The sequence below is a fragment of the Quercus robur genome, chromosome 1 (assembly GCF_932294415.1).
Source record: "Quercus robur chromosome 1, dhQueRobu3.1, whole genome shotgun sequence".
Lineage (NCBI taxonomy): Eukaryota > Viridiplantae > Streptophyta > Magnoliopsida > Fagales > Fagaceae > Quercus > Quercus robur.
Genome location: NC_065534.1, coordinates 21833479 through 21905567, shown reverse-complemented (window position 1 = coordinate 21905567; position 72089 = coordinate 21833479). Strand labels below are relative to the sequence as shown.

At 32.7% G+C, this 72089-nt stretch overlaps 4 protein-coding genes and 1 long non-coding RNA gene across 12 annotated transcripts; 4 read left to right on the top strand and 1 right to left on the bottom strand.

Annotated features, from left to right (window-relative positions):
• The first annotated feature begins 1360 nt into the window (after positions 1–1360).
• On the top strand, positions 1361–4417 carry LOC126725505 (L10-interacting MYB domain-containing protein-like). The gene is made up of 3 exons (XM_050430269.1): positions 1361–1559; positions 3186–3527; positions 3610–4417. The coding sequence occupies exons 2-3, from the start codon at positions 3186–3188 to the stop codon at positions 4165–4167; spliced, it is 900 nt and encodes a 299-aa protein (XP_050286226.1). The 5' UTR covers positions 1361–1559; the 3' UTR covers positions 4168–4417.
• A 3051-nt stretch (positions 4418–7468) lies between these two features.
• Positions 7469–9431, top strand: LOC126732897 (protein FAR1-RELATED SEQUENCE 5-like). The gene is made up of 4 exons (XM_050435993.1): positions 7469–8101; positions 8243–8563; positions 9041–9127; positions 9246–9431. Exons 1-4 carry the CDS (start codon positions 7469–7471, stop codon positions 9429–9431), a joined length of 1227 nt encoding a protein of 408 aa, XP_050291950.1.
• A 6766-nt stretch (positions 9432–16197) lies between these two features.
• LOC126725495 (ruBisCO large subunit-binding protein subunit alpha) lies at positions 16198–21315 on the top strand. The gene is made up of 8 exons (XM_050430262.1): positions 16198–16411; positions 16584–16767; positions 18267–18388; positions 18504–18711; positions 18835–18980; positions 19084–19390; positions 19800–20251; positions 20858–21315. Exons 1-8 carry the CDS (start codon positions 16358–16360, stop codon positions 21143–21145), a joined length of 1761 nt encoding a protein of 586 aa, XP_050286219.1. The 5' UTR covers positions 16198–16357; the 3' UTR covers positions 21146–21315.
• An 18949-nt stretch (positions 21316–40264) lies between these two features.
• On the top strand, positions 40265–48271 carry LOC126725486 (P-loop NTPase domain-containing protein LPA1 homolog 1-like). The gene is made up of 7 exons (XM_050430250.1): positions 40265–41016; positions 42388–42719; positions 45561–45642; positions 45824–46249; positions 46359–47060; positions 47287–47397; positions 47712–48271. Exons 1-7 carry the CDS (start codon positions 40873–40875, stop codon positions 48048–48050), a joined length of 2136 nt encoding a protein of 711 aa, XP_050286207.1. The 5' UTR covers positions 40265–40872; the 3' UTR covers positions 48051–48271.
• Positions 48272–57691: 9420 nt separating this feature from the next.
• Positions 57692–64110, bottom strand: LOC126725460 (uncharacterized). Of its 8 annotated transcripts, none has more exons than XR_007655462.1 (5): positions 63946–64110; positions 62409–63036; positions 62155–62265; positions 61833–61979; positions 57692–58493 (listed from the first exon to the last, which is right to left on the bottom strand). It is a non-coding gene; the product is annotated as an uncharacterized LOC126725460 (long non-coding RNA). The 8 variants fall into 8 exon arrangements; XR_007655466.1 differs by lacking the exon at positions 63946–64110 and having other exon boundaries at positions 62409–62742; positions 62844–63939; XR_007655464.1 differs by lacking the exon at positions 63946–64110 and having other exon boundaries at positions 62409–62568; positions 62844–63939.
• Positions 64111–72089: the final 7979 nt, after the last annotated feature.

Here is a 72089-nt window from a genome sequence, read left to right as displayed (position 1 = left end):
GTGACAGCTCTAAGTCCACGGACTACTTCTTTCCTTGATCCACTGTAACCACAAGTACTCCCACTTGTGATTTTGAGACTTCACTCAAAGGTTTCAGATCTACTTTAAATTCGTTATGTAGCAATTGAAGCGATCACCAAGTTCTTGACATGAATCTTGATCTTGATAATCCTAAATGTGTATGAAGGTAAATACCTCTAGATCTCACAAGAAATTCAACACATAGCACATCAAAGACTTCTAAAACGTAACTAGGATTTTTCTTTTTATACTTGGAGTAAAACATAAAACCCTATACATCAAACTGGACTTGGGTTGAGTTGGAAATTCTGCAGAAAAATGAATCTGCATGAGGTTTGATCGATCAAGCCTTGCAAATTTAGACTAATAAATCTTGCAATCACTCGATTCCAACTTTTACAAATAAATACACTTTGAGCAAATCTAAACCTAAACTCTATGTTTTGATCATGGTTTACCAACATAATACATAATGAAGTTCTAATATATTTAGTTCCTAAATTCTTAGAACCTAACAGGTTCATCAAATATTATAGGGCAAGGAAATAGAATTTTGGTTGTTTCTAATGAAACATTTGATACGTAATAAGAACAAAAGACAACAAAGGGATAAAGTTTGGATTTGACTAAGGAAATCCTGACCTCTATGAACCTTTTGGATTTGATTGAGGAAATACTGGCCTATGGAAACCAATTAGAATCCAATTTGATTAAATTTACTTGATATCTTTATTCAATAATACTTGGCTAGTTTTATTGCTACAACTTAACAATCAAAAAATAAGGACTCCACTACGTTTACAATCCAAAAACAATGAACTGTCCACAACGTAGATACCAAATTCTAACATTACAAGAAATAAAAGATAATAACAACAATAGCAAATACCAAATTCTAATGTTAATAAAACAATAATAAATAAAATAAATTTCTAATGGAACCTGTTATTTCTCACATCACTTAGTTGTTGGCTCCTACTATTTCTCAACATCCCAACTCTTCCAGTATTACCCGTATGGACACCAACTACACAAACACACATCACCTTCATAGAAAACAACACTTCTACAATTACTCTAATGGATCCATAATTGCAAATACAAGTATGTATCATTATCAATTGAGCTAAGACGGGTGGTATTTCAAATTAGATATTTTATTCAAGGAAAAACAACTTTACTAATTAAGGTAACAGAAAGAAAATGAAAAATGCATGCTCACGGAACGGTCACATTCGCAACTTCATTTTCTTCACAAGATTCTCTCTTTCGGTTCTCGATATCGATAATGCTAGAAGCGAAACGACGTCGCGCCCCAGTGATACCAGAAAAAACAGAAAGTAAAAAACAAAACCCAAAAAAAAAAGAAAAAACAGTCGCTTCGGAAAACAGAAAAGAAAAGTGAAAGCACAAAAAACAAAACACTAGCAAAGCAAATTCACCAATTCCCAAAGGCAAAGAAAAAGATGCTTCTTCTCTCTTCACCCAAGTAAACTCTGAACAAAATGATAATCTAGGGTTTCCAATTCCAGAACCAGGTAAGTCTCTCTCTTTCTCTCTCTACAAAAACCCATTTCTGCAAGGTTCTAATCTTCACTCTATTGTTAAATCCATACCCAGATTTTATTTTCTGTTGTATTTTTTTTGTTTGCTTTAAGAATGTAATTTGTGAAGTGGTCTGCTTTAAATGTCTTCTGTTTTTTTTTTTTTTTTTTTTTTTAAATTTTTATTTCTGTTGTAAAAGTTTACTGTTTGTCTACTTTAAATTATGACTGTTCTGTTATAGTGTGTAGAATGATAAAAACCTAGTACATCTCAAGTTGTTGGTCTGAATTTTATGTACTGCTGCTTTGGTTGACTGAATTTTACTCATTGTGTAAGTGTTTGCTGAACATCACTACTACACTACCAATAACTGAATGAGCTATGCAAAAAGTTTGACTTTTTAGATAAGTATGTTTTGGTCCAAGGGGAGAGGGAAAGGGAGATTCGTACTAGTGACCTTTGCTTCATTAGGGGTGCTTAGTAGCCGGTTGTGATTCGGCTTGGGGTTGCTCTTGTGGGAGGCTTTTCGTAACGAAACAACCCCAAATCATTTTCTAGTATCAATTTTCTTTTTAATGATGTTTCTTTATCCTTCTGAACTAGTTAAGCTTGGCGTTTTCATCAGTCATTGCCATTGTAACCTCCTGATTAATATTCTGTGGCTTATAATTGAATCTTAGACTTGTCATGGACCCAAGTTATGTTGCATTATTGGATTCAAAGCTCAGATTGTGTAGTACATTTTTTGTGTAGACTAAGAATAAAAGAAAATTTAGTTGCCTTACTGCTTGAGAAGGTCTAAATCTCATTGATCTTCTACCCCGTAAAACTGACCCCTCTCTATTTTTAAACATTTATATGGAAACCCAAAAGGAAAAAATTTTGCTTGTGTGGGTATCAGAGATATTATGCTCTACCCATGCAGAATTTTTTGATTTTCATTTCAAGAAACCAGGACAGTCATTTGTAAGATTAAAGATTCCTAAGAGTAGATGCATCCTTTGCCAAGAGCGTTGTAGCTCAATTGGTTGGCATCTTTTGTTGTTTCCAAAGGAGATATCTACGGTTCAAATCCCCCCTCTCCCAATTATTAAAAATAAAAAATAAAAAAATGGTGACCTCTCTTCACCAAAGGTTTGTCTACTTACATAATTAACAAAAATAATTTGTATAGAAACTGCATTGCTAGATCAAACGTTAAATTTCTTTATGGTTGTAGATCAAACACATCTCTTTTTCATTTTCTTATATGCCTGAAACATCCCACAAAGGGGTATAAAAACCTGCTAGGAAGGTTTGGTTGTGTAAATGTTATGATTGTCATTCATGCCCTGATAGTATCATGGATGCTGAATCTTTGGATTAAATTGATAGAAAATTGACTTCTGGAGACAAACTCTGATGACCTGATTTGTGCAAATGAATTTTTTCCCCCTCTTGATAGATTTTAAAAAGAATTGTCTGTGGTAGTATTGTAGAAGTTGTGTTGTGGGATGAGGCTTTGTTGAGTTTGAGTTGACTTTGGTAATTTTGATGTCTTGGAGCAATGCTAATGTTCTGTTTATAATATTTTGCATAACAATAACAGATTTCCATGTGATAATTGTGCTTTGAATTAGATGGATTCCAAAAGGAATGGCATTAAAGTTGATTTTGAGCCTGATCCTGCTACTTGGACAGCCACAGAAGAGAAAATTTTCATTCAACTAATGGTTAAAGAGGTTCAGAAAGGGAATAGATCCACAACAACATTTTTGAGGAAAGGTTGGAAAAATATAGAGCAAGAGTTCCATGAGAGAACTAGTAAGAGGTACAACAAAACTCAATTTAGAAATAAGTTTAATCAACTGAGGACTCGTTATCATGATTTCAGTAAGTTGTTGCAAGAACCTGGGTTTAGTTGGGACCCTGTGCTCAATACTGTCACTGCTGCTGAGGGCGTATGGGAATCATATATTAAGGTGATCTATAATTTCATTTGAAATTGAATGCATTTTTGTTTCCTGGCATATACTAGATAAGCTATGTTATTTTTCATTGTAGGTGAACAGAAAGGCCAAGAGATTTAGGAAAAAAGGATGCCCTATGTTTAATGAGTTGGTGGCCATATTTAATGACTCAACATTGAAGTACAAAGATGTTTTTCCATTAGCCCAGTATCCCATGGTTAATGAAGACAACTTGGATTTAGAAGATTCATCAACAAATGCCACTCCATCTGCTTTCCCCTGTAACAGTAGTGAGGGTAAAGGTTATCCTTCACAAAATACACGAAGACGGCAACGATCTCCCACTCCTACAAGCCATGTTGGAGGGAAGAGGGAGGCAAGGGTGGTGGAGATGGGTGAAGCTTTAAAGGAATGGACTGAAGTTACAAGGGCAATGACCCCTACAACCTCTACCTTGAACAAAACTGACACGTCGGCCCTTTCTAGTGCCTTCTCAATTACTAATTGTGTCAAGTGTCTAGAATCTATTGAAGGTTTGGATGGGGCTACCTACTTAAAGGCAATCAAGATGTTCAAGGATGTGGACTGGAGGGAAATGTTTATGGCAATGTCTTCTGAGAGAAGACTGATTTGGCTGGCAAGCTTGGAGTGATTTTGTTTGATTGATCTGATGTTTGAGACATCTTTGTGCCACTTTCATTTTGTTATCAGAAGAAGGTGCTAGAAGGAAACATAATTGTGTTGTTCAGGGACCTGCTTGATTTCTGCTGGGTTTCCTAGACAACGATGGTTCTTTTGATAGGACATGTTTGATACATTAAATTACATGTATATAATTTTCATACTGAACTCCCTGTTTTAACTATTTTGTTTAAAACTTAATCGCTAATCTTAATTGCAAATTGTAGCATACTCCAAGTAAGGTTGCATCAAAGAAATATATATAGAGTCATATCGTACAAAACTCCCAATTTTGGAATATTTGAAAGAGATGATTGTTAGGCAAACTTATTCCTGAAGTTTTTTTGTTTTGTTTTGGTTTTTTGAAAGGCCGACTCCCTAACCCGAAGTCCATGTTAAACCATTCAAGAAAACATCATGCTTGCATCAACAACAATGTAAAGGACATGTTGGCATACCCCCTCAGTTTTCAGAGACAACTCAAGCTCTTTCCCTACATTCTCAAGATCCAAAGAAGCCATTGTGGGCAACCAACACAGTCAGCATCATTTGTGGTAGTGTGAACTGTGATGTATGGTTATCAAAAACGTATTGAACCGGTGGTAGTGAACAGTCAAATTGGTGAACCTTGCTGTATGAAAAAAAAAAAAAAAAAAAAAACCCCGCATTTGCAATATATATTAGTTAACCGGGAAGTTCCCCTCTATTTAATTTTTACCCCTTTTTATAATAATTTAATTAAGCATTCCAAATTTTGACATAATTAGCCACTTGTGGGACAGTTAATGCTAAGAAATAATTAGGATTTTTTAATTTCAATCAACTACCTTGTTTTCAAGATTATTAATTAATTATTTAAAAATTTGAATTATCTATTAAAATTATTGTACATGATGTGAATTTCTTACAGTAGTTTTTAACCAATTATATTATTACATGTAATTACTTATAATTAATCATTTGGAAAACCAATCATAATTAATCTCATAATCACAAGTGGTTGGCCCTAATCACAAAATTTTTTATTATCCATTAAATTTTGATGAGACTTGATCTTACAATCCAATTATCTAATTTAGGCACTGGAGGTGTCATTTCGATGGTTAAGACTTATGATTTTATTTTTTTACTAAGCATTTGTTTTTGCGATGGTCAAAATGATGACACCTTGCTTTTCGCAATTACGCAAGTGGTTGATACCGGATCCAGATCCTCTCCATTTCCCTTTGAAATGGAAAGTGTCCATTTTACGGACAAGATCTTTTTGAAAACTATCAAGGGTAAAAAACGTGACACGTCAATTAAAATGTAAACATACAATTAACTGTGGTTAAACACTTAAACTAGAGGGCTCTTTAACTCAATCGGACAAATTCTACTGGGAAAAAAAAAAAAAAACAAAAAAAAAACAAACAAACAAAAAAAAAACAAAAAGAGAGAGAGAGTTACAGCTCTTTTAGGAGGGAAAAGTGAAAACCAAACGTGCATGTTCAAAGCTTCAAAGAACACGTTCAAAGGTTTAGAGAACAAGTTCAGAGCACATCTCTGTTTCTATCTTGCCAAAATAGCGGTATATCCGTAAAACTTGCTTACAATTATCTTATTTGATGTTTGATCATTTTTCTGCATTTATATTATCGTCTTGGTGAGTTTATATTGTTGTTTTGGTGGCTGGATGCAAGTTAGAGTCTATCTGAATTTTTATTTTTATTTTTTTGAGATAAAGATTGAATCTTTATAATGGCTGGATGATTCTTGGAGTCCATCTCATTTTTCTGCATTTATATTGTTGTCTTGGTGAGTTTATATTGTTGTTTTGAAGGCTGGATGCAAGTTAGAGTCTATCTGGACTTTTATTTTTAATTTTTTGGGATAAAGATTGAATCTTTACAATGGCTAGATGATTCTTGGAGTCCATCTCATTTTTCTACATTTATATTGTTGTCTTGGTGAGTTTATATTGTTGTTTTGATGGCTGGATGCAAGTTAGAGTCTATCTGGACTTTTATTTTTAATTTTTTGGGATAAAGATTGAATCTTTACAATGGCTAGATGATTCTTGGAGTCCATCTCATTTTTCTACATTTATATTATTGTCTTGGTGAGTTTATATTGTTGTTTTGATGGCTAGATGCAAGTTAGAGTCTATCTAAACTTTTATTTTTAATTTTTTGAGATAAAGATTGAATCTTTATAATGGCTGGATGATTCTTAGAGTATCTTTTTTATTTTTTTGGGACAAAGATTGAATCTTTTTTTTTTTTGAAATAAAGATTGAATCTTTATTAGTATATGGCATATTTGATTGCCTAGTCTATCCACACCAATGGTCCCTATTATGCCTGGTCTATTTCCCATTTGATTGCTGACATTCAAAACTTGGCTATGTCTTTTGTTTCTTGCAATTTTAGTTGGATTAGTAGATGCCGTAACTCTACTGCTCATTCAGCAGCCAAATTTTCCCTTGCTTCCAATGACTCTTTCATTTTTACTCTGTCTCATTTTTTTACATCATCTCTGTTTTGAAAACAAATGATAGGTGAAAGTTATAATAAATTTATGGTCAATTTTTTCTAGGGATAATGATGGGAATACATGTTCCTTCTAATGTGCCTATGGAATCTACCCCATTTAAAGGGATGGAGTTTGAAGCAGATGAGATTGCATATGATTTTTATAATGAATATGGCAGAAAGGCTGGTTTTATTATTAGAAAAGAGTGTGTAAATAAATGTAAAATAATGGAGTGGTTACTTCAAGGAGATTTATGTGCACGAAGGAGGGAGTTCGAGGCAAAGACAAGAGAGATCAAAATATAAAGAATCCAGGAGCATAAAACAAGATGTGATTGTGAAGCACATTTGGTTATTGTACTTAATCGAGATAGTAAAAAATATGTGGTGAATGAATTTATTGCTGAGCATAACCACTATCTCCACCTCCCATCAACTGTACACATGATGCCATCACAACGGAAAGTGGCTGCAACTCATGCTATTGCGATTGATTTGGCACATGAATTGGGATTAAGATTAAAGCAATCTTATGAGATTCGTAGTAAGTAAGTTGGTGGATATGATAATCTTGGTTTTACCAAGCAAGATCATAAAAACTATTTACACACTAAGTGACAAAGAGACATAGAGCATGGGGAAGCTGCTAGCTTGGGAAGATATTTTAGTCGTCAACTTAAGGAAAATCTTTCATATTATTTAGCTACTCAATTGGACTATGAAGAGTTGATTACTAATATCTTTTGGGCCGATGCAAGAATGATCATTAACTATAGCCACTTCGGTGATGTAATAACGTTTGATACAACGTATAGTACAAATAGAGATGCAAGGCCACTTGGAGTATTTTTGGGTCTCAATCACCATAAAGAAACTGTTGTATTTGGAGGTGCACTTTTATATGATGAAACAATTGAATTTTTTGTATGGTTATTTGAGACCTTCTTAGAAGCAATGTCTGAAAAGAAGCCAATCACTATTTTCACAGATCAAGATGCAACAATGTCAGTTGCAATAAAAGTAGTCATGCCTAAGACATATCATGCATTGTGTAGTCGGCATATGTGGCAGAATGCTGAGAAACACTTGGGTCATTTACTAAAAAATGAGTCTCAATTTAACAATTATTTCTTAGCATGTATCTATGAGTATGATGGTGAAGGTGAGTTTCTTACAGCTTGGAATAAAATGCTGGATAAATACGATGTTCGTGAAAATAAATGGCTAATTGATCTATTTAAATTGAAGGAAAAATGGGCCCAAGCATATGTTAAGAGAACTTTCACTGCAAGAATAAAGATAACCCAGCTTAGTGAGAGTTTCAATGCTAACTTGAAAGATTGCTTGCGTACTAATCTCAATATAGTAGAGTTTTTCACTCATTTTGAAAGAGTTCTCAATCAAAAATGGGATAAGGAGTTAGAAACATAATACAACTCTAGACATAAATTTTCAAGATTGAAGCTCAAAAGCTCTCCTATGCTTAACCAAGTAGCAATAGTGTACACACCTACGTTGTTTGATTTATTTCAGACAGAAGTTGAAGAGGTAATAGCACTTTCCATCCTAGAATGCAATGTGAGTCAAACACATAGTTATGTGGTTGGAGTTTTCAATCAACATGGAAAATATGAAGTCATGTGGAATCCATTAGATGAGACTCTATCTTGTAGTTCCAGGAAGTTTGAGTCATTTGGTATTTTATGTAGGCATGGTTTGAAAGTTCTTGATGTATTGGATATCAAGTTGATTCCTAATAGATATATCATGAAGAGGTGGAGAAGAGATGAAAAAGATGGAAGCAGAAAAAATTGCACAACACATAACATTAAGCCGGATACTCAATTGGAATATGTAAATCGGTATCAAGATTTATGTCCAAAATATATTCAATTGGTGAATAAGGCATGTTAAACTAAAGAAGGCCATAATATTCTAAGCTTAGCAATTGCAAATTTGAAAAAAAAAAAAAAAAAAAAAAAAAAAAAAAAAAAAAACCTTGTGACTTAGGAATTGCAAAGCTAATATAGAAGAAGACATCATTAGGCCTTCCACCGATTTTGCAGACGAAGAAGATCAATTATGTCTTTTGATTACGATTGTACCAAAAGGGATAAAGAAAAGGGAGATTTATCGTAATAAAAAGCGTAGGACGAAATCATGGATAGAAAAGATGCCGAAACCAAAGGAAGGCACATCAAAGAAGCAAACAAAGAAAAGAAAAGTGCAGGAGTTAATCTTCTAAATTATCCTTATTTTCACCATTCTATTTTATTTTACATAGTAATATAGTATACTATTATTGTTGCTTAACAAGTACAATTTTTACAGGAAATATATGCACATGACATCATGGTACAAAAGAAAATTGAGGATATCTCTTCTGGAAATATTACTAGTTTTACACAACTTTTAATGGTAAAGATATTTACAATTATATATTTTACTTTGATATTAATAATAGTTTAGATGCATAATTTGATAATTTTAATGCTAAGCTTGTGATATGTGTAATGTGTAATTGGTTTTTTTGTAGTCGGCTTCTACAAGTTCTGCATCACATCAAGGAGGCTCATCAGCAAGTGTTGCATTAGCATCACATTTAAAGAGTATATCAAGTGTGGTAGGCTCCAACGACAAAATTGATGGTGCAGGAGGTCTCTTGACTCAAGGAAGTATTGCAAGTGGAGGTCCCTTGACTCAAGAAAGTGTTACAAGTTGATGGAATGAGATGGTTCATAAAGTTAAGTCATTTTTCTAGTTTAGGATCATGTTTTATAATCTATGATATATGTTGAGATTAAGTGCTCTTGTTTTGTAATTTTCCTAGTTTAGGACTGGAGTTTTGATGGTCCAAAACTTAGTCACATTTGGTCACATTCAAATGTTCAGATTTTTTATTATTTGAAAAGAATACTTAACCTACATGTCTGATGTATCTCTACATGGTGTTAATTTCTGCATAATTATTTGTTGCTATAGAAATTGTTATGTTTTTTTGCATAATTACTGTTTCTGCAGAATAAGTCCGGTATTGCACATTCTGTAGCAAATTGTCCTGTTTTGTTTTAAAGGTTTCGGATGTATTGTTTGTGTTTCTGCAAAAGTTGTTGTTTTCTGTATAATTTTTATACTATTAGGAGTGGATCAGTTTCCCTCTTTGCTGTAAATAATGTTCAGTTTTTTTCTAGGCAGGAGTTGTTGTTTTTATATAAAAGTGTTGTTGTTTGGGGAAAAAAATTATATAAAGAAGCCAAGCTTGGAACTATATGCATGTTATTTGGTGTGTCAATTTTTCTTTTGTTTCCACTTTCACTAAGAAATTTTGAGTTTAAAATTTAGTGTATGTTTCTAAGGCAAGTAACCAATTTCATCAGTGAATATAATGTATTTTGCAATAAAGCAATCTAGTTGCCATTGCACTATTTAAATTTTGAATTTGTGAATCAAATTTGAAATCCAAACAATGTTGCTTCTATGGATTTAACATGTGCAAAGAAGTTTAAGGCCAAAATGCAAATCACTTGGTTTTTGGTTAAATGTGAAAGTTCAATTAGTGTATAAAACACTATGAACATTTAGACCTCCAATTTACAAATTACCAATTCAAGCTTGATGTCAAACAATTAATGTGTGAAATATGAATATAAGCTTAAAACAGAATTGATAAATAATGTAAACCAAAAAAAATCACATCCACAACAGAAATTAAATGGAAATGATTAAGGGAAGAGAGATGCAAACACAAGGATAACACTCGATGTGTTATCAAAGAGGAAACCGAAGCCCACGGCGTAAAACCTCTCCGCCGCCCTCCAAGCGGTAAACAATCCACTAAAGAATGTAGTTGGGATACATGAACAGCAGAAGACCCTCCAAGCCTAATCTACCCAATGTACCTAAGCCCTCCAAACTCCTACTCCAATGAGGTTATGCCGAACCTATTTCTTCTTTAGCTTACCGGATTCCGCTACTTGACCATAGCATCTACCAATATGAAATTGGTCCCTTCTTAACTGCTTCCCAAACACCAAATGGCTTTCTCACAGATATGGGTATGGTGAGAAAAGGTTTTGGTAATGTACCTCTCAAGAATTTGACAATGGAAAGGAAAGAGTAGAGGAATTTGAAGAGTTTCTATGTGAAGATTGTGGATGAATCAATCTTGTTTTTCTTTAGGGTTTCTCTCTCAAAATTCTCTTTGGAAGCTCTCAAAATATTGTGGGTATAAGGGTATATATATAGTAGGGTGAGAAGGAATGTGAAAAGTCAGTTTTTCCCAAACAGAATGGTCTAGCAACTTGACCTCGCGACTGGGCTGAGTTGCGAGTTCAAGCCGTGAGCTAACGGCTTGGCCAGCCTGGGACTTTTGTCCTATAGTGCAACAGCTGGCATGACTCTTCAGCTTCCCTGCATGCTCCACACGTGTACCAACTTTGGCGGCTTGCCAATCGCAAGTCACCCGCGAGTCTTTGCATCCTTGCACAATCTTGAGCATTTCTTCACACTCTCTCACTCACTACCCTTACATAATTCCCACCTAAATACAAGGTTACTAATTACTAAAATACAAGCAAATTTGGTACGGAATAAAGTCAACAAAATAGTTGATAAAATTCAACCTTACAAAATGCAAATCACTTGGTTTTTGTTTAAATGCACATTCATGTGAACTCTATGTACTTGCATTGCAAATTGGTAAGGGAGCCAGTTAATCACTTTCTTTTACATTGCTCAGCTAATCTATGTACTTAGGTTGCACCCTTATGAGTTACTTGGCATTACAATCAAAATTCAATCCAACAGAGTAGACAATAAGAGAATTTAATATAAAAAAATGAATAAATTTTATTAAAATGTACACTTTGATCACATAATAAGAATTCCATTGAAATAAACACTTTGATTATATGATTATAATAACATGAAACTTCCACAATTGGTGTGCTTATTGCTTGACTATACATTCCACCTCTTGCTTCTTGATTATACATTCATCAAAAGTCTACAATTTTCAATCTTAGCTTGATCACTTCGACTTGCCTCGTGTTAAACAACTTGCCCCATCTCTTGGTATGAATGTATGATGCTTCTTTGTTATGTAAGTTCTTTTGGTATCAAAGCTTTGGGATGTATCATAGCTCCAAAGGCCCTTCCAAATTACTGATGATTAAGATCAATAAAACCTACAAGCAATATTAACAAATCTCAATCCTTCAAAATTATAGAGAAACCAATAACAGAACCTGTCCAAAAAATTATGCAGACTTTTCAAATGGATAACCAAAAGGCCAATACAAGAACCAATCTACAAAAAGAGAGGCACAAAAAATAGTTAGAAAATTCAATTATTCTTCCTATAAGAGCTTTAAAGTTCAAACCAAAAACAAAAGGGTTCTCAATAGTTCAAATTTTTGAAAATCGAAAATTCATCTACCTTACCCTAAAAGCTAGTGTATATCAGCAGCTAGCAGCCAGTAAACAAAAATCTAGCCATAGGTTGAATGTTTTCTTTTACAGTTCATCATCAAAATGCAATTATGTGCATTCCATTCCTACAAAGGACAATTTACACACCCCCAATTCTGCAATCAGTGGCATGACAGGGAAAACAAAGAGGCATTCACAATACATTCCCTAAAACCTTTCATAATAAAGTGAACAATTAAAAATAAAATCAAAATCCATCCAAAAGCACAAACATTTACATAACAGTGAGACCAAAAAAAAAATACCCACAAACCAAAAAAATGGAACCAAACATTCTAATAACCACAACATAAAACACACATACACAGACAATATATATATATATATATATATATTAAGAGAGACCCCAATAAAAATTATAAGCGTATAAACTAATCTTAATTCAAAAGAAAATCAAAAACCCCAAGAAAGCACTATCACAAAGCAACAAAAGGCATACAAACATAGATAGATTAGTTGATATTTTTCTAGCGGATGAAGTTGGAGAAAATCTTCTGCTTATAGTGTTTGGGTAAAAGCTTGGAGCATAAAAGTTTGATCAAATCGTAGCCTTGGTGCAGGTGGTAGTGGTGGCACCGTGACGGCGGGGTGAGAGAGAAAGTCGAACCTTGGAGAAGAGAGAGAGAAAGAGAGTTTGAAATATTCAGATGAAAATCTTCTGCTTATAGTGTTTGGGTAAAAACTTGGAGCATAAAAGCTTGATCAAATCGTAGCCTTGGCGCATGTGGTAGTGGTGGCACCGTGATGATGGGGTGAAAGAGAAAGTCAAACCTTGGAGAAGAGAGAGAGCAAGAGAGTTTGAAATATTCAGATGGGTTTGGTGAGAGAGAAATTGTTGAGTTAACTGTGGTTTGAATCTGGATCCTAGAGTTTTACATTTTAATTGACGTGGCACATTTTTTACCCTTGATAGTTTTCAAAAAGATCCTATCTGTGAAATGGACATTCTCTATTTCAAAGGGAAATGAGAGGATCCAGATCTTGCTTTCGTACTTACACTATCCTTTAACAATGTGTCATTCATATTTAATATTCTTTTTAACATGTGTCCTTGATAACAAGACCAATAAAAAAAATGGTACATCTTAGGTATACTTCCTTAAATACTGTTGTAGTGGGTCCTTAGTCTAGCTTGATTAACTCTTCTACAATAGATTTTATTTATTGAAGGAAGCTCCATTGTTGTCAGCCCTAGCTAGGTCATGTACTGGAGTTTCTCCACTAAAATGTAAATGAGTTTGGCAGTTGCATGTATGGAGCCGGGTACCAAACTTGTAAGCTCGAGTTTGGTGGGAGATGAAGTTCTTTAGAGGTCTGGTATCACCCAAGTCATGTATAGAGAAGAGCAATACCTCATTGGGTGGTAGGAAGCACTCCAAAGCTCAAGTTAGTTCCATTCTTAAGTAATGGAGAGAGCATGATAGAGAATCTCTTTTTAAGTAGAAAATGTGTGGTTGTAGGAGATTTTTATTGCTTTAAAAGAAACAAAAAATTTAACCCTTTAGAAAGGAGCACCAATGTGGCATCTCTATTTGGATGTGGCCATGATTGTAGGAGTTACTGTTAATAAGACCCCCCACATAACTTTAGATTTTTTTTAGGCGAAAAACACATTTTAATCCCTACATTTTATTTTTACCGCTTTTAGTCCTTATCCTGAAAAACGCTTCCCGTTTTGGTCCTTGCCGTTACTCATTTAACAGAAATATCCTACATGGCAAACGGTTCAACAGTAAATGCTGACGTGTCTATTAAAATAATATTAAAAAAAATATTTGCATTTTTAAAAATGCCACGTCAGCAATTTAATTTTTAAAAAAAGCCACATCAGATAAAAATAATATAAAAATTTCTAACCTAATTATTTTTTTAAAAATAGAAAAGAAATTAGTTAAATTAATTTTTTTTCCTTTTTTTTTGGAAGAACATGAAGAACTCAAACTATGTCTTCTTTAGATCATTGTGGCATTTCGGTGATTTCTGGGTTCAGTGGTGGCGTTTCGGTGGTGGAGTTGAATCGGTGGCCGGGTTTGGTGGTGGCAGATCATTGTGGCAGATCGGCTTTTGGGCTTCAGATCGGCTTGGCAGATCGGTGAGGAGGCTTTGGGTGGCCGTGATTCAGATCGCTATGGGTGGGTGAATCGATGCTGCCGCTACTGTTCTCATCTCTTTCAACCAAAGATTAGTCGATGTTGGACTTAGGTCGTGGTTTCTTGGTCGTTTCTAGACTTGGGTCGTGGTTTCTTGGTCGTTTCTGGGTTTGTGGTTCGGTGGGTATGTAAATTTTGTTGAAATTTTTGGGTTTCTTGGTGGTTGTTTGTTGTTCGTTTTCGGGTTTGTGGTTTCTTGGTGCTTGTTTGTGGTTCGGCGAGTATGTAAATATTGTTGAAATTTTTAGGTTTGTGATTGTTGGCTTCGGTGGCTTTGCTAGCTTTGGTGGGTTACAGTGGCAGTGGGTTTGTGATTGCTGACTTCGGTGGTTTGAAATTGTTGGGCTAAGTTTAACTAATTTCTTTTATTTTTTAAAAAAATAATTAGGTTAGAAATTTTTATATTATTTTTATTTGATGTGGCTTTTTAAAAAAATTAAATTGCTAACGTGGCATTTTTAAAAATGCAAATATTTTTTTAATAGACACGTCAGCATTTACTGTTGGACCGTTTGCCACGTAGGATATTTCTGTTAAATGAGTAACGGCAGGGACCAAAGCGGGAAGCTTTTTCAGGATAGGGACTAAAATAAGAATCTCTTGAAAATGTAGGGACTAAAATGTGCTTTTCGCCTTTTTTTTTTTTATTGTATTGAAGGATACTCATGCATAAAAAAATAAGTTTTTTTTTTCTCTCTCTCTAAGAATAATTATATTTAAATACATGATTGTATTGATAAAGAAACACCAACAATGCTACATGTCTCAATAATGATTAAATTCAAATATATATAGCTATATTGAACTCAATTAGAGTATTCATAGTGGCAGTGCTTCTAAATTTAGTTTTTTGCAACTCAAAAAGCTATTTTATTTATTTTACCACATTACATTACAATACACCCAACATCAAATGTTCTATTTTTTTTAGCATTTTATATAGAATAATATAAGCAAATCATTAAAATCAATTACTACCACAACCAAAATCCACAAAACCCACACCCCAAATCAATCACCACCACCAAACCAGCAGCCACCAAACTCATATGAACACACATAAAACAAAAGCCCAATCACAACCAACATATACCCAAATTTTGATCTCAATCACGATCATCACAACAAAGAGAGAAGAGAGATGGTCCACGGTAGCAAAGTGGTGGTGAGAGGAGGAATAGAGAGAGAGAAGGGTGAGGCGGAGAGATGAAAAGATAGAGAAAAGATGAAAGAGAAGAGACTGAGAGACAACCACTAGAGATATAAGTGGGATCGACAATGAAGAGGTGGTGAAGAGAGAGAGAAAGAAAGAAATTAATAAAAAAAATAGTAGTAACTTGTTACAATAATTTGTTACTAGTGTGTATTTTGGTTATTGAGATGGTAAAAAGAGATGACATAAGCTATATACGGCATCCAAAACTATATTTTTGCCTAAAAATTAAGGACAGACATAAGAAAGTATACCTAAATGAAAATTGTTACATCTATAATACTTTCACAACCAATCATAAATAATAAGTTTTTTTTGGGATAAAATCATAAATAATAAGTTATTTTATGGTCCGTTTGGTAGAGAAATTTGATTAATGTTGTTTATAGTTATTTGAAATACGTATAGATGAAAATATGTGTAAAAATATATATAATATTAATTAAAAAATAAAAATAAGTGTTTGAAATGCCCTACCAAACGATCCCTTATAATTTGTTCTACTAAAATATTACCCAAAAAAATATCTCAAGAAACAGGAGACACGAAGAAAGTGAGCCGAACCGAACCAACACAAGGCAAAAAAAATAAAATAAAAAATAAAAACCCATAAAGTCTCAACGGTTCTGGAGTAGGACAAAACTTCTGGAACCTCCTCTCATTTGCGATAAAATTAAACCCTAAAGCACACAAAGCCTTCAACCCTCAGTTGCCTCCTTGTTCAACTCCTTATCCAAACCGTGCTTCAGCACTCACTCCCTCACTCACTCTCTCTCTACCTCACTTCACAAAACAATGGCATCAGCCAACGCTATCTCCACCGCCTCTATTCTCTGCTCTCCCAAACAGGTACCCTACCTCTTCTTAGCACTTTCTGGGGTTTATCAAGAAACATAATTTGATTGCTTTTGTTTGGAAATGATTGGAAAAAAAAGTCTGTTTCGATGGTTTATCATCTGGGTCTTTTTTGTTTATTGATGGGTTTTTGTCAATGGTTCATAATATTAATCTTCTTTGGCAGAGCTTGAGGAGGAATGGGAATCAGCAAAAACAGAGCAACAGGCTCAATTTCAGGCAATCGAGTAGCCGGTTTGTTGTGAGGGCTTCTGCAAAGGAAATCGCATTCGACCAGCATTCAAGGTCTGCATTACAGGCCGGAATTGATAAGCTTGCCGATGCTGTTGGCCTTACTCTTGGTCCTAGGGGTAACTTCTTCTTCTTATTCTTCTTCTTATATGCTGTTGCGCATCGTCGATATATGCAATTCAGTGTTTATAATCTGTTTATATTATGCTAAGTGAGCTGCTGTGGTGTTTAAAATCGAAAGAAATTTGGTGAGGTTTGATAAAATTAGTATCTTTAGCATTTGGGTTGAAACTTGTAATACTAGATAAGCTCAGGTTGTGGTATGGGATTTGATATGTGTATCCATTTGGAAACAACTTATCTTGCTTTTTGCTGAAAACTTTTTGTTGAAAGTGTGCCAAAATATATTTGTACTTTGAAAAGTGAGAAAAAGCGAGTTTTTAAAAAGTTGTACATAAAAGCTAAAAGCAAAAAGCTGAGCTTATAAGCTCATGCTAAATGGATATAAGTCTTAGGCTCCTAATTGCCAAGGAAAACATTTGCCTGTTTATTGTTGACATGGAGAACAGGGTAGAATTTCATGGTGACAAGTTTAAGAATTGAAAACTTTTTTCAATGGTTTAGATATCTATTGTGGTTGTTTGGTTAAATATTGGCAACTGGTTTTGCAAGTGCGGCCCTTGAGATTGGGGGATGCTTTTACCTCAATATGTGAGACTGGTAGCTTTATTGACATTCGAGTTAGGCCAAAAGCAATTTTTGTCCTCAACTTTTAGGGCCAGTTGCATTTTGGTCCATAGAAAATTAATTGGGCCACCTAAATGCCTTTTTTTCTAATTGTACTTGAGCGACTCAAAAATAATTTGTTAGTCACATCAACATTTTCCCCACGTTAAATGACGACAAGTGTAGTATTTAGACATGTTCAAAAAACTAAAGAAACACAAATTTTCTAGGAACCAAAATGAAATTGGAACTAATAGTTGACAACCAAAAATGCCTTTTGCCTACAAATTAGTCAATAGAGATTACATATATGTAAATTTGTGGTGGTGAATAGAAATAACTTTCTAATCTTTGCAAATATATCTGATAAATTGTCACTGGAGTTTTTTCCTACAAAAAAAGAAAATGGTGAATTTAATCATTATTCTAACACTCACTCTCATGTGTGGATTGTGGACCCACACTCCACCTTAATAAGTGGGTACCAATATCAGGGATGTTCAACTTTTTGAATGGGAGGTGGAATGGAGATAGGGTTCAAACTTAGGACCACCTATTCAGTTGTGATGATAAATTATTACTTGATCTCAAAAGTTTAAGCTTGTAGGAAAGAGTGATTTTAATCATTTAACCATTGCTTAAACAATATCAAAAGAAAAAAAAAAATGAGCTACATTTATTTTTAACATCTTCTGTTTTTCTCTTGGGATATCTTGAATTTTTGTGCTTATATCCAGATTTGTTATGTTTTTTTAAAGGTAATTCATGTTATGCTGTTGTTTTCCATGGTTCTATTTTAAAAAGAGTTGTCTTGTTTATGGAAAATGCTCAATTCGGTTCGGGTTAAAGAACATCGGTTTACATAACTGGTGCTTTCTTTTGAACTTTGAAGGGAGGAATGTTGTGTTGGATGAATTTGGAAGTCCTAAAGTAGTAAATGATGGAGTCACAATTGCGCGAGCTATTGAGCTCCCTGATGCTATGGAAAATGCTGGGGCAGCTCTCATTAGGGAGGTTGGATCATCTTTACCTTTCTACTTGAATTTTGTTAAATCCCTTTTAATACTAATGTATTATACATGACATTGAAATGTTAAATTGTATTTGTTGGTTTTGGTGTAATGTATAGGTTGCAAGTAAAACAAATGACTCTGCTGGTGATGGGACAACGACTGCATCAATTCTGGCAAGGGAAATCATTAAACTGGGTCTGTTAAGCGTCACTTCTGGTGCTAATCCAGTCTCAATAAAGAAGGGGATTGATAAAACTGTTCTAGGGTTGGTAGAAGAGTTGGAGAAGAAGGCTAGGCCTGTTAAAGGTCGTGATGATATCAAAGGTATTGAATAGCCTCATGCCTGTTTGTTTAATCCCAATATCAAATTTGTGTATCTAGTGAGCATCTCTTACTTCTTTGATTTTGATTTTAATTCTAATTGTTCCTTTTGCACTTGCTTTTCAGCTGTTGCTACCATATCTGCTGGGAATGATGATCTTATTGGGACAATGATTGCGGATGCAATTGACAAGGTTGGGCCAGATGGTGTTTTGTCCATTGAGTCCTCATCTTCATTTGAGACAACCGTTGAAGTTGAAGAAGGAATGGAGGTTAGTGTCTTTCTTTAGAGTTGAAGCTGAGTTTTGGTGGTGTCATAATCATGCTTTAAATTATTTAGGGCTCATCTGTGTTTTGCTTCCTCTTCTCCCACAGATTGACAGAGGTTATGTCTCCCCTCAATTTGTTACAAACCCTGAAAAGATGATTTCTGAGTTTGAGAATGCTAGAGTCTTGGTTACGGATCAGAAGATTTCAGCAATAAAGGACATAATTCCACTGTTAGAGAAGACCACACAATTGAGAGCCCCTTTACTTATAATTGCAGAGGATGTTACTGGGGAGGCCTTGGCTACTCTTGTTGTAAATAAACTACGGGGCATTCTCAATGTTGCTGCAATTAAAGCTCCTGGGTTTGGTGAGAGGAGAAAAGCTCTCCTTCAAGATATTGCCATTTTGACAGGTATGTAAATTCATTGGAATTAAATGTTGTGATTCTACTTAATTTGCTTGCATTATGGTTGATTGATATCTGTTGGCGCCTGAAATGTTCTTAATTTATTTCACTGTAAGATATGTTTGGTGCTGCTCTCTTTCTCTTTCTCTAATTGTAATGGCATTCACTAATATGACATTCTGATAAGGCTAGAAAAAGAGGCCAAGTCCTCCCTTGAAATTGTTTTTCTTTAAAAAACTTATGCATCATTTGGGTTTTATCTTTTAGTCTTTCCTACAATGCAATGCAGAAGGTAGGCGGATGCCATATTTTAGTAATTTCATTTTTTTGCATAGTGGATGCCTGAACACTTCTTTCATTACAAGACAACGTTACTTGGTGGTGCTAATTTCTGCTTTTATTTTCTATATTTCAGGAGCTGAGTTCCAAGCCAGTGATCTGGGTCTGCTTATTGAGAACACCTCTGTTGAGCAACTTGGTCTGGCTAGAAAGGTGACCATCTCCAAGGATTCCACCACCATTATTGCAGATGCTGCATCAAAGGATGAGTTACAAGCAAGGATTGCACAGTTGAAGAAGGAATTGGCAGAGACAGATTCAGTTTATGACTCAGAAAAACTAGCTGAGCGAATTGCCAAATTGTCTGGTGGGGTAGCTGTAATAAAGGTGGGTGCTGCAACAGAGACTGAACTTGAGGACCGTAAACTTCGTATTGAAGATGCCAAGAATGCTACTTTTGCAGCCATAGAGGAAGGGATTGTGCCTGGTGGTGGTGCTGCATTGGTTCATCTCTCAACTATAGTACCTTCAATTAAGGACAAGATTGAAGATGCAGATGAGCGACTAGGTGCTGATATTGTGCAGAGGGTAAGAATTCACTATATCCCATGTTTGAGTAATGAAGTGATGATAAAATATGATTTACAACATCTGTCCAGGGCATCTGCTAATTTAAGAGTTGATATTAGTTTAGAATAATACTGTAAAGTTGAAAAATGTAATCACCTGTTTCTAAACCTGCTTATTGGAGTTGATCTGTGCTAAACACCAATTTGGTGTAGGACTGCAGCTTTCTACAGTATGAGAAGCTGCAGCAGCTTTTAGAAGCTACCCTTAGGTTGCCCTCTCAAAAGTGCCTAAAAGAGTCCATCCTGCTTAATAAAGTGGCAAAAAAGCTCCTTACTAATGGGGTGGATCGTGGTTTTACTTTTCTAAAACTGAAGCACCCCTGAAAAAGTCATGAAAAGCCCCAGTAGATGCTTCCTAAACTTGGACCTGCACCATAAAATCTTCCAGGCTCCAAGAAGCACCTATGACTATGATTTGGATTTTTGCATGGTCCGTTCAATTTAGCTGTCCTTGGTGCATGGATGGTTTAGGTTGATTGGATTGTAGTCTAAATCGTTCTTTGCTCTTGGTAAATAAGCACTTGCTAAGTTCTAATTTTTGGTGAACGATGTTTTTTCATTGTAGGCACTGATTTCTCCAGCATCACTGATAGCTCAAAATGCCGGAATTGAAGGTGAGGTAGTTGTGGAGAAGATAAAGGTTAGGGAATGGGAAGTTGGCTATAATGCCATGACAGACAAGTATGAGAACTTGGTGGAGGCTGGAGTTATTGATCCAGCCAAGGTGACTCGATGTGCGCTGCAAAATGCTGCTTCAGTTGCAGGAATGGTCCTGACCACTCAGGCCATTGTTGTGGAAAAGCCTAAGCCCAAGACACCTATGGCTGCTCCCCCACAAGGACTAACTGTGTAATCTTAAGCCTCTTGTTATTGTTTAGGCATTTAGGTTTGAAGAGTGGTTTTATTGCGGTGATTTAAGAGGACAGGACACAGGACATACAATAATTTTCATTACTAATTTATTAGCTTTCAAATGTAGTTCAGCTGAGAGTAATACATCAGGGAACTTGAATATTTTCGTTAGTTTGCCTTGCAAGTTCCATGTTACAATATGTAATTGCTACGTCTCTTGCCCATGTTTTTGATGCTATCTCTAGGTTGAGTACCTTTAGTGTGAGTTTGGGAATTGAAGAAAAAAGTAAACTTTATTTTAGGTGTTTGTCTTTTATTTTTATTTTTTTATAAAAATAATCTAGGGTTTTTTTTTTTTTTTAATAACTAATTTTTAGCCTTTTGTAATACATTTAAATATAAAAGTTACTAAAAACTATATTTTTTAATGAACACCGTGCAAATAGGTTACCAGAAACAAATAATTTCCAAACTGGCACTAATGTGTGTATGTGTTTTTCAATCTCGTTTGAGGAGGGGAAGAAGTGTCGGGCTTTCAATCAATTTGATTTTAAAATGTTGTAGTGTAGATGTAGCATCTCTTTTTGTTGTGGCTTGTAGTTTGCTGGCTGCTAGTATCCAATTTCTTGTTGGATTTTGGTTTTAAATCTTTGGTGTTTGAGTTTAGTATATTCTGACCACATTTCTCCTTTTATATTTCTTTTTATATATTCTATATTACCTTTATACTCTCCTCTTCCTCCCCTCCCATCGAATTACAATCGTTTTGTTTCATTTCCATTTTTGTTTTCGTTGGTTTATGATAGGGATATAAAAGCCCATTGATAGGGAATTGCTGAGGTCTAGCAACTCCAGAAACATATTAACAAAGAAGCCCAAACTATTGTCAGGCCATTTGTGATGGCCCTGGGAATAAGTGCCTTCAGTCCCGACTAAGGCCTAAGATGTGTCCCTAAGAAATGATTGAATATGGGTCATAGGAAGAGTTGGGGGTTGGAAAAATGATATTACTTTTGTTTGGCCCAAATAAAAGTTGGGTATCCATGATAATATGAAATTGGCCCATTCATGATAAACATGAACTCTACTTTAAAGGGTTTTATAAAAAATGGTATAAAGGAAATGCATTCAACATGCCGATGAAAGATTATTCAATTTTATAATTCTCTTTAAATTTTTTCAAATTTTGTTTGATCATAACACTATTGTGGACTCTGGGTTTGATTTATGGGCCAGACTAACCAATTTACAATCACACAAACTTATAGACCTGATCACTTTTTTCCATTTCCCCGAGAGATAAGATTAGGATATCTTATTCTTCTAGTCACATCGAACAATAACCCATGCAACTCAAAATTTCAAGACCATAATTATGATATGTTGTTGGGGGAGCAGAACAAACCAATGCCATTATATCACATATTAATAATGCATGCCTATGAATCCCAGAAAAAAAAAATCATGTCTAGGAAAACTGAGGCCGTTTGTTGATTAGACAAATAAACCAAGTAGGTGTGGTCCTATACTCCTACTTGATTGTTAGAGGAAATCCATGTTTGGTAATAGAGAAAATCAAGTGTATTCAATCTATATATAGTCAATTCTCTATCAAGAGGTAAAGGCTTGAAAATGTTGCTGTGGTCCTATGCTATGGTCCTTCAAAAAGTTAGAATTATTTGAGATATATGGCCGTGCCCACCTCTATTAAATGCGTATGAGTAATGACAAGTGATAGGTGGGATTCGTTTTTTTTCGTTTTCTGTATTTGTAGATAAATGGCTTAACAACAAAATAGATACGAAAGTAGAATCTTCTTTTGAAAAACTTCACAATCATGTCAATTTTTTGCTTTGTGGCTCAGTAATTTTTTAATTAACTCCAGCCACCTATTGGTCCACAGTTCCCTTCTGTTTCCTAATTTTAGAAAGAAAATAAAATGATATAATACAAGAAAATGAATAGGCAAGGTCCTTTCTAGGCTTTTCCAAAAAGATGAGGTTGAAAGGAAGCATTATTATTAGGGGGTTCAAGCTAGCCAATGGTTGTCCTAGTGTTAACCTTTTGCAATTTTCGGATGATCTAGTAATATTTATAGGAAAAAGTTAACCAATGTCCACAACATTAGTTTAAGAATTATTTTTTAAAACTTTTTATAAGAAAATGAAAAAATTATTGATATTTTTTTATAGTTTTTTTTTCCTATCAAAGTGGTATTAAAATTTTCGTAGAATAATTCATTAACAAATACTTTAAAGACACTTGTTAACTAGATAGTCTGAATTCATATTTGTAAAATTTTTTCAAGAATATGCAAATAAAGTTTAGGACTGTATGACTAAATATAAAGAGTGGTCCAAGCAAAGTGTTAATTTTTAAAAACCCACTATTATGTTTAGTAAAAACATGTCTCTTAAAAAATGTTTAGTAAAAACATACAGAAAGAGTGAAAGGCCAAATCACAAACTGTTTCAAACTCAAGTCAATGGAATTTGAACTTAAAGTGCTTAAGGATTCCTCTATACAAAAATGGATCTAGAATTAATACATTGGAACAAGTTGTAGAAAAAGTGCAGCAAATTGTACGAGGGTGGAAACAAAAAAGTCCTAAGGCTTGAAAAGGATGCAACATATGGACACTGCCCTCATAGCCAAAATTGGGATGGGGCATACTCATTAAAAAGATAAATTGTGGATGAAATTATCTTCTAGCAAGTATCTATAAAGGAGACAACTATAGTATGTTCCTAGGAAAAAAAAAGGATCTTGGGTTTGGAATAATATTATCAATTCAAGACAACTCTTAGAAAAATGTGATTGCTGGAAGATAGGAAATAAGATTGCTCTAAACGTCTGGAATGCTCTATGTGTACCAAGTTTGGAAGGATTTAAGCCAAACCCTAGAATATCCTATCCTAATAACCCAACTTGGGTCTCTGAGTTTATTTTACAATATCTAATTAGGTGAAAAGGAGTGTTCACCAAACCGCACAAATCGTATCAATACTGCTCGTAAAATAGTATAACCACACTGCACCACAAGTAACAGTGCACCGCACCACACCACACTACATGGTGCAATGCGGTTTGCAATTTTTTAGTAAGAAAACCGCACCGCACCGCACCATCTCTATATATTAATATATTTATTTATTTTTAATATTAAATATATTATTGATAGTTTAATAACCCTAGTTTTAAAAAAAAAAAGTTTGATAATCTTAGCAAGTGTTGACTAGGAAAGTCAATTCAAAATAAAGAAAAACTAATTCAATAGTTTAAAACTTGGCCCAAAACAAAGGGAAAATTTAGTTTTGGGTTGGGTAGGAAAAACCCAAAATTTGAAAAATATACTAACTTCAAACCATTCAAACCGCAGTATACATAGCACCGCACATGTGACTGCAAAAATGAGATGTGGTGAGGTTATGGTTTTGGCTAAACTCTAAATCGCACCGCAGTGCACATATGATCTCAAAAATAAGGTGCAATACAATTATAGTTTTAGCTAAACCATACCGCAAAGTGCGGTACTAAAAATGGCCCAAAATTACATCACACATACCCCTAGAATCATTATAAAATTACGAAAATGTTAGAGATACAAACTATTTTACAATATATTTTACAAATTGGTGACGTAGTGAGTAGTTTGTTGGTAAGTAAAAAAAAGATGTTAATGCTGAGTTCAGATAAGAATCAGTAACAATTGACTACATTAACAGTTTGTAAAAATGTTGCAAAATAGTTTGTGATTATAGCACTACTCAAAAAATTATGGAGAAGTTTGTAAAAAAAAAAAAAAAAAAAAACCAATTCAATCACCCCATATACCAACCTAGAAGACTAATTACTCTAGCTAGGTTCGCAACCCTTCAGACAAATTCTCAATAAAATCGGCTAACCAATTAACCCAACAACCTAGAGAAGTTAGAGAATAGTCCTATGGATAACAAGGAATGAAAACTATCTATGGAAGCTGAAAATCCACGAGAGACTTATTAAGCTACCATTGCGGAAGTTTGCTTGGCAAATATTTCCTACAACGTCAGTAACTAGAAAAATGATCCAAATGGACGAAAAAGAGTGTGTACTATGTGAAGCTAAGGAAGAAACTTTAAAACACATTCATTGATTGTCCATTATCAAAAATTATTTGGGCAAATTTCCCTTGGCCAATAAGATTTTTTGATATGCAGTTCAAGTCTTCGACTCCATTTCTGACTAAGTTACATAGATATTACATATATATTACAATTAGAAGAAAATTTGAAACTCCCATAAGAAGGGGCAAGCAAATTCTTATTATTTATAGCTATTTGTTGTGATATATATATATATATATATATATATATATATATACAGACCTTAGTAGCTAAAAGGGAATTAGTTGGTCCTTTACTTTAAATTAAAGAAGTTGATATAGGAAAAAATTAACAAATATTCTAAAGGTATTGGTTTGAAAAATATTTTTAGAAACTTTTTTACGGAAAAGAAAAAAAAAATAATTATTTTTTATAGTTTTTTATATTTCTCATGAAAGTAATGTTAAAATTTTCTTTAAATGATTTATTAATGGAAAATGCTAATGAATGTTCTTAGAGCATTAGTTAATAATTCATTTAAAAAAAAATTTATAGAAAAAAAAAAAAAAACAATTAATATTTTGACAGCTCATTTTCTATAAAAGTAGTGTGAAAACTTTTTTAAAATGGATTATTAACTAATATTTTAAGAAGACTCATTAGCATAACCTTTTATTAATAATCGCCTTAAAAACACGCTTTGACAAGATCCATTGATAAAATATATTGCGGTTAGTTTTAACTTATTGGGAATTTGTAGGTACACTGATCACGAGGAGCAATGTATGTAACCCCCATCCCTCACTCGGTTAAAGTTAAATTCGAAGCAACCATCAATAAGGGAAAAGCTTGAATAGAAATGGTGGGAAGGAATCACAAATAAGGAGTAATCTTTGTATGGACAGAGATTACTGAAGACCAAGATCCTCTTGTAGCTAATAGTTAAAGAGCTTATTTAGCAGTAGAGAAACCTGCGGCTGCGAGATTTAATTCTGTAGTAGTTTATAAAATAAGAAAGAAAGCGAAATGAAGTAAATAATTTTAGAGAAGTATTGTGTACACATTAAATTATATTATTATAGGTAGCAAATTATTACAGGTTCAAATTTTTATTTATTATTGAAATTATTTTTTCGTCTATCAGTAACAGTCAATAACAACCTATCATTTAAAATTTGTTGTAGATATAACATTCTCATAATTTTATTGTAATTACATCTTCTTTGGTGTGGTATAGTTATAGTTTTAACTAAACCATACCGCAAGGTGCGGTGCTAAAAATGACCCAAAATTATACCGCACATATCCCTAGAATCATTATAAAATTAAGAAAATGCTAGAGATACAAACTATTTTACAATATATTTTACAAATTGCAGACATAGTGAGTAGTTATTGGTGAGTAAAAAAAAATATTAATGATGAACTCAGATAAGAACCAGTAAGAATTGACCACATTAACAGTTTGTAAAAATATTGTAAAATAGTTTATGATTATAGCACTACTCAAAAAATTATGGAGAAGTTTGAAAGAGAGTTAAAAAAAAATTAAAAAATTAAAAAAAAAAAAAACCAAACCCAATTCAATCACCCCATACCAACCTAGAAGACTAATTACTCTAGCTAGGTTCCCAACCCCTCAGACAAATTCTCAATAAAATTGGCTTACCAATTAACCCAACAAGCTAGAGAAGTTAGAGAATAGTCCACAATAAATTATATTATTATAGGTGGCAAGTTATTACATGTTCAAATTTATATTTATCATTGAAATTACTTTTTCGTCTATCAGTAATAGTCAATAACAACTCGTCACTTAAAATTTGTTGTAGATATAACATTCTCATAATTTTTTTGTAATTACATCTTCTTTATTTATTTATTATTCTTTTTAAAGAGAGAATGTAATTCTTTTAATTAATTAGTTAGAAAGAATAATGAGCATTCCATCCAAAATGAAGCAAACACAAACAGCCAATAAGAGCATTTAAAAGCTTAATTGGTGGAATGATGGGTCTACCATAGAACCGTTCCTTTCTCTTTTTTCGGATCCCCTCTTCTCAGTTATGACACGTAAAATATAATAAAGCATGGGAACCAGAGAGAGTGGAAGAGTCGAGTCCAAGTACCTATCGATTTTAAGTATATCATCAATGAACCATATTATAAAAACAAGAATCTGATTGAGAAGACCTTGTGAAAATGATTTTTAGCTGTCAAGCGCTATTCCTCGCTGGAACTAGAAGAATTTTTTTTTTTTTTTTTTTGGGTATAATAATACTTCATTCAGAGGGATAAAAAAGAGAAGAAAAGGTCTAGTTGTTGAATCACTCAGCAAAATATATAGGTTTACAAAGACAAATTGCGCTTTCACCTATAATCAAACTAATATTTTTTGTCAATATTTATGTAGTAGCTTCTTCATAAGGAAAATATAAGTACATGAATCAGAACTTCTATGAAATAAAAATAATTGAATTGGAATTAATAATGTTACTGTTAGAGCAAAATCTAGTCAGTTAGCCTTTCATCTATCTAGGCTTGGGATGGACGAGCCCTACCTACAACAAGAAACTATCAAGATGTTATGATTTGGACAATAGTTGGGCGTCGGCAAAAGATCCTCTAATGATTTTTTTTGGCACTAGTAAGATTAAGATATAGATTAGAAAGTACTTTTGTGTGTTATGTATCAAGTACCTCTCTATGGTGTTGTGTTGCATTTTATAGTTGTTTATTCCGGCTATTGATCTTTTGTCATTTATTTGGTTGATGTAACATCTGAACCACTAAATGTGGTAACGACTACAAACAACAACTATTCATCTGTTGCTTGTAGTTAATTGTAGATTTTTTGTTGTTATTCTTTAAATGCAGGTAATTAATGATGGCATATTTTTTGATTTTATCGGTTATTACTCTTCAAATGAAGCATGAAGAATGTTTTTTTTTTTTTTTTTTTACTGATAATTAAATAGATGGAGAAGGGACTGAGATTTAAATAGTAAACGTTTCAGATGTAAAAACAATGAAATGACGGTTGGACTCAAGTTTTTTTAAAATATGTCACAACATTTAAAAAATTGTCAAATCATTATTCCATTAGTCATGTAAGCAATATTATTAACAGTAGTTAATAAAATGACTAATACAGCTCATTTTAAAAACTCAAATGACCAATGACACTCATTTGAAACTTGAGAGACCAATTGTGTAGTTTCATCTTAATTGTAGATTAATAGTGTAGTTTCATCTTAATTGTAGATTTTTTGTTATTATTCTTCTTTAAATGCAGGTAATTAATGATGGCATATTTTTTGATTTTATCGGTTACTCTTCAAATGACGAATGTTTAATTTTTTTTTTCACTTATAATTAAATAGTTGGAGAGGGGATTGAGATTTGAACGGTAAACATTACAGTTGGAAAAACCATGAAATGACGGTTGGACTCAAGTTTCTTTTTACGCGTACAAGACTTGACTTAGAAGTGTTGATGATCTAAATGACTTTTTACATATGATGATAGCAAAATGAAATTTTGTGTTGTTGCCATGTGTCCAATTTTGATGCTAACTCTTGGTTTCAAGGAAGAGTAATGCTCAGGACATAGAAAAGTGTACAACATTGTGTCACAACTCGTCACGTGGCAAGTTGTAATTGGTGCAGGTGTATTCCCACATACCCCACCATCACACTTACACCAATCACAACTGGCCACGTAGCAAGTTGTGGCGCAAAATTGTGCACTTTTCTATGTCCCGAGTATTATTCTACAAAGAACAAGCACTAAAACCCCGATTCTTACGCCAATTGACTTACAAATACTAACATTATTTAATAATGTTCTTGACAATTAATGTTTCTTGAGTATTTCTAAGTCTCTTCGGACAACTTTTCTTATAAGTCAGTCTTCCCTACACTCTTTTCATATTTCTTCTCAATCGACCCTTCATCTCTCTTCTTCTGCCTCTAAAATATACACAACAAACCACTTCTCTCAGACACTGCAATCTCATTCTTCTTGAGCTTTCACAAATCTCTTCTTTGATCCACTGCAATAAAGCGAGCTCCTGGCCTTATTATCAGATTACAAGACGTGCTGGTGAATTAAGGTTAGTACATACGTACACTTTGTTTCAGCTTTATTATGAAAATATTTGTATGATTTTATAGTTTTACTCAAATTTTGGTTTGTGTATTTAAATTTCTAAATACATGTGTTTCACATTCCATAAATTAAACATCTATTTTTCCCTCTGTTAGACGATTAGGTTATATGTTCTTTATTTATGTATCCACTTCCCACGCAGCACCTCAAGCTGCATGCTTCCAAGCAAAAAAAAAAAAAAAAAAAAAACAAGGTTGCATGTCAATATATAATCATAGATTATTTATTAATTTATTTATATAATCCGTATAGTTTTTATATTATACTCAATATATTCTGAACTATATGTCTGTAATAAGATTAGTAATATATATTATTATATATTTAAGTTCTTGAAAATTATATCTTCTATCCTTACCCCAATTGGCATTAGATATGTTAAAGGGAGGGATATTTGTAACTCAGTTGCTGTTTAATGCTATGTTCCAAAATTTGAGCATACCTAAAAAAAAAGGTCTTGAACACATAATCACACATACACACACAGTCTAGGATTAGGGATTTAGGATGACACAGTTTGGTTTTAGCTTGTGTAGTTGATAATATATATATATATATATATATATATATATGGGTTTTTAAAAAAAATTATAGCGATGAGAATGAGAAGACAGATTTTGTTATAGAATGATCAAATATCCGAATTAAAGAAGATAAAATCAAACATGAGATGACACCTCTCATAGTAGAACATGAGCTACAAATTAGGTTAAATTAAAAAAAAAAAAAAATTTTGAAAATATTCTTATTTTCTAAAAGTAGCGAGGGTACGTAGCAAACAATTTAAAAACGAGAGCTTGACATTTTGGAAATTTAGACTCAATAATTGGCAATTCTAACAAACAAAGAATTGTGAAGATCCAGTCGAAAATGATTACTAACACAAGATATAATACACAACTTATCAAGTTTCTCTGTTGACTTATGAGAGATAGAAACACAAGTCTTTCTACGCAAACAAGTTTTTCCATCATATATATATACATTCCAACAATAATCTTCAGTTTGTTTTATCTAACATTAATATTCTACCCCTGCTAGTCAACTAGGGCAAGTCCATTCCAAATTGATGTGGGGTAGGGTTTATCGTGTAAATTACGATCCGATATCGAATCTTCAAAGCCATTTGGATTAACATGGAGGTTGTTCAATACTTCGATTAGGTCTGTGATACTTATTTCGTTGGCCTTAGTGTTCTTTGTCACTCTCCAAGCTTAATTTCATGGACCCCAGTTTCAATTCCGGGCCTTAGATATTTCATTTTCAATGATTTTTTCCACTAGTTCTATGTGCATGTTCCATCACGGCAACACGTTTGTTGGGAATTAAATAAGAGTCGGTTTCCCCACTGAAGACCGTAACCAGAATGATAGTGACCTCTTCGAGAAAGACCAGCAACAAGAAAATTACTAATCATCGTACATTAGGCTAGCTATGGTTGGTTGCTTTCCTATTAATTCCTATACTTTTTAGGGTGCCATGCCTTTTTGGACAATGGATTATTAGTATTCCACAATAGATTAAAAGTATAAAGTTACTGCAACAAGTGTCTATTTTTATTATTTATTTTTTAAGAATAAACACCTACACGTTGCTTGTTTTATGTTGTTTTGAGAGCAAAAAATAATATTTTTCTGGAGTTTTATTACTCTGGATGCTAATGCTCTTATAAATGCAACCAAAAAAAAAAAAAAAATGTTATTGAAAACAATGCTTCTGATCATACAAATACTTTCCGAAACCAAAAAATAAGTGACATTTTTTCTTTACACCGAAAATGAGAAGCATCTCCTACGACCCCTATCATACGTTCCAAGATGCATTATTATTTTCCGAAGTACCAAACACGCCACAAGTCTCATGGCTGGTCGTTTGGGAAATAATACGTACGTACAAACCAATTCACCAAAGCTTAAAAACACAATGACGACTACGACCTATACTTCCTGGTTCAACTATTGAACCAAAAGTCTGAGATGTATAGACTATAGAGATATTTCCAACACACAGTCCATTGACAAAGGTTTATTACCATGCATGTATAGTTAAATTGGAGTCAACATTCTAATTAACAAGTTTTAATCCTCAAATTAAGGTCCAAAGTTTCTTTGAACGCTCACCATCAATCGACTAATGCTATTGGGACCCAGTGAGCAGGTTGAGATTAAGTTATGGCTTAATCTCCATTTCCCATCCTTAAGCATGGGTTCCTCAACGCGTAGATGCTACTATATAAAATCATAATTTTCTAATAAAAATAAGTTAAAACTCACAAACATATTGTATATAAAATAATAAAATTTTCAATTGTGATATATATAATGTATATACAATAAATAAGTTTCAAAGAGAACTTATCATCCCAAACCCAAACATTAATGAGCATACGAAAGTTATTTAATTTGATATAAATATAAACAAAAAATATCTAAAAAAGAATTTAATATCTCGTATCAAAGTTATGCTTATTTAAAGAAAAATTTAAAAACAATTTTATCATAAAAAATGAAATTTAGGCAAAAAAGAAAATGTCATATCTCTATAATTATTGGGGAAACCAACCAATTCTTCTTCTTTCTTTCTTTTTTTTTTTTTTCTTTTTTTTTTAAGTACCATTGGGCAAACTTTTATTTAGGAGGGCCAGCTCAGTGTTGGAGGCCAAAAAAACTGTAAAAGTTTAATAAATATATATAGTATAATTTTTATTTGAAAAAAAAAAAAAAAAAAACACCATGACCCACCATCATGCCAATAGCTTCATCCCTGAATGTTGCCAAACCGAAAGAATCTTTAATATTTAAAAACAATGTTCTTTCATTAAATGATGGGTTTAATCATAAATTTAATTAATGAAATTTATTATTATGTGTGTTAGAATATATGAAATAAATACACGAAAAGTATAGTGAGAAGATAGCACACATGGATTATGTGGTTTGGAAATTTTGGATGACTACATCTTCACTATACTAAATTATATATTACAATAAATTCAATATGGGGTATTTACAAGAGACTATACCTTATACTAACCATAAATCTAGTAGTACAAATATTACTCTTTACTTCTACATGAAAGATTAGACTTGAGTCGTTACTATAATTGGGCTTGGGCTTGGGCTTGGGCTTGATATCTTTAATATTCCTCTTCAAACTTAGGATGAGGGCTTGAAGACAACTTGAGTCTTATCTTGAGTATGGAGGGTAAACTCATGAAAATGCTTTGAAGATTCCTTTAGGATGTCTTGAAAATGACCACGAAGATAGATTAAGTGGTTTGGGTTGACAATCTACGTTCGTAGAGAGTATTTTGTAGGAGTCTATATATGAATTATATATTGCAATGAATCTAATATGGGTATTAATTTATAAGGGTCTAAATCTTGAACTAACCATACATTAAACCATGTTTGAAACTTGTAGTACAAGTAGTATTTTTTGCCTACACACCAAAAATTGGGTTAAACTTGGACTAAAATTATACTTGATATTTTTAATAATATGAAAGGAGAGAACATTGTTTTGGCAGTACTAATAATTACTCCTTAAAAAAATTATATATTTATTTTCAAGAGCAAAAGTGAGCTCATTTGAATTTGATTATATTCTCTTGGATTGTGGTACCAATATTAAATCGTACAAATGTCAAATTAATATTGCTTATCTCATTCAAATTAGACATGTCTAAGTAATGTGCTTTCACACCTTTTTTTTTTCTTTTTTTTTTTTTGGTTGTTGTTGCTAAGTATGTGCTTTCACACTGTTTTTCCTTATTGTTTTCCACTAAATACGAGCTATCACACTTAGATCGGCAAATTAAGCATCATTCCAAAATTTGAAGATACCTATGTGGAAAGTGGTGGAAACTGAATTTAATATTATGTGATATGATAATATAATACTAATACAAGCATACTCACTTTGTTGAAGAACATGTGCCGATTGGCTTCCTGTCATCGTACTCAAAAACATCATTACAATCAAAGAAATAAATAGAAGCCGTTAATGCAATGATTCGTCATTATGGATGCCTTATTCTTTAAATAGAATCTTAAAGGGATATTTGAGATTTCCTTGGCCCCCTCTGCTGCTTGACCCTAGAATAAATTTTACGAATATTTTATGAATATTTTCATTTATTTTACAAATTTTAATAAATTTTCCACCGTTCGTTTTTGTTTTTATTATTTTTTGAGGATCTTTCACCGTTCTTTCTATCGAAACTTTATTGTTCATTTCGACAACTGATAGAATAATATATATTCACAACTACCAACAAAATAAACACATTTTTTTTAGTGGGAACAAAATAAACACATTATTAATTATTCATCCATTGAAATATTATTGGTATCTTTACTAGTACTGGATTACAGCTCTAAATCAAGCAAGCTTTTGGGCCATAAAAGAAGCATCCATTGAAATATGATTGGTGTTTTTATTAATAGTTACCAATTTTAGGCCTTTAACTGTAGTTATAGTTAGCTCAATATATCTTCTTACCAAAATCCAAATAGTAATATATATATATATAAAGGAGAAGGTTGTATACTTGTATCTTTATTACTAAAAATTAGTCAAATCAACTAAAATTATAGCACACTGAGGTACGTCCTCCATCCGCTCATTATACTAATATGTAATATGATGAGCGATAAAATTACCATATCTTTTAATATGTGAAAAACTACAAACAAAAAAATAACCTACAATGTCTTTCGCTTATTCAATTAGATGACCATAAGCTGAAAGAGATACATCTTGACTCTTCAAGGAGTTGATAATAATCTTTTAGTCTCCCTCTAGAACAATAGAAAGATCAAAATCCAAATAAGTGATCTAGGCTCAATACAAGTTTTAAATTCTATTTCACCCTTTATTATTATTTTTATTTTTAAGCTGAACCATTAATCCTATTACAAAACTTTTGACTTTACTTATTGGTCTTGGTAAGGTATATAAGAATCAAGCCACTTCTTTAGACTCTTTTTTTCACCTTCAACACGTCTTTGTTCACAATTTGTCCCATACAAAGGGCAAGCCTTTAATCTTTTCTATATTCAGATTAATGTATTCCAATTTCCAACCGGTTTCTTCTATCTTTATCTAAAAATAAATATAAAAAAATCCAACCAGTTTTTCTATCCTTTTTTCCGTTTCAAACGTACTTTAGGAAAGTAATATAGAAAAGAAAAAAACAGAACACCGGTAGCTATAAACTACCGACGTGCAAGAATGTAACTAGCAAAGTTGTGAGTGAGTCAAAGTCCTTGAAGCAAGTGTTTAACTAGAAAAGTTGAGTCAGTCAAGTCCTTGAAATTGAATACAATGAATAGTACTGTGGTAGCTTTGGATCCCAAAACAAAGTCTCCGACTCTTTTTAATATTTTAGGACAAGATATAAACCAACATGCAAGCTTGGATTCATTAGTTTTCTTAGTGAGGAAATTAGGATTTGAAACTAAAGAAATTATAAAATTTAATTTGTGACAATATTCTTAAATTAAAAATTTTAATATAAAAGTATACGGTGTAATTGGAAATCATCCTTAAAATGTAATTTATTTTATTTGTTTCATTATTATTTCTTTTATTTTTCTCTTTAACTGAATTATATATAAAATGTTTTTGAAAACGACTTTTATTTTGGTGCTTACTGGTTACTGCTCACGTGGTGTTTTTTGAACAGTTCGGAATTTCGGACTGACTCGTGGTCAGTACAGGAAAATGTACTTAATGATTAATTAAAGAAATTAGAATGTGTCAAAAGAGTCTAGAGTCAACAATGTCCATTTTTCAGAATTTAATTACAAATGTGCCATCTCATGGTCCACGTTCCTTGCATCCCAAATAAAAATAAAAATAAAGTCTACGTCCCGCACTTTGAACAAAAAAAAAATCTCCCATTATTCTAGTTTTTGTTTTTGCTTTTACTTTTTTCCGGGGAATTAAATTAAAAAGATAAAATAAAACAGTTAGAAGAAAAAAGATAATCGCAACTTCTAATAAATGATATCCCAACACCGATTTAAGAGAGTTGTCGGCATGCATTCACAACCTTTAACCCACTTGAACTTATGTATGACGTGAAATTACTTGAACAATAATGAGGTCAGGGATATGTTGGTGCTCGAATTTTCAACTCCCAAACTTATAGATGTCATAAGTCAAAAGAATTTCTTACCACTAAATCACATCTTAGTCACCAATTTAGTAATACGTGGCACTATCATCATTATAGTTTAATGATTTGATAGATTAAGTCTCATGTGCTCTAATTATTTACAATAAAATTAAGTTTTTTTTTTTTTTTGTTATTTTGTTTTCTATTATTAAAAAAGTGGTTCAAAAAACTTGATGATAGAGTAGTTGAATAGTCCATTCCCTCACCTTTTTATGGGAGGTGTGGCCACATGGATGGATTTGTCGATAATTAGTTGTTTAAAGAAGGGTTAGTTAAAGTAGTTACTCGTTAACGTAATTAAAGCCGTGGAGTCGGCAATCCAATCCTCCCTAAGACCAAAAGATAATACAACTTTGCTTGCCCCTTTTAGTTTTGACTCATTCAATATGCTCTCTTCCAAGTTCTAATAACCGAGAAGAAAAAGGAAATGATAAAATAAAGCACAAAAACCAGGTGCCAACTGCTGCCCCTGATCATCGTCAAACCTCAAAATTCAACATCCTCGGTTTTAGGTTAGGATTAACAACATCATCCACTCAAAATTTTCATTTATCTACTTAACACAAAAAACAGAGATAAACCTGAGTAATTTTAGGACCACATCATTTAAACTGTGACTGTTTTTGGGTCACTTTTGAAAAATTCACATATATTTCTTTACAACTCATAGTCTGTCACATAAAAGTTGTGGCAAAATTATCTGTGACTGTTTTTGGGTCATTTTTGAAAAATTCACATATATTTCTTTACAACTCATAGTTTGTCACATAAAAGTTGTGGCAAAATTATGACACAAAAGGGTATGGTTGTATTTTGCTTTCAAAAACCTTTGGCCATACCCATGCACTTGATAATAGAATCAAAAGCAAAAAAGAATTGCACTATTGAGTTTCCTTGGAAAACAAATAAATTTTCTTTAAACTGTGGTGCTGTAACAAATAAATTTGCTTTAAACTGTGGTGCTGTTGAGTGTTGAGGCACAAATTATTACTACATTAATCCCCAACCCATTGTTCATATTGTTTCCCTTTGGCACAATCACAATTTGCAAGTGGTACTGTTTAACATTTTAAATACTTCATAAATATATAGCTGATAAATAAGGAAAATCACAATTTTTTTATTAAAAAAAAAAAAAAAAAACTTATTGAGTTATTGTGGTTTGATATTATTACAATTTAGCAGATAGGACCTTTTCATTTAACTTAAATAAATATCATGTATTGGGCTCTAGTGCTTTAATAATTAAGAATTTAGATCCACATGTAGGAAAAGTGCTAGAACAATATGATGATTAAATTATTAAAATTTTTTATTTCTCATCGTACAAATTTTGATCTACTTTCCTTTTATCGAGAATGGTCGTTCTTTCATATTGAAGATAAGTAACTATGTTAATTAATTATAATAACAATGCAAAATAATAACAAAATCAATGGAAATTATTGTTCAACTATGCTACCATGTATTAGAAAACAATAATTAACTACGCTACAATACAATGCAAAAATTAATCTATCCATACTTGCTTTTATGCTGAACATGAAATTGTAACAATATGATAGTTACATATTTAACTAAGAAAAAATTGCTTACTTGTATAATCCCTTAACAAGACTACACCATTGGGTGCACCACGTGCACAAGATCTATACACGCAATAACATTAAAAAATCAAGGGAAATATCTTTTACACACGCTTATTATACACACACATTTTTTTGAACTAAAATCGTGACTTAAAGTTAGATTCTTACTTGAAAATTGTGACTTAAAATTACGATTTCATGCAAAAGTGACATATGTGTAATAGAAATTATCCAAAAACTAATTCTATTTGAAATAGGAGAAAGCGGTCAATTATTTTAAAACTCCTTGTTCGACTTGTATAAGGAGTATGTGAGGTGGCAACTCTGTATATAAAATGGCCGTGTGTGTAAAATTATATAACCTTTAGGGATAAAAGGATGATATAGTATAAGTTTTAAGTGGTAGTTTAGTGATAATAACATCATCCTCCTCTACTAACTACTTATCTAAAGAGAAAAGGAAGTGATGATGGAATATAGCGATAAAGATGTACTTTTTATTTTTTTTACCTTCTAATTGTAGATTGGAGTGTGAGAAAGAGTGTACAGATGTTCTTTTGGCTAATCAAGAGCGTACAGATTCTGCAATATATGTTTAATTGGGGGGTGACTTCTTGTTTGGCTAATCAAGAAGTCAATATATGTTTCTTTAAGCTAGCATTTTTTATTTCTGTTTTGAGAGATTCTTTAAGATAGAATTGATTGGGATAAATAAAGGATAAAACTTTCTCATTTATTTTTTCTATATTAAGGAGATTGGCTATAGCTGAAAAGGCCGTTGAAATAATCCCTCCCCCAAATCCATTTTTTATAATGTGTTTTTAATGTAGTATAGTACTTATAACTAATTGGCTGTAAATATAAAATACAGTTGACAACGATTAACTAATAAGACATTATTATACATTATCAAAAAAATAAGACATTATTATACAATATCTGCCAACTATGTAAATGCCTTTAATCTCCAATTACAGGTCAGTGACAGTACGTACATGTGCAATACATGCAAATATTCAATAAAATACATATTTTTTTAAATAAAATTTTTTATAATTATTAATAGGAATTAATTATAATTATTTTTATAGGGAACTATATATCTATTTTACCATTTAAATAAAATATTATGTGACCAGAATCTAATGAAAGATATAAAAATATAGGAGAATGTATAATATGGTATTGTTATAAAATTTTAAATCAATTAAAAAATAAAAATAAAAATAATCATGTTACGAAATATTGGATTTTAAAATCTTATGTGGTAACATGAAAAATAAGTAAACAATAAGATATAGATTATTGGATTCGAAAAATAAGAATATATATACTATTTAGAAACATGCAAAGGAATATTCAATAAAATACGATTATAATTAGTTAATATTCCATGCAATGTATGAGAAATTTTAATGAAATAAAATTTTCTTTATTTTATTTTTTTTAAAATATAAAATTTGAGAATCATGATAGTTATTAATAGGTATATATTATAATTGTGTTCACATTAGAAAATATTTATGAATGTATTCTAATCAATAGTTATAACTTATAATAATCCCTCCCCAAAACTCCTTCTTAAGTAATAATAGGACTTATCTCTTAAAAAAGAAGGTGATAATAGGATTTTTGGTCAAGAAATAAAGGTATTAAAAAAAATCTAGTAATAATTATAGGATATATTAAAATGTAAGTCCCCTACGGCCTTCCCAAAAAATATATAATATTAGCTTAGAAATTAAAACTCACAACAATTTAAAGTAGTGTTTCACATTAATTGAAACTCTTCTTCTCAAAAAAATTGAAACTCAATGCCCCATATTCCATATCATTGCATTTTCTTTTTCTTTATTTAGTCCAAAGCAAATTGGTCTTCTAAAGTCGTGTCTTAGTTTCTAACTATACTAAATCCTTAATGCCTCCAACCTTACATTAACCTTTTTCTCTTCCATCTCTTGTCCATTCCACAGTTTTAAACTCTAAATTTTTGCTATAATCTAAAATTTAAATATTTTGAAGAATAGAGAAGGAAAGATTGAATTTTACATAATTTATTTAAGGCAATCAAGGCATCAAGGTGTGTATATAACTCTCCAACTATAGTTCTATACTCTTAACACATTTATATTGATTTATTTCCCCAATTTATTTTGAGTAATTAATTTTTTTGTTTAAACTTTGAGTATATAGATTAATTTCTTTAATTGATTGATATGCTATGAATTGATTATTTTTGTTTCTTCACTTTATATTATTGTTTGTATAATAATTACATTATTATGTAATTGTTTATTTCTACCGATTAGTATTTATATGACTAATTTTACTTCCAATCTTGTCCTTTAATCTCAACCCTCTAAACTATGTAGGCTTTGACATTGGTGAAAATATATGAAATTTCTAGAAAATTTTATGGAATTTAAACTCAATTTTAATGATGTAGAAGAATGTTATACGTATTATCATATATTATAAATTGCATATTAATACTAGTACTAGTATGCCTCTATGATACAAGAATTAATTAAAAAAGCATTTGTAAATTAAATAAACTATATTATAAAAATTTAACAAAATCATCTTGATAATTAATGAGCCAAAAGGCAAAAACACAATATATATTTTTTTTTAATTTATTCATCTTTTATAGTGAAATTTTTATTAGAGTAGTATTTTAAAATTTTGAAACTTTGATAAAAAAATAAAATAAAAACTTGAGAAATACTTTATAATAATTAATGAGCCATATTAAAAATCTGAAAAGTGGGAAAAAAAAAATTAAATTTAGTGATGTTTTTAAATTAAAATCAGTAAGATTTATATGTATGTAAAACCCTTTTTTAAAACTTTAAACCTCGACCGTTTCAAACCTGTAAGATATTTGTTGTAAAAAAAAATAAAAAAATAAAAGGACCCCACTCCTATTCCTTAATCCTTAATCCTAGCGCGTAGAGCCCGGCCCTACACTACCTGACCCGAGACTCGTTGATAAATAGACTTGCAAAAGAAGGGCAAATCCGTCATTTCGAGAGTCCCCCCCCACGATTAGATAGAAAGTGCCAAATCGAGAGAGAAAAAAAGAGAGGAAGCGTAGTCGCAAGCAGTAGTAGTAGTCGTGGAGAGTCGGGCCTTGCGATGCGTGGAACGCAGGTCACAGGAAGTGTGACCAAAAAACAAAAACAAAAAACAAAAAACAAAAACAAAAACAAATCAAAAAATGGCATTCCCCAGAAACTTCAGATTGTGTTCTTTTTCTTGCGACACCAATCCCTCCCCTTATTCTCCCCTTCTTTAATTTTTTAATTCTTTGCGCCTTTTAAATTCTAAACCCCCCCCCCCCCCCCCCTTCCCCACCGCTTTCCTTATTTACCTGATTACCTCCCCCCCCTCTCTCTCTCTGTCTTTCTGTCTTTCTTTCTTTTCTCAGCTTTTGATCTTCTCTCCGAGTTCATCAGCATTGCTCGCAAATTTTCCTTTCTCATATTCCTTGATTCATGTTTAAAACGTGTGTTATAATTTTCAATACCATAACCAACCAAAAACTTTCTGTTTTTTAATTTTTTAATTTTATTTTTTTGTGTGTTTTGCGTTTTGCTTTGATTTAATGTGTGATATTTTCAATATACTTGTATAAATAGGAAAACAGATTTTAGTTAATTAAAAAAGCGGTAGAGAGAGAGAGAGAGAGAAAGAGGAAATGGGAGAGGTGGTGAAGGTGCTGTACATAGTGGTGGTGGATCAAGATGAAGAAGACAAAGGGAAAGAGTCGTTTAGATACACGCGTCCGGTTCTGCAGAGTACTCTGCAGCTCATGGGATGTAAAGCTCGACACGCTTTCAAGGTAACTTCCACATTTTCTCTCTTTCTCTTAATTTTTTTCTTCTTCTGCTTTTTATTCATTCGTGTATGTTATTGCTTTATTGAAGAAAATTTCGATTTGTGTATGTTAGGGATTTGTATTTCCATTTGTATATATTGTTGATTTCTAAGGAATTTTGATGAAAACGAGTGAGATTAGGTGGTAGATCTGCGTTGCCCGTTACGTGTTCTGTGAATTTTCTGGATTTTTTTTTTTCTTCAAACTTTTCCACGTTATAACTTGTAATTCGTTTATAATTTCGTATTCAATTCCTAGGTGCATAATGCCTGTTCATGATGATTTGGTCTTTATTTATTTTTTTATATAGCTGACTTAGCTGACTGTCTCATCTTTTCATCCAATGGCCTATTCATATTTTTACCAATACATATTTTGTTAATCTTAAAATAATTTATAATCACTGCTCGCTTGGCAACGTGGTAATCTCTTCTCTTGCGTAAAAATGGGTCCCACTAATTAAATTCACGATGAGATCTATGCTAGGAAGCACAGATACTTTATTTTGGGGGGGGGGGGGGTTTGTATCGCCCTGTACTGTGTCCGTGCTTTCTATGTACCATGTAATCTGAGAGACCTAATAATTTTCCATTCAAAGCTTAGGTGTGTTGTCATTTATCTCTTTGGCTGGAAAAATAATGTAATTTCCCTTTGTGAATTTGAAGTCAATTTGCAGACCTTGTTTGATTATGGGTGTTTTACTGTGCTATAAACTATTGGAAGTACATTTACTGTTCTGTCTAGACTTTCTGTTATCATCTATACCAAAGAAAAAAAATTTACTAATATATTTAAAGTATTATTTTAGCAATTATCTTTGGCCAATTGAATCTCTGTATTCTACACTTTAAAATTTTGTAAGAATTGGGTAGGAAGATGAGGCTGATGTTTTTATGTAATGTAATTCGGCATTCAAAGCATTGTTTATGAGTTCCATTCCATCTGTGCTAGGCCTGTATTGTATTATTTGGTGACTGTAAGGCTCAAAGTTCTAACAATGAGCTTTACGTAAATCAATGGAGTTGTGATCGTGTTCCTAGAGTTCAATCAGATGCCTATTTTGAACCTTTTAGGAAAATCATGTTCCTTGGAAAGGTTTTATATCATTGTAACAACTCCAAGCTCAAAGTTACCGTTGCTCTATTCTAGATTCATGTTCCCTGGTCTTTCTGTTTATTGGTTTATATTTTATTTGCCTTTGTTTGGTGTTGGATGAGTGATTTACTTCCCTTTTTAAACTTCTACATTCTTTGGCTATTGGTGAGCCGAGGATTTATTTTCACACCTTACTAAAGAAATTAACACTTCTGCTGAATGTATTTTCCCTCTGATCAGATAAGCCAAAGAGTATTTGAAATGATTAAAAGTGAAATCCCAATTGATGCTTTGCTTCCAGAGGAAACAAGTATGTCAAGATTGGATGCTTTAGTAGGTTCTGAGAAGGTAGATGGTTGTCCCACCACTGGTTGCTTGGATAAAACTGAGGTAGGCAACCATTTGGATGCAGGGAAAGATGGTAGAAGTAATAGCATACCATTTCAATTGTACAAAAGGCGGACGACAATAGTTGTCAGAAGAGAAAGTTTCCTCGATGTTGTTTGTGATGCTCTGGCTGAGTATAAGTATGTGGGCCCCAACCAGAGGGCTGATTTGATTTTAGCATGCAGGTATATCAACATCTTATATCTCTTGAGAATATATGTCAATCTATTTTCACCTGAAGAAAAATTGATTCTCATGGAATCTGCTTATGTTCCCTCTGCCGGAATCCTTTTCTTTATTAGTGGTGACTGTAGATTGTTTGGTGTAATCAGTGATCTTCATATTTTCCACTTTGTATATATTTTCACATCTTTCATATATATGCTGCATGCAATATGAGCATTGTGCCACTGCAATGTGTGTGTGCACATACATATTTATTTATTATTTGGTTATTGACATTGGTTGTATGATTGCTTACCATTGCATGTTATGGTGGACTGTGGCTTTTGAGTTGTTTTTGTACCCTCATGTTATCGCCCTGGATAGACCACACAATTTTGTTTTTAGTAGAATGATTCAACTTATGGCCTAATATTTTCTTAGCCTCAGCTGAATGTTTCCTGAATAGACTGCTTTTATTCGTCATGAGTTTCTATGTTTGTGAATTGTGAATTCTAATAATCAACATGCAAAATCTTCATGTGACTGTGTGGTACACTACATGAGAATTGCGAAACTGTATGATAATTAGTCATTTAATTATTGTCATAAAAACATTCACAATAAAAGTAATATTATACAGTTCATGTCCAAATCATATCATAACATATATACTATATAATGAAAGTTGAATCTTGAAAGTCGTGGTTGCGACAAGTGGCTACCCTTAATTAAAGACACATGTAAATCACATAATTCCCTTATAGTTTGGGATGGTTTCAAATCATATCATAGCGTATAACACTATATAATAAAAGTTGGATCTTGAAAGTTTTGGTTGCACCAAGTGGCTACCCTTAATTAAAGATGTGTGTATCACATAACTCCCTTGTAGGTTGGGGTGGATGACATATTTTCACCATGTGATTCATTATAATTACACTACAACTATTGCCATAATATACTTAAGTGAAACTCAATTATGAAAGTTTAAAAAATTAAAATACTACTCTGATTAAATTATTTTATAATATATAATAATTCTTATAAAATCTTGGAGTCACACGACACGATATGCATTCATCAAGTAACTAAAAAGTAATTTTTGTTCTTTTATTTTTACTATCAATTTTATTATTCAACCTTAATTATATTATTGAAATATTTTGTTTAGTTTACATATGGTTCTTAATTAAGTTGTGGATCGCACTGTCTTCATAGTAGTTTTTCTAATTTTATAGGCTCAGGAATGATTCAGGGAATAATCTAACTGATCACAATCATTGTTTCAGAGTTAACACTCATAAATTTTTTTGAATTACTGTACTTACACACCCCCCCCCCCCCCCCCCCGCCCTCCCTCCCCAAAAAAAAGAAGAATAATTTTTGAATTATTGTTCTTTTTTATGGCCATCAGTATGTCTGAACAGAAAACTACAATAGCTGTTTAGGATTGAGCCTGTAGACCATAAGATGTCTTCTTCTAGCCTATGGTAAAATGAGAAGTTTAGAATCCTGTTGATTTGAAACTAGATACTCAATACTGCACTGATCTTGCCACATGACCATAGATGAACTAGTGATCCAGATACATTTTCATTTGACATGCACACAAAATGAGTAATTTCTGTTGACCTTTTTTGACCGAGCTTGAAAAGTGAGTTGTTTTTCTCAGGAGATTTCTGAAGGTACTTCTGGTTTTCAAGTTTCTCTTTTCTCTAATGTATTCTCATTTCATGCCCACAATTACTGCTTTGTGGCTGATCAAGAGAATACTGACTTGAATTTGTGTCTTTTGGGTTGCCACCATCAGCATCCCCCATTTATTTTTCTTTGATGTCTGGGTAGATTTGACAATAACAACCTTCAATTTCCAAAGGTCTATCCTTCTCAACAAAGGAGTCAATATGATCTTAGCCTCCTGCAAAAATCTACTGGAATAGTGAATGCCCAAGGCACATTCTGTAGCATAATGTCATCACCACATCTACAAGTTACTTATGTATCTTAGTTATAATGCCTCTAAATACCAGTTATTCCTTTCCAATCCCACCATTTAGTATAATATTGCTACTGTCATCTTTATCATCTTTGTTCATACTTCCTCTGGATAAGTTCTGCATGCATTTTTCCTTGCTGGTCTAGTCCCATGGACTGCTTATGCTTAGACATGCTTCTTCTGAAATAGCTGGGTTTTCTTTTATGGGCTTAATTGTTATGTTCAATGGATGATGAATTTTCTTGCTTATAATGCTGATTCTGGCCATTCATGGGAAGTACTTTTGTTTAACTAGGAGTTAACAGCTGCTGATGAGAATTCTGGTTTGGAGTTATGGATCTTATTTTGATGCCCCAAAAAAAAGTTACAGAGGTTACTCTGAAGCATAAATGCTGGGAAATTTAGTTTAGGCTGGAAACCAGGTTCTGGGAACTGTTTGCAATGTTCAAACAAGACTTTGAGAAAATGTCGAGGGCCTTATGAATTTTATTGTCTTTTTTCCCCCTTTAAAACCAAATTTTCCTGCTTCATTTTTCTGTTGGATTCTTTTTGGATGAGATTTACTGCTTCCTTCTCATTCTGGTAACTATGCCCTGAAACGAAATTGTTGACTATTTGTGCTATTTTTTGGAAAATAAATTCTTTGCTTTCTCATTAGCTGAAACTTTGGGCTTTGGTAGGATAGGAATGAGACTACACTGGTAATCTTGGGATTAGGTTGGAGCTATACCTCAGGATTATGTCCTTAAAACAGGCTTTACAGAATTTCCTTTTTTCATTTAAGGAGTATCCACTGCCTGATTTATACCTTGCAATGTGTTCTGCCTGATATATGTCATTCTATAATAATATTTTCTCATTGCAGAATTCGAGAAAGGAAGGAATCTATAACTGTACTGTTGTGTGGAACTAGTGGCTGTGGCAAGTCTACTTTGTCTGCATTGCTGGTATACTATGCTGACTAAACTAATTTTCATTTTCACAATTATTTGTAGTTTTTTCCACTGTTGTCACTTTTTATTCATTTTATTTCCTAGCATGGCATATATATATATATATATATATATATATATTTTGTTTGTAAGAAAGCATGAGGAAATTTGAAGTTCATCCATAAATGTCTTGCAGGGTAGCAGGTTGGGAATCACTACAGTGGTATCAACTGACTCTATCCGCCATATGATGAGAAGTTTTGTAGATGAGAAGCAAAACCCTCTACTCTGGGCTTCAACCTACCATGCAGGGGAGTTTTTGGATCCTGTGGCCGTTGCAGAAGCAAAGGCCAAAAAGAAAGCAAAAAAGTTGGCAGGCATTTCACACTCACTTCCAAAGGATGATCTACCTGACGGTATGACAACTGGGAAATCTGATACTCAATCATCTGAGGTGGGTTCTAGTACAACTGAATTGATCAGTCCAAAGCAGATGGCTGTTGAAGGATTTAAGGCACAAAGTGAGATGGTAATTGATAGTCTTGATCGTCTGATCACTGCATGGGAAGAGCGAAAAGAATCAGTTGTTGTTGAGGGTGTTCACCTGAGCCTTAATTTTGTGGTATTCCTCTAATATTCTTTCATTAGCAGTCTTCCTTTTTTTTAAAAATGAATAAAATTCTTTTCTACGCTTATTTTTCCTAACTAAATGTTTTGATCCTTACCTGTAGATGGGGCTTATGAAAAAACATCCTTCTATCATACCATTCATGATATACATCACAAATGAGGACAAACACTTGGAAAGATTTGCAGTCCGTGCTAAGTATATGACACTGGACCCAGCAAAAAACAAGTATGTGAAATACATTCGAAACATCAGAACAATCCAAGAATATCTATGCAAGCGGGCTGACAAGCATCTTGTCCCCAAAATAAACAATACCAATGTTGATAGGAGTGTAGCAGCCATCCATGCTACAGTCTTCAGCTGCCTTCGTAGGCGTGAGGCAGGGGAACAGCTTTATGATCCTACCACAAACACTGTAACTGTTATAGATGAGGAGTACCGGATCCAGTGTGCTGCCAATTCATTGAGTTCCAAGGGAATGTTTCAACTGCTTCAGAGGAAAGGTTCCTCCAGGCATCTCATGGCACTTGTCAATACTGATGGATCTGTTGCAAAGGCTTGGCCTGTTGATTCAGTTGATAGTAATGGGAAGCCTATTTTGGGCCATGGGACTCAGATTGGTAAGGCTGAACCAGTTAATCTTCAGTTTGGTCTCTATGGGATCAGTGCCTGGCCCTGTGGTGGTGCCACTAGCCGTGCTGGAAGTGTTGATGAGTCAAGGGCTGATGGGACTGATACTGGTAGTAAATATTTCTCTTCTTGCTGCAGTTCACCAAGAATGTCTGATACGCCTTCCAAGGAGGTATTCACAGACACTTATATTTAGTTATTTCCAGAAAACTTTCCTATGATTCAAGTTGTTTTGGAATTATGATCAGTGTTATACGAAATGAATATGTGAATTGATACCAAGCTTGTGGTTGAGCCCTTGTTCTAGGTCTACTGTATTGGTGATAAGATGACATTTTTACTTTTAGTTAGACACGCCACTATCTGCTTGGATATTTAATTGTTTTCTTTTCATTCAGCTCAAGGAGGAACTTTCAGTGCATGGAAGTGATGAAGAGGTTGATGACCCACCTGAGGTGGGTAGTGACGATGATCTCAGTGATGATGTTGACAAATTGGTCGATGAAGAGGTATGGATTTACATCTTTTTTTCACCAGCTTATGCTGATAGGTGAATGATTTCACTGGCGTTGTTTTTATCTATCAAATAGAGTTATAGTTATTTTATATATAGGGTGTTTGATATTTAAAAATGGGTCATGTTAAGGCATTCGTTAACGGACCATTTTAGGAAAATTTACCTTTAGCATTTTGGTCACAATTGAATGATTTGAAAAAAGCTTTTAGATATACACCTAGCCTAGGAATCCTGGCTGAATTAAAAGTCTGAAACTTTGTTTGATCCATCAGAACATACACTGAAAAAATTTTCTCTGATGTACAGATTGGCTCTGTTGATGAGGAGTCTACAAAGTCGGACGAAGAGTATGATGATCTGGCAATGCAGGACATGCAGGAGAACGGCTACTGGTCAGATGATGATGAGGAGGCCAAAGATAAGGTCATGCCTGGTTCTAGGGACCGAAACCTGGACAATTTCCATAGAACTAAAAGTGAAACTTTATCAGAGCCATGCTCCTACTCCTCTATTCTCTTGGAGAAGAATGAGAGGAGAAAGCCTAGCAATGGCAAAATGAGAAGACGCTCCCTCAGCATTCCAGCATTTAGAAAGCATGGGGCGTTTATGGATGGTCCTATTCTTTCTGCTGCTCCTAAGGGGTAGTGGAAAATTTTTGTCTCAGTTTTTAGTGTTTTTCCTTTGCATTAACCGTTTTCCCTTTCTAGCTTCTTCTTCTTCTTTTTTCCTTACTAAGAGTATGTAGCCATGTAAATAGTATAGCTTGTTACGGTTGAATGATTTTGAGCTCTCTTTAAGTGTTTTTTGGTTTTTTGTAAATGCAAGTGTTCAATCTATATGAATGTAGAAGGGACCCGTTAATCCAATCATTTAGGAAGCTTTTTATGTGAAATTGAAAAAGTTATCAAAAAAATTAGTCACTTTTTCATTTACTCATAAAATTTTTTGGGATAATTACAGTAAATCCACCTGAGGTTTGGCCCATTTTTACTTTGTCTGCCGGTGGTTTAAAACTTTACACTTTGTCCACCTAAGGTTATTTCCGTTTAGTTTCTGTTACCCACCTCTGTTATTACCGTTAAAAAACATATTTTTTAGACGAAAACAAACATAAAACGAATCAAAAAAATTAGGGTTTGATATTAAAATAAATGTATATGAATGTAACAAATAAAATTCCAAACGACTACAAATCAAATTGTTTGAAATTAAAACAAGCACAAATTAATGAAATGCCCACAAATTATGGAGAGTCCACATATTACAACAAACACATAACACAACACAAGATCAGAAAAAGAGATCGGTGAAGCTTCTGCCATGGAGATCGGTGGTGAATCGGTATGGTGGTCCTGGAGATCAATGGTGGTGGGATATGGTTATGGTGGTCTTCATGGGGGCTGGCTTTCACAATGAAGGTGAGTATGGTGGGTTTTGATTTCGGACAGTGAGTACCAGAGGGGCTAGCTTTAAAAGGTGGGGGAGGTCTAAAGGTGGGGGAGGTCCGAAGGTAAAGGATCCGAAGCAACAAGATCGGAAGACTAACGAGGTGGATAGCGTGACAATCTTGTGGGCGAGATCAGCGAAGGCTGGGCTAGCATGGCCTCGAGGCGAGATTGACGATGGCTAATGAGATCGGCAAAGGCTGGGCAACAATGGCCTTGGGCAAGATTGGTAGTGGCTGGAGATTTCTCTTTGGTGTTTGTGGCTGGTGGTCTTCATGGGGGCTGGCTTTCACGATGAAGGTGGGTATGGTGGGTTCTTTAAAATGCATAGATGTAACTTATAGCCATTAAGCTTGTGATCTGACTTTTTCAAGAGATGCATATTCTAGGTTTGAAAAAATTTTGATCTTGTTCTGGGTTTGAAAAAAGGGTTTGAAATTTTTTTGATTTGAGTCATGTTCTAAGAGATGCCCATTTTGATTTTATTTTCTTTTGTTTTTGTTTTTTTTTTTTTTTTTTCTTGTTTTGAGAGGAGAGAGACATAAAATGAGTTTACCCCTTTTTTAACAGAAGTGGGTAACAGAGACTAAACGGAAGTAACCTTAGGTGGGTAAAGTGTAAAGTTTTAAATCACGGGTAGGCAAAATGAAAATGGGTCAAACCTCAGGTGAGTTTACTGTAATTATCCCAATTTAAAAAAATATATATATTTTACTAATGTATATATGCCTTAAGGGCATACATCAGTAAAATCCATAAATATATAATTGCAAGAAATGGTTTGATTTGTTTATATAAAGTCAAGAAGAAGGAACAAGCAAAAAGGTATCTCATGTTTCCGACACATACTCGACTTTTGTAGGAACAAGCGAGCGGCAAGAAATGTCAATAGGATGGGGTGATATTCATGAGTTGTTTAGCTCTCAACTCAACTGATTGGTACTATAACTGGTAATATATGGGGGAATCATACTCAAGGGCAAATATTGTGTTAAAAAAAAAAAACTTAAGGGCAAATATTTAACTAGCAATGTGCCATTTTCAACCGCAGTAATAAGAAAAATTGAGAAAGAAATTGAATAATAAGCCATTGAGTTTATCTCAAAATAACACTTCCTTCTCATCTATATATATATATATATATATATATATATAGTTTTAACTTATGACGTTTACTCCTAATAATAATTTTTTATCATCAGACGAAGATACCAATCGATTTTTGGTGTAACCAGGAATTGAACCTCAGAATTTTTATTAAACTATTAAAGACTTTACTAATTGAATTAATTGAAACCTACCTTGTAATATTAACATAATAGAAGATGAAAACTGAAGTTATGAGTTAAAAAGTTAGAGTGGAACTTGCGTGTGAAACTTACTGCGAGAAAAATAATGATGATGGGGATGGTGACCATTGAGGAACCCTTGGGGAAGCAAAATTTGAACACTCCTTCCAAGGTTGAAGCCTCGCTGCCAAAAGCGGAAAAAAAAGGAAAGGTTGCTTGAAGCTGAGAAGATATTCTGACCTCTTTCTCTGTGTGTTATTTGTGCTAATTCTCTCTCTTTGTTTTATGCACGAGCAATGTATGTTGCTTGCTTTACTTGCAGGTACAGAATAAAACTTATTTATAATAACAATTCTTTATTAGCACGGCAGCACCTACCCATGTTTTTTCTCCGTGAGCATTTCTCAATTTAAACCAAATATTACCCTGTGGCACCAACTGACTTGACTGTCATCATCACCATTAACTGTCAATTTTCTCTCTCTCTCTCTCTCTCTCCTGACGTATCAACTACGCATACAAGAGTCATGAATCACTCCTAGCGTCTCTCACTACTGTTTCGCTAGAAAAAATATGGTCATGTTAATGTATGTCATTAGAGTACTTATTAGTCATTTATTTTTTAAAAAAAAAGTTATGAAAAATTGAAAAAATTGTCAAAAAAGTTAATCCATTTTTGCTTTTCCATAAAAAATTTTCTAAAATGGTATACTAATATATGTCCTAAGAGCATACATTAGTAAAACCCAAAAATATCTAATGTTTCAAATATATGAATAATGCTAAGCCTACGAAAAGTTGCACAATTTTTGTTACAACTCGTCACATGGTGAGGTATGAGTGGTAGAGATGTGGTGGTTAGTCCATGCGAGAACACATCTCTACCAATAACAACTCGTCACGTGGTGAGTTATGGCAAAAATTGTGAAACTTATTGTGGTTTTAGCATTACTCCAACTGTATATATAGCATTATACTTAAAATATGTGATTCTTATCTATCTCTGAGATCCATATGTTGTGAGTGTGATTCTACATACATCCAAAACACTAGATTCACATATTTTAAGTATGATGTTGCATGTATCTAACACACTAAATAGTGTAATTCTGTAGATAGTGTAAAAGTGGACTCTAGGGACTCCATAGAAGTGGTAGTTATAGATAATGTATTCTCAGTATTGGTTACAACAAGAAAGGGTGCATCAGAGGAGAGGGTATTACATGTATCGACTCTCTCACATGGGGATGGATCTCATATTTACCACTGTTTTCAGACTCAGACCGGACTAGGATAACTGAGAATCGAACTGAAAACTGGTTTTTTATGCATAAAGAACCAGACATTTACCTTAATTCCATGAACCCCTTGAACCGTGCAGTCCAACCCCGGTTCAAGCATGCCTCTTAAATAAGAAAAAAAAATCAGAAAATGTGCTCACCAAGTTTAGAACCTAGGCACTGTCAAAGTTGAAGCTAGAGCCTAACACTCAGCTAAGCTTGCAAGTTGATGCTCAACAATAACAAAAAAAATACTTGAAGTAAACTTAATGCAATTTTTTTTTTTTTTAATAATAAAAACAACTTAACACAATTTTATTCTACTTAATTAAATTATCCAACTTTTACAAGGAATATTAAAAAAATTATAATTAAAATCCTTCAAAGATATTAAACTTTACTTCAAAAATTAATCATAAATTTTAATATTTTCATGGTTATTATTTTATTTTATTAACTTTCTTATTTAATTATTAAATATATGCTTGAAAATCATTAAATTTTCCTCACATATATAGATATATTAGTCAATTTTGTTAGTTTTATTAATTTAATATATTTATTTATAATTTATATAATTATTAAATTGATTATAACGTCATCACAGTTTGACCTCAGTTTAACTCCGATCCAACCTTAAAAACCCCGAACCTCTCCCTTTTACGGTTTATTGAACGGTCTGGATTTCAAAACCATAATCTTTACAGGACTTACCCCATGTGAGATGGTGGATGCATACATTGGATACATAATAGATTTTTAATGGGTGCATTAGAGGAGAGGGTATTACATGTATCAACTCTTTTACATGGGGGTGGACCTCATATTTACAAGACTCACCCCATGTGAGATGGTGGATGCATACATTGGATACATAATAGATTTTTTTCACATTAGAGAGGAAGCATCAATGGAAATTTTTAGTGGTGTGGCCCAGACGCTAGTAGTAGGAACATTAATTGTTATCACGAGATTCTTAGAGGAAGCAAGACGAGAACCTAATTTCTTGGAGTGCTCTAATGATCGAAGAAGTGAAAGAGCTAGATGATGGAACAAATTAATAACATAGTGCTGTTGTTTTGAGACCACATATTCTATAAACAAGTCTATGCATCTCAAACAAGTTTATTGAGATCCTTGTCTAAGGAAGGAAGATGAGAGCGATGAAGGAGTTGGTTACGGACAAGCTTGAAACAAGTGAAGCTAATCTTAGTGAGAAACGTACTTATGGGCATCCTTGGTGAATTTCTAAGGATAGAAATTAAAAAAAATTTATACTTGGATTAAAAGAAATACCTGGACAAGCTGCTCAAGAGATTTAACATGATGAATTATAATAAAAAAGATATGTCCAGAAAATGAGTTTTTGGTTTAAAGGTCCCCTAACTGTTGGTAGTCACATGTATATAATGACAATATCATATATGATATTTGTCATGCAGTTGGATAAGTCAGTAAATTTCAATCTCATCATGGAAAGGTATATTTGTAGCAGTGAAGCGGATTTTAGATGCCTGCAAAGCACCAAAAGCATGAAATTATGCTTTAGATTAAGTAAATCTAGAGAGAACAGGATACACTGACGTAGATTTTTGCAAGAAATGGTAGGTTTTCTTTTTCAGTGGAATGATAGTTTCTTGGTTAATTAGTAAGAATTAAACAAAGTTGTGTTATGGAATATTCTATGAAAGCTGAGTATATAGCCTACAACAATGGTATGTATATAACTTACATTGATGCAATATGATATTTGGTCAAGATAATAGGGTTTTATAAATAATTTAAACTAAGATATACTTAGCAGAACAATCAATATGTGCTTTGCAAAAAGAAGTCCAAATATTGTCTTGTTAATAAAATGCTAGAACTAATAATTCTAAGGCATGCACATTGATGTATCACTGTATATAGTGAACATGAGTGAAATCAAAGTTGGTTTTTTCCCACCAAGATAGTGGTTGATCCTTTGACCAATGGACTAACACTCTAGATGAATTCAAAGTGCATATAGCAAGAATGGGAGTTTGAAGTGAAAGACATTTACGAGACAAATACTCATGACTCCCATGAATGAAAATTCCATTGAATACATATCTTGTTGAAATTGAGTGATATCTAGGTTAGTAAGTGTGAGAAGATGGCACTGTTAAAAGTCATTTGAGGAAAATCTTCAGTGTAAATGGCTTGGAAATAAGTACTAACTGGACATAACATTTGATGCATGTCAACACATATAAGTGTGTAGTACTGAAGCAGTCAATGATGGCATAAGGTGTGGACTGTGGACTATGTTTCCGACCACAACTCCATTCTAGAACCAATAGTCACTGATGTTGTTTGCTTATTTGAGAGTAAATTGGAAGTCATTTAGACTGTACTACTTGTAACTATTAGTGCATGATAGGAATGCAATAAATTTTAAGTGACAAAGCGTGCGCACATATAATCAAGTTTTTATTATCACCGATCTGTGTGTTATAACATATGAGAGCTAACATATGGTAAATATTGGAATCATGCTGGTATCATCCAACTAAAACAAATTACTTGTGTTATGTTGTACACTAGTGTGAGATATGAGTATATGAGGGTCATCACATTATAACTTGATGCACCTTCATGTAATTTATTCCACCATTGAAATGATGGTTTGCTTTACAATACATTAGTGTTGTTTGGTGATATATATGTTGCAACCCTAACAAAAAGATACAACTCTTCAAAAAAAGTTGTGACTCTAGCTAAAAATTAGGTGACCTTTGATGAGTGGATGTTGAACATCTATGAAGTAGTGCATACTCTTACAAAGAGTCCTAGGTAGAGTAGTGATACACTTATGAACTCAGATCAATTCACGGAGCATGGTCATAAATTAGTAGAACAATACAACAGAGGTCAAGATTGTGTAATTCTCTGACTTTCCTACTTCTTTCCTTACTTATTTACTTCCCAACTTCAGGCTTGCTCATCATTAGCTCTTTCTTTTTCATATTGCAACTCATTCTTCAAATATGTGCATAGATGCAATGACAACTTCATCAAAATTTGGAATAATTTAATGCACAAGGAGAGCTTGCATGAAAAGGTACTGCACAGATAATAATATTAATCATTTTTGAAAACAAACCAATGTTTTAAATATATTTCAAATTTAGAGAGTACACCTCAAATGATTTTCCTGATCTTTCAAACTCAAGCATGCTTAAAGAAACTTCACAACTTTGTGAGACAATAGGCTCGGGGTCCTTTGCAAACTCCTCAAGAAGTGCTATACTTTGGTCATCTACAAATGTGAAAAACACAAAAACTTAATTAAATGACCCAAAAGTGACACTAATACCATATCACACTCACAAAGTATATTATCAAAATAACTGGTCCAATAATGGGCCACTAAACATTTCTTGGCCCAGCTATACCTTTTGCTTCAGCAATAATAATCTATAGATTGAATCTAGAGTCCCACTAGGAACTGTATAAAATGGATGAGGTGGGGGGCTTAGCATATTGGGAAGTTGCAGGAGTAGACACCAATAGAAAAGGATTGGTGATAGGAACACTTAAATACAATGGGAATGACTTAGCTATTTGCACATGAGATAAGTAGCACTTCTTAATTTGTTTGTGGATTAGTGAACTTAAGAGAAAACGGTGAGTGAGATGTAATGAACTATCTGACAGTGCAAATTCTCTTCTAACAACTTGGTGTAGGGTTGAATCTAAAGGAAATCCAAGATGGTTGAAAAGGCTCTTCCTCCTGATGTTCTTTAAATCACTATACTCTTTTATCATCTTATGGCATGTCAACTTTACCTTAATGAATGTCCCAATTATGAAAGCCATTCAATATTCTCTATTTTTTTTGTGAAAATTCATAGTTGCAAATATAAAGAAAATAAAGCCAAATGTTATTAGCTTCATAGTTAGATGAAGAAGTTTAGTGACTCAAATTGATACTTTAGTAGAATATATTTTGTAATGCCAAAAACAACCAATTTCTTTTTCTTTTTTTCATTTTCTTTTTGTGGAAGTATATTTGATTAGAAGAAATTAGATCTTTCATGTTTAATTCAAGCAGCATCATGTGGATACTTTGATTTGCCTAGAATCAAGAAGAATGAAAAAGATGGAAATACAAAGGAATTTCTATTACTTAATCTTATTTGTTTGGTGCTAAATTATAAGTTGCTTAATGTTGGAAAATTTACCCCATGAGCATCTTATTTGTATAATAAAGGATTTGACCTTTGATTTGATGTAGTTCAAGAAAGATTGGATTTGTTTGGATGCAACAAACTTGAGGAGGAAAAGGTTAGGCAAACAATGTTAAATTTTCATATTCATCCCTTCTTTTTATTTTTTCATTATTGCTTGCTCAATCTCCGTCATTGATTGGTTCTTCTACTCTTCTATCTTGCTTCAGAAAACAAAATACTAAAAATTTTGGGTTTTATGTGGATTCCCTTATCATGGGTCATGGAAGCTGCAACTATCATGGCCATTGCTCTTGCACATGGAGGGGTAAGTCCATATGACTTTAGTTTTTTTGTTCTTTTTTGCTATCTTTTATAGTAGGGTTAGCAATATGACTATCAGACCAAGTGACCTAAAATAATGAAATAAATATGACTCTAGGCTTACTTTTTCTTGAAGATTTTCATTTTTTTTTAAGTGTAACTAATGGTGAATCTTGCAGTGCTTAATTTGTTTTTGCATTAGTCATTACTTAGATGAAGTTGAAATTACATTTTGAAATTTCCTAATTAGTTGAATTCAATTCTTCAATCAAATTGTTTGGGGAAAATTTTGAGTATACCTTATCTGTGCAGAATAAAAGTTTAGATTATCATTACTATTTTTGGTATCTTGATCTTTTTAATAATGAGAACAATGCTGCCAATGCAGCTGTTGTTCTTATGGCACGGTTGGCCACAAAAGCCAAGTTCTTCTTTGGAGATGTAATGGTATTTTTATTTATACTGTTGATGGTTATGTATTTTGTTTTTGGTGGTGAAAGTTCTATTTTTAATTCAATTCCAAAATTTTGGGCATGGTTAGTTTTACTTTATGATTTTTAATACTTGGGTTGAATGCCATATAATTTGTTGTTTTGAACATCACATAGGTAATAAAGGAAAAGTAAATATTGAGGCTTCGTTACATGCTTGTAGCATTTGCAAGCATATTTTGCAAATGGATTTCTGAGTCTTAGATCCAATTTGATATTGGTAAAATCTTAGAAGTATATTATATAGTTTGAATATATATAAATGTATGGGTGCGTGTGTGTGTGTCTTAGATCCAAATTTGCATGCATATTTTGGAGATGGATTTTTGTGTTTTAGATCCTAACTTGATATCACTAAGATCTTAAAAGTATATCATTTAGTATGAATATTTATGTACGTATTTATGTGTATGTTTGTGTGAGTCTTAGTGCTAGACCCAAAGAACGTGTATGTAGGAATTTCCATCTTGGGTGGAGGATCATTTGAAGTTTTTTATTTGGATGATGAGCAATCAAAGAGGAAAGTGAATGGTTCAAATAGAAGCACCTAAACCCCAAGGGAGAATCCAAAGGGAAATTACCTCAACAGGTTGCAATATACTACACACGAGGATTAAGACATGAGAAAGTTTCAAGTTATCTACTTAGCAAAGGATTATTTGTTTTCTAATTATTTGTTTTGTGTTATTTTACAACATGAACATGTATTATCAACTTATGTTCAAAATGTAATACCGGCTTTCTAATTATTTGTTTATGAGTAAGCTACAAACACAAATGTTCTAACTTTGTATTATCTTGAACCATATAACATGTCTAAGTGTTTCAACTAGCAACTATATGGAGCTATTCTACACACACACACAATTATAAAAAAAAAAAAAAAAAAAACCCTTAATAGGCACTAAAACATGTTCTATAAGCTTGAACTCACATGTTCCATAGCAAATTCTACTCAGATAAATCATAAACCCATGCATTGCACTAGTTGGGGACTAGTTAATAAATATATAAGAGGATGTGTGGTCAGTAATGCTACTCAATCCCTCTACATGTGATCACCACCCTCTTGAAATATTTCCATCCTTGTTCGGTCCAAACAACTCTTATGTCTGATAGAGAAGAATTTAAGCATTTATGGATTCACAGACCTTCTACACCACTGGCACCAGTAGCAATCACGATGCTTAAAAAGTTTTTCAATTGAAGCTATATTGATATATATGAAAAAAGCTTGTCTAGCTGATTGACTATTCGATGGCAATTTGATTCAGATGTCCAAAAGCTGATCGTCACTCTTGAGTCAGCTTCCCATTAGTTCATTTTATGAATTCCTTTTAACACCTTTGCATTGGTTTGACAATTACATTTGTCAGTGCTTTGATCATCAGTCTAACAATTATGAGAGAGAGAGGGAGAGAGAGAATATATGAGACAAACATTGAACAATGCTTTTAACTTTGGTTCAGGTTAATTTAGGCCATGCATTAATCATTTATTTTTTTAAAAAAAATATGAAAAATTGAAAAAACGGTCATATGGGTAAATTATTTTTTTTAATTTTTTATAAAAAATTTGCTAAAATAATTTACAAATGTATGTGTAAAATCTTTTAACTTTTATAAACATGTTATTGTTTTTAGCAAAAAGAAACATGTTACGTGGTTGTTGTTGACTGATGACAATCATGACTTGAAAAGCCTAGAATGGACAGTATGACAATTCCATTAGCTGGAATCCACCACCTCACAAAAAATGAAGCCTTGGTTTAATTTCCATGGCAGGAGAGCCAAGCTGGTTTGTCCGTCTGTGTTACTGATCACCATGGTCGAACTTGTTTAGCACATTTTTACCCCATAATTTTAGGTTTAATTTCAGAATCAAACAATTACTGCATCCTGAAAAGTTGGTGCGATTTTGTTGTCCAATGAAATCTTTATGCAAGCGACCCAAGATTGTCCTTCACTTGCATGTCTGCCACATGTACACCCCACTGGGGTGACACCAATGGGACCACAAAGTACGCATGGGGACCGATAGTGCTTTTGGACTCGTCCTCTCTGAAACTACTTGAAAATAAACAGTTTTAGTTTGTGAAACAAAAAAATTAATTTGCATGTACAATTCAGTTCCTCAGAATCTTCTACTAATCCAAGAACAAAACAAGAAAAGAATCATCTACTAATCAGTACTTCTAAGTCTTCTAACATGTAAAGTAAAAGGAAGAAACAGGAATGTGCCTAAATATATGTATATTAGCTGAGAAGATCTACCTAAGTATACAGTAATAGAAGAACAGAAAGAGATTCAGTGAATAAAGGTGGACATTTTGTAAATATGGAAACTCTGATATACGTATTCATGTTACTATTACAAAGAAAAGTAGAAAACTTGATATTAAGCCTAAGTGAATAAATTGGTTCTTAGCATGAGCAGCTCAGATATGTGGCTCATTTTGCTACTTATCAAACCGACATCTACATGGCCCTTGATAAAAATCACTGAATTTCACTTTCAGTACAAAGCATCTTATGGTACCAGTTGAGTGAGTCTTATATCATTGGGAGAATAAGTGTACATTTCAAGTAATAATTAGTACTGCCAGGCGAATGTACGAACTCCTTCATTTTCAGCATGGGTATAGATTAGAATCTCAGCAAACACAATGAAGTATATCATGGGGAGGCAATATATATATATATATAATGGCCCACGACAATTATAATCTAGTATTTTTAAAAAAAAGAAAAAAAGAAGAAAAAAAAAAGAGGTTCCCTAGCCCTAATATCTACATATGTTTAGGTGGGGAGGCAAAATGTGAAAAGATAGCGATTTACCGCATACAGAGGCAATTAGCTTGCTCTTCCATAAGTACTTGCTTTTCGAGTAACTTATCTCTAGGATTGCATTCAGTCATTTTCCTTGATTTTTAAACAATCCTGATTCATTTTCTCACCCCTACAATTGGAGGTGTTTGATGAAATTTGATCCTAGATTACAATTTTTTTTTTATTGGTCTACACACGATTACATAGTGAATCTTGAACCTTCGAACCTCATCCTCCAACCTATTATTATGAGAGAAGAAAGTGTCAATTGAGTTATAGTTCATTGCCCTCTAAGACTACAAAATTTAAACAGGTTAGAACAGTAATTTATTCTAAAACTTTCTTCAAGCTTCTAGATTTAAGAACAATATCTTAAATTGTTGTATACCCACAAAATAACAACAAGAAAAGTGGGCTCTATGAAATGTAAGGAGTGATAGCAACAAGATGGTAGATGAAGGCCCATTATATTTTAGACATTGATTTGGAAGTAATTGATTGCAGAGTTGGAAAAAGTAGCAATCTTCTAGCTTTCTAAGTTGTGGCTCAAAAACAAAGAAGGAATATAGAAGTTATAGTTGCCTATTCGTTCAAATTAACAATGAATCATGATTTGTACAAGTGAGAGAGAGAGAGATTTTCTTTTTGTTTTTAAAACTTTGGTTACCAATTTCTTTTATACACAACTAAACGTATGGTTGCCATACAAACTAGATACAATTTTTAAGCATTAGGTTGTTAAATATAAATGAATATAAATACCCTATTTGCCAAAAAAATAAAAGAATTAATGAATATAAATAAATTATATGTTACACTCCCTAAAAGAGGTTTTTTCTGATCCTTTAAAATCATGAATATTTAATCCTACCAAGGAGTCAAGTTCAACAGAATGTTTATTTTTATTATTTGATTTTTAAACTCATGGTTAATGAGTAGGGGGGTGGTAATTCGTGTTCGCGTGTCAGATTCATGTCGTGTCAACTCATGTTTATATAGGTCAACACTAACTCGACATGTTTATTAAACGGATCAAGATTCCTCAACTCTAATACGACCCATTTATTAAACTGGTCAGTCGTATCGACCTGTTTATCAAATTTTATAAAAATGAAAAAAAAAATTATGAAAAAACAAACAAATAAATATTTTTAATATAAAATTTAGAACTAATGAGTAACTACATTACAACTAATCATTCAAAACTAAAGCACATCCCAATGTCACAAATAACCAATCACAATATGTCAAAGAAAATAAACCATAACAACTAAAAAGATTATATACTTAGAGTTTGAAAGGTATATTGATAAAATGTCATTTAATTAAATGGGTCAGATGGGTCAAATGAGTTTTATGTGTTCAACACTAACCGAACCCATTAAGTCTCAATCCATAACCTGTTAATTTCATGTCGTATCATGTCGGATTCGCAAATCGTGTCCAATTTTGCCACCCCTAACTAATGAGATGGTTTTTGTCAAAAAAAATCTTCTTGAGATGGTTTTTTTTTTTTTTTTTTTTTGTTTTCATGCAATTTATCAGGAAAGAAATGTGCTATTTGGGGACCGCCTGTTAATGACAGGTTTATCAGAGTAGTAACTTTATCCTACAATATCCTAACATTTATAAAAGAAATGTTGAACAAATTGTTGTTAGTTTGGCTTTCTGGTACATCTGATTAGTGATTTTGCATTTGGAATGCGTTTCATATTCTTCTCCTAAAACCATAATTTGTTCATAGATCTTTGAGTAGATAGTGGTTTGAGGTTCTTTTCGATTAAAACACTAGCTAGTTTCTCACAAAATAAACTCAACTCTCATGAGTTTATAAGAAGCGAATAATACTTGCAATGCTAGAATAGCATGCAGTAAGTCTCCGGAAAACATTGAATATTCTTATAGCTAGATTAGCTACTGAGTATTAACATGACATAACATATAGTCTAAACATCGACTGGATAATAAGAAGAAATACTAATAATCCTCTACATGACAACAAGTAACTAGTCAAAAAATACATCAAAAAGTAACTTGTCAGCATTGTGAAATCCAAAACCCTAAAAGTTTTGCATGCTAGAGAGACAGAGTGCTGCCATCCCTAACTGTGCCCTGCTAAGAATTTTTCATGGTCTAATACTGGTGTGAGTCATTAAACACATACCAAAACCCAACCACTATAATTTTTTAGTTTTATTTATGAACAAAGGTAGAAGCAGAAGAAACCATAGCAAGTTAATCACCACTCGATTCTGTTTCTAAATTTCTCTTAAGCAAAAAATATCATTATAAACTGTTTGATCATTGGGCCTAATACTTCACTGCCTTGCTTAGAGTCAATAAAGTTAGCATGGAAATGTACCCTACTGAAGCCCCATATAACAAGTTACTCAGGGCTTGGACAGTGATAGAGGCACACAGATCTCCACACTCTAGAAATTACAATGAAGAAACAGAAAATAAAGATACTTTTTTGAGAAACATTTTTTTGGTACCATTATTGTAAAGGTGGTAAATAGGTGGACTGAATCAGAAAGTGTAAGCGACAGGAAAGAGAGAGAGAGAGAGAGGTTGTACATGACAAAGGGTCCAAGTTGCAGGATGCCTGGTCCACCAACAAGAGTGATGAGAGGAGAAAGCCAACAATGGCAGTGACAAACAAGAACTTCCCGTGGCCGTGATTTTTCATTGCATATCCAAAAACTAGTTCCAGTCATCAATCATCTACTTAATTCCACAGACAAAACCACTTAGAAGAATGTCCATATATAATAAAATAATCAATATGTAGTCTAAATCATGTAGTGAAGACAAAAGCCACTGGGAAGGAAAAACCAAAACTTGAGATCATCAAAAACCCCATGAAAGAAGCAAGCGTGGAAGGTTCTTTTTTACCAACCTTAAGTTCTTCTCAGCTTCTTCACAAAAATAATTTTCCAATCCATTCTTAGCAAACTCATGAGATTAGTACTGTTCCCTCCACGGCTCCACTTAACTTTTCTTTGCCTTTCTGTACATGAGCCATAAATGTTCATTTTAATGAAATATAGAAATTCAAGGATCTGTGGAACCAGTCCATGTTTGGTTCTAAAACCAACAAAAAAACCACACAAAATCACAAAAAAAACAACAAAATAGATAGCGAAAATTCACCTTTTGAAAATATTCTGAAGGTTCATGCAGAATCATCAAGTCAGATTCTCTCTCTCTTTCCATTTAGAGGCAAAGTCCCATCTTCAACAGGAAACACTCCCTGAAAAGATACCATTTTCATCCTAGCTAGGAAATTTTGCTCAGAAGAATAATCACAGATCTGCAAAAGGTCAGCAAAACAAAAGGTCCTTGAACAGCAAGGTTCTATTCTTTCTTCTATATATGCAGTGTGCAAAAGAGAATAAACATTTAAAAATGCAGTAAATCCATTGATTGATTGCTTTAATTTAAAAGGGGGGGAAAAAAACTCCCAGAAACTAGAAAGAAAGCCCACCTGACAGCAACAGAAAACAACAGAAAGTACTTAATAGAAACACACTTAGCCCCAAAAAAAAAAAAAAAAAAAGTAGTTAAAAGAAAGAAAGAAAGGATCACCTGGTGGTTCAACTGTTCAAGTGCAAAAGTGGCAGTGTTGAGTATTGCGAGAGAATCCTCTTTTGTAGAGTCGTTTATTGCCGATGCAGCATCATCAAGATTCTCACTTTCAAAGAATTTTGGCAGAGAGCTTTTAATTAAAAAAATTTAATTGCATCACCCACCGTGCATTTGCATGTGAATCTTGATGATGCTACACCCGCAAACAACGACTGTCAATCTATGATCATCCTTGTACAAAGCCTACTAATTAATCAAAAACAATATATATGTACCTATGTATGTTTCTATATATATAAAGGGAAAGCAAAGAAGAAAGTACTACAACCAAACATTTCCATAGGACGACCTTCGTCAACAAAAGAAAAAACACACACAATAAAAGGACTCGGAAAAATTTATGACTCTCAAGTCTCATCAGATCATTTCATGTATAACTTTGGCCCAAAGGTCACGGGCATTATCTGACGTGGCCAGTTACCAGTGGTTGGAACATAAAGTGATTTTAAGATTTTTGATTACATTAAGGGGGCACCCGAGAAGAATCTACCGAGTCCAACACGAGTACACGACCATAGGAACAAAACTTATTTTCGAATAATAAGGACTTGTTGGAACAAAACAAAACCCTATTCTTAATTTTTTTTTTTTTGAACCCATCAAAGCTTTTCTTTTTCTTTTTCTTGCAGTACTATTTGCAAGTCATGGAAAAATCAAACTGAGCCATCTATGTAGCTAATAGACACAATACTTTCAAAATTCATAGTTTTTGATATGTGGGCCAAATTTCTCCGATTAGATTCCGGCATCAGAAAACAGCTTAAAAGAGAATCCAAGTCGGATTTTGTCACAGAAAAGAAGACTCGATCGAGCATCAACAAAAAAAAAAAAAAACTACAAAATTAACAGAGAAAAAAAAAACACCCAGATGAAGTAACCAAAAGGAAAACACTGAGTATAGCAATAGAGAGAAAACAAATAAGCAATAAACAACAAAACTGAGCAGGAAACTGAGAGCTAAAACAAAGGGGCTGTGCACACGTTTGAGATCTATCTCTTGGGGACAAGAAAAGAGAGTCAAGAGCTTAGAAAGAGAACTCACAAGGTTGTAAGCAGTGAAGGGAGGAACCATTGGAGAGAGAGATATATAAACATGGCAGGAGCGAGGTTTTGATTGGCTGTCTTAAGTATTTGCCATCTTTATAATATGATTGGTTGATGCTTAGCTGTGCAGTACTGCCCCAATATGTGCGCAGTTACACGTCACCATCTTCTCAAAAACCCTAGTTTTTTTACCTTGGGCACTGGTTGGTTGGTGGGGCTAATCAGCCAAATGCATCTCTCAATTTGCTTAACTTGCTTTCAAAACAGACATGGGTCAATTCACATTCAAGATTTTATTTTGATACCTCGCATTATATTTAAGTTTTTTTTAAAAAAATTTATTTCTTTTAAATTAATATTTTTACCTGAAACGGATTCTATTTATTTTGAAAAATTTTTTTTTTTTGGTGTGATGGAGAGAGCTTTGTCCTCATGTTCCTATGCTTATCATGTTTTTTGCATTTTATTTTGTTGCTCCACTTCATCATCCACCTCATCCCTTGGACAAATCAATGATTCTCCAAACCTATTAGAGTAGAATCATTTTCCTAAGTGCGCATATTGATAATATGAACTATGTATGATTGTAGTGATTAAGACGGTGAAGTGGAGTAAAATAAGACGGCGATTAAGACATTTTATTTTTTGTTGACTTCATAATATTATGTCACATAAACTTTTTGAGCTTTATGATTTTACACATCATTATTTTAATAAATATATATATATTTATTATATTTTATTTTATTCTATATTTAAACCCTTTTTAGAATCTTGACATATCATATATATTTTCTTTAAATGTTATAATTCATAGTTTCATATATAATCACAATCAAAATAAAGGCCTAATGTGAGAATATATAATTCCATGTACAAATACATTTATAATAAATGTTTATCAATACTATCATAATTATCAAATTTCATATTTAGAAAAAATAAAATAAAAGTAAGAAAAAAAATTATATTATGTTAAACTTTCCTATGCAATACCACCTCACATCCTTGATGTGGTGGTCACTCCACAAGTATAAAGGCACATTTGGTACACTGTAATGATTATTACATGGGAATAGAAATAAGTATTACAAGGAATACATTAAGTAGGAATGTAATAAGTATTACTATTCATTAGTTTGGTGACCATTTAGGAATAGAATCCTGAATATACATCCATAATTTAGTAGAATATAAAAATAATGTGTAATTAAATTATTTTTAAGTCAAATTTCCTAAAATACACTTATTTTATGGTGTTCAAAATAGGGCTAATAATTAACAACAAGGAAAATTTATTTTCTTTCTTTTTAAAGATGTGGCAACTATTGACTTTTTAGGAATTTTTTTTTTAATTATTACATAAGATAAATGAATAAATATTCAGTACTTTTGATAAGGAGTAGTTATTCCTTATTTTGAAAAATAGCTATTCATAAGGAATAACTATTCATTGTAATAAAAACATAACCAAACAACCGAATAATTATATCATAGAAATATCTATTACATTACAGTGTTTATTACAGTCTACCAAACGTGCCCTAAATACTTGTGGGGTGTGAGGGGCAAGGGCTGGGATTCAAGTCTCTAGGAGGAAATTTCACACACATATACACTTAGATTAAGTTATAGTAGAAATTTTGTCTTGTATAAAATAAAAACTTTCCTATGCATTAATTGCATAGGTTACCAACTATTAATGTACATAAAACAAAAAATATTTGACTTTTAATTGATCTCATAATATTGCGTCATACAACTTTTTGAAGTTCACAATTTTACACATCATTATTCTAATCAATGTTTTTTTTTATTGATTTTAAATTTTATTCTATATTTATACATTCCATTAGAATGTTACTACATCATATTTTTCTTTAAATGGTTGAATAGGTAGTTTCATTTATTAAAAAAATATATATAAATATATATATATATATATAATAAATGCCTATTGATAATTACAATAATTACCAAATTTCATATTTAGACAAAAAATTAAAAAGAAAAAAAAAATCATAGTTTGTTGAAATTTTCCATGCATTGAACGGGTTAGTAATTTGTTGTTCTATATTCCAAAAGCAAAGCCTCGTCATCTCACATAATAGGAAGTTCCACTAATTAAAGACTTAATAGGACCTACTATTTATGTGAGAGAATGAAGCATTGTTCCGAGAGTATTGAATAAGGATTGTGTAATAACTTTAAGAACCAATCTCCAAAGTTATGTCTACTAGCTAGAAAATTCACAATAAAAATCCAAATGTTGGTCTTATAATATTGTGCCATACAAGTATTTGAAGTTCACAATTTTACACATCATTATTCCAATTAATATTTTTCAATTGATTGTCTTGGGTTGAAGAAGGTCGTGAATTTGAAGAAAGTGTTTGACAAAGTGCGGAAATACAGTCTTCATCTTATTTCACAAAAGCATAAAAAATTGGGAGTTTTTGGGGCTTGGTCAAGTAAGCTACTCAAGTTTAATTAGTTGGTAGTTTGCTTGATTGGAAGGATTGTCACTTTTCTCTCTTAGCTTAGCTTGATTGATCATGAGCAATGAGCTGCTTGAATATGAAACCCTAAGCAATCAACCTTAACAAGTATGATTGATCATCACATCATATTTTTCTTTAAATGGTAGAATAGGTAATTTCATATATAAACACAAATATAATAAATACCTAATAATAATTACAACAAGTACCAAAATCTCATATTTAGACAAAAATTTAAAAAGAGAAACATATTTTTTTAAAGGAAAAATAATAATTTATTTTGAATTTTTTCATGTATTGCACAAGTTACTGACCAGTTATTTCATATTTCAAAAGCAATACTCTCTCATCTCACATAGTAGTGAGTTAATTCCACTTATTAAATTCTTGATAGCACCTACAATTCAAGTAAGAGAATGAAGCATTGTTTCTAGAGCATTGAATAAGGGTTGTCCAATAAAATTTAAGAACCAATCTCCATAGTTGCGTCTGGTAGCTATGAAATCCACAATAGAAATCAAAATCATGGATGAACATCACTTCAATTAATGTAATTAAGATTAGGTAAGTATGGTATATATACGTGTACCGCATAATGGCTCAATAGGTAAATGTCCCAAAAGTCTTAAATTTGATGATATGAAAAGGGTCAAACTAAAATTCATAACCAACTAAGATAAGAAAAATTAATTTATATATATAAAGCCGAAACCTCTGAAACTCTCACAATTTTCCACGTCATCACTATGTTTTTTTTCTTTTTATTTTAGATTTTATTTTAAACAAAAAACTTGGGTCTTCTTTGTTAAGCAAAAGCGCTTTTGCGTAGACCAACAGTCCCAAAGCAAAGCAAAGACTCAGAGACACATTGAGAGAGAGAATCTGAAGCATTGAAAATAACCCATAAAGCATCAATTAGCAAAAAAGTGGCAGATGATGCGGCGGTGGAGGTCTCTGTACCCAAACACACCACCATTCCCTTTGGCAACAACTCGGTCTGGGCTGACGTGTCACCTCTTCTTGAATCCGCATGCTAAGGTTCTTTCCTTCTTGCCCTAACTCACTTTCTCTCTCTCGCTTTCCATCTCTATTTGTTTCCTGAGAAAGTTGTGATTATATATGCTTTGTTATTTGTTATTTTTCTTTAAAGAGTATAACTCAAGAGGATTATTCAGTGTGCGTAATTAGAAAGATGAGGTTTTTGATTGGTTGCTGAGAAAATGGAGGATTAATTGAGGGAATGATGAGGGAAATTGGAATTTATTTTTGGTCCAATTGGGAACTAATTGAATGAGCAAAGTTTGAGTCATCAAAAAGACTTAACATACCTTCCACACTCATCAAGGCCCATGACCTTCCATAAGCAAATATTATGTAGATAAGTTCTTTTCCAGTATCTAATGTGTGAAAAGGTTATTAATTTGATGCTTCATTTGTTACTGGAATTGTATTGGAAAAGAAATAAATGTGAATAATATTAAGGCTTTTACTATTGTTCTTATTTTAAATTTTATGTTTGGTATTTGATGCGACCTTTTTTTTAAAATTCAAATACTTATCTTAGGAATGCTAATCTTAGCAATTAAAGAAAGTTCACATTTTTTGCACACACATAAAAATTATAATCTTCTCTGTTGCCTATGACATTCACATCAAATGGTATTTCCTCACCCATCTATCATCCGCTTCTCTCATTTTTATCTCCAGTCTCTTTTCTATCAAGATCGTTTTATTAGCTTTCAACCCTGCAATTCAATATGCAAGGTATTTGTGAGGATAGTTTCTCTGTTTCATGGACTAAGAAACTATGGCGGCAATTTTTCTCTCATCTATATCTCCTCTACTCCTCTCTCAAACCTTAAAACACACAAAGGCTGAAACTAATCACGTATTACAAGACTTTAATCTCTTTTCTCTCCCTTTCTTTGTAGATCAAGTATAGATCGTTTCATTAGCTTTCAACCTAGCAAATCAATATGCAAATAAGGTATTTGATGAGGATGATTTCTTTGTTTCATGGATTGAGAAACTATGGCGGCAATTTGAGAGGTAATTTTTGTTTTTGTTTTTTTGAATGTGGCTTTGGTAGTCTTCTCTTTAATTTATGCTCTATGGAAATTTGTATTTGGTTTTGGTTTGTTAGTTTCTTTGCTTACTGTTGATCCAAAGAAGCTTCTTGATATGGTAAGGGACAAAAACTTTGAGTCTTTGAGAGATTTTGGAGGGGTTAAAGAACTTGCTTTAATTCTTGAAACTGATGTAAAAAAGGGTATCAATAGCTGTGAGGCTGATCTTATTCATAGACAAACTGTTTTAGTGCCAACAAATACAAAAAACCACTACCAAAAAGGTTTTTAAGATTTATGTTTGATGCATTTAAAGATACAGCTATTTCAATATTATTGGCATGTGTTGTACTCTCTCTTGGCTTTGGTATCAAGTAACATGGCTGGGAAGATGGGTGGTATGATGGTGCTGTCTTTTTGGTGGTTACTGTGTCAGCAGTAAGTGATGTTGTTGTGCTTAAAGATTGGTGATCAAGTTCCCTCTGATGGATTATTCTTTGAAGGTGGATGAGCCTAGCATGACTGGAGAAAATAAAGATAAATATCTCTTTGGAGGTATTGATCAACAATTAACACAAGGAAAGGTAGGAAACCCAAAAACACTACTCCATAGTAAATTATTTCTTAACATGCGTGGAGAAGATCTTTTTGGAGAAGATTATTGCTTTATGCAGATCAGAATTTTAAGCCATGTTTGTTTAATGTCACAACTAATAAATTATAGCACGGTTTCTTGACTATATCTATCCCCGTTTGGATTGTTCCTCATATTTTATTATTTTTTAATTTGCTTCTTCCTTTACAGCGACCCAGCTTTCTCGCACACAAACCTCCCTGCACCAACGCAATCATTAAACCTACCTTAGTATTTGCAAGAGCGTTTGGAGGTTGTTTGTTCCAATCATGATTCTAGGTAGTATTTGTACATCCCACTCCAGAAATTTAATATTATTTTAGACCAATTATTATGTGTTTCATAGTTTACAACTTACAAGAGAAGAGATAGAAAATATGTCCATAGATTTACAAGCCATGTATAGTAAGTTTATAATTTATTATTAATGTCATTGAAAGTGTCAAAATTTATAATTTTAGTCCAAATTTTGTAGTTTGTTATTGTAATTTTTATGTTATTTCGGTCATTATTTTAATTTTTGAAAGGATCTAAGAATATATTATGCTCTCAATAATTGTTTTTTACCCCTATTGTTTTAGGAACTCTATATTCTTGAGACTCTTTGAAACTTGAAGTTTCTGAGCAAGGTATGCTTTCAGTTTTTGACATTAATTTTTGGAGTGCATGTCAAATTTCTGTTTCATCCCATCCCACTAAAATTTATAATAGATGTAAAATGAGTTATTGTAGTTAGAACATCTTGATTAAATCATGTATGCATGCACTGATTTCATTTGGATTTTCTTCATTGATAATGTTTGCAACCTCTTTATCAAATAAAAGTTATTCTTAGGGAAAAATGTCAACAAAAACTTATTTCTCTCAGTAGGTTAATTACTTTTTTTTTTAATAAGAATTTTGTTAATTACTTTATTCTTCTGATTGATTTTTTCTTTTTTCTTTATATTTATTTTTTGTGTGCAAATTGGTCTCTACTATTGTTGTTGTAGTTGGCTGGATACACCTAAATTTATTGAACATGACCCAGTTACTCCAAGTGATTGCCTAATTTTTCTTTCTATAATGTTGAAGGGATTTAAGTTCTAGACATTAATTTAAGGGTTTTGATGGCATGAGTTGTTTTCAATTTAAATTCCACACCAAAAGCATTCCAATTTTGTTGGCAAAGTTCTGCCCCCTTGCCTTTTTTACTAAAATCTTTTTGTTGAAAAAAATATACTCAATTCTATGTAATTGACCACCTTATAGAATCTAAACAATGTTGTATGTGGTTTCTCTTACCTAGGTTTGTGTTGTGGATTCTTATTATTGCCCACAATCTATTTATTGATCATTGCTTGTGATTTTGGAGTTTGGAAGAAAAGGAGAGGGCACCCCTTTTGTATTCCAGTGCTATTTTCAACTTGGTAAATAGAAGGGATTGACTTGGTTTTTTGGGCATTAACTGCAAGGCCGTGAAAGTTTTTAAATGGAAAGATTTATATACACAAATTTTCTTTGTTAACTTAAATTTGTTAAGAGTTTCATCCTCTTTTTACAATTCTGGATTAAAAAGATTAAGAAACAAAAATCATAATATGCTTTGAGCCATATTTTGAATAGAATGTGAAACATATTCATTTTGAAACAAGTATTTATTTGAGCAAAGTAAATATATATAAATTTCATTAAATTATCCCGTGCATCGCATAGATGAGCGACTAGTTAAGATTTATAAGCCAAATCATAACCAACTAAGATAACAAAATTCATCAAGTACCCTAAATTCTCTTATACCAAAAAAAAAAATGTTGCTCAATCACCTAATTCTAAACCTAAAAATAAGAATAAATAAATATTTGAGAATAAAATAAAATGATGAATTGATGAATATAAAAATGAGAGAAAAATGTAACTTTGAGAAAATGAAAAAAACCAAACATTTTGACATGAAATTAGCAATTCCAATTCCACTCTATTTTAACTCTCAGCAATATGTTTTACTCAAAACTGGAGAAAGATATATATATATATGGTTTTTAGAATATAATGTGAGTCTCATTATCTTAGCTTTCTCAACAAGCAAACATACATACATAATTAGCCTCCATTTTCTTTATTTCTAAATTATATTCCTATAACTAAAACTAATAAATTAACTAAAAAAATAAAAGATAAAGGAAAGAAAACTTACATTTTTCAATCTGAAAGTTTAAGTATTTTGTAGTCAAAAAACAAATGTATTCATAAAATCGACCCTAAACCCAACCACCCCCCCCCCCCCCCCCCCAACACACACAAAGGTTGAGAATAGGTACATTCGGACAAGAGCTTCCATACTAATTGATATCGCATGTAGCATTGAGGATCTCGAGAATACAAATAGTCTATACACGAGTTGACAATTTTCAATACTACTTGAATTTAAAAATTTATTAACTAAAATTTTTTTTTTCTTTTTTTAAGAAAAAGGGCCATTAGTGCGAGTCAATTGCTTACTTCCATTGCTTGGATCTCTTTTTGGGCCTACATAATTTTTAAGAGAGAAGAATGACGTATAACACTATAACTTATGAAAATTAAACTTAAAATTTGAACTCTATATATTATTAAAATGAAAATTTAACTTCAAATTTGAACTATATATATATATATATATATATAAAAAAAAAAAAAAGGGTATTGGGGAGGTCAGGGGGCCATGCCCTTAACTATCAGTCTATCCCTAAATAGCTCCATCCCCATATGGATCTTTTAATTAGAGGAATAAAAATATAGATTAAAACTGGAACTCACAATAAGAATGACATGACATGTCTCTATCTTATCTGCATGAGTTCCGAATATTGCTAAACTGACTAATTTTAGAGGTATATATGTGCTCATGGTGAGCACGTGAGAACACCGTCTGAATAATTTTTAATATTTTTGAATTTGTTGTCGTTTTCTTGTTTTCAGA

What these genes read in the sequence shown, in the direction of transcription:
- LOC126725505 (XM_050430269.1), top strand. Translation starts at nt 3,186, where the DNA reads ATGGATTCCAAAAGGAATGGCATTAAAGTTGATTTTGAGCCTGATCCT. An exon ending in TATGGGAATCATATATTAAG is followed by an intron (nt 3,528 to 3,609) that starts GTGATCTATAAT and finishes TTTTCATTGTAG; the next exon opens with GTGAACAGAAAGGCCAAGAG.
- LOC126732897 (XM_050435993.1), top strand. Translation starts at nt 7,469, where the DNA reads ATGATCATTAACTATAGCCACTTCGGTGATGTAATAACGTTTGATACA. An exon ending in TTTTCACTCATTTTGAAAGA is followed by an intron (nt 8,102 to 8,242) that starts GTTCTCAATCAA and finishes GATTTATTTCAG; the next exon opens with ACAGAAGTTGAAGAGGTAAT. An exon ending in CGGATACTCAATTGGAATAT is followed by an intron (nt 8,564 to 9,040) that starts GTAAATCGGTAT and finishes CAATTTTTACAG; the next exon opens with GAAATATATGCACATGACAT.
- LOC126725495 (XM_050430262.1), top strand. Translation starts at nt 16,358, where the DNA reads ATGGCATCAGCCAACGCTATCTCCACCGCCTCTATTCTCTGCTCTCCC. An exon ending in TTCTCTGCTCTCCCAAACAG is followed by an intron (nt 16,412 to 16,583) that starts GTACCCTACCTC and finishes CTTCTTTGGCAG; the next exon opens with AGCTTGAGGAGGAATGGGAA. An exon ending in AGGTCGTGATGATATCAAAG is followed by an intron (nt 18,712 to 18,834) that starts GTATTGAATAGC and finishes CTTGCTTTTCAG; the next exon opens with CTGTTGCTACCATATCTGCT.
- LOC126725486 (XM_050430250.1), top strand. Translation starts at nt 40,873, where the DNA reads ATGGGAGAGGTGGTGAAGGTGCTGTACATAGTGGTGGTGGATCAAGAT. An exon ending in CTGATACGCCTTCCAAGGAG is followed by an intron (nt 47,061 to 47,286) that starts GTATTCACAGAC and finishes CTTTTCATTCAG; the next exon opens with CTCAAGGAGGAACTTTCAGT. An exon ending in ACAAATTGGTCGATGAAGAG is followed by an intron (nt 47,398 to 47,711) that starts GTATGGATTTAC and finishes TCTGATGTACAG; the next exon opens with ATTGGCTCTGTTGATGAGGA.